We start from the raw sequence: 72,089 nt of genomic DNA, 5'->3' as shown, positions 1-72,089 counted from the left end.
AGTGCGCCCCTGAAGGCAAAGATGGGAAATTATGTTTTATAATTTATGGCAAGTTTACATGATAAAGTCTTGAATTGTGAAATTCTTGACAACGTACAACGATAAAATATGTGACATAAGTAATTGCATCAATAAAGCCTTTAAATCAAGTTTGCTTCAGCTTTTAAATGTTACTCTACCGTGACAATCATGCATACAATGTTTTTTTTTGTATCAGTGCTAGCGCTGTGAAATTGCTGTAAAATTATTGGGATTGAATAATGATGAGATGTAAGGCCTATATTTGCTCAGCAAAATCATAATGTGAATCATGATGATGATGATTATGATGATGATCATCATAGTTATATTTCTATTTTGACGTGGCCAAGGCATTTTTTACATATTTGGCGCGCATGCTCATTTAGGTTTTGACCTCTACCCCATACGCTACGCTTGGCTTAAGGAAATAGTCAGCAAACATGATGTACATCAGACAAAGCCAACGTTTATCGAACGCCTATAAACGCGTACGTTCTTGGCGAATTTTCGCGCCTCCCGCAGTCTGCCTCAATTGGCGCAGAATGTGCCCTCCCGCGGTGAAAGTCTTAAACGCTTAATAAAATGTATGCCTGAGTCTGCCTTGGAAATAAAATAATTAAAATTGCAAATTCAGAAAAGTTTAGAAATTAAGAAACTGGAAATGGAAATGAAATAGAAAGTGAAATTTCAAACTTATATTGTAATTGCCAAACAAAAGAATAAGTGTTTTATAGTTGATGTTCTGCTGAGAATATATGTGAAGATCATTCAAAGTTATGGCAACTCATCTTTATTGAGGCATTTAAAATGAACTTCTGTTACACCTTTTTGTTTTGTTAAAGACTGAAAATACGTCTTAATTGTAATGTTGACTGCTATTTGTTCACTTTCATAAGGGACTTTTGAAAAATACTTGAATTGCAGTAAGTTTTATCACCTTTACTGGTTATATGGGCAAAGCTGCGTCCTTTATTGTCTGTACACTGCCAGTAATGATCACTTTCTAAAAGCTAAGTATACAATGATGAAAAACCTGAAGCTGCGAAAGACAAGGTTTTCATCTGCTGACTGTAATAACTCTGCACAAACTGCTTAGCCGTCACTTGTATTGATCTTTCCTATGTTTTTGTTATTAGGCCAAACTGCATTTGTGATCTTGCTTGACATCTGGTCGGCCATCAAACGCTTGGTATATTCATATAGTATGTTAGGGTTAATTTATGTGTTTCGTGCAAAATTCACCATTTACAATTATTATTACTATTATAAATTGTTTCAATAAATGCATATATCAGCTAAGTAAGATTATCAGGCTAAAATCAGTACAAGTTATTATTGGTTTGTAACATTGCTTTCAATCTAAAAACTACTAACCGAAATCTGTACATTTCTTAGCAGACAGCTTTCATTGGTACAAATTTATGACCATGTTAAAGATTAGATTAATCAAAGTTGATGATAAATTCAAAGCTGCATTTACATGATTTAACTCAATACTTTTGCTTTGTTGTACTTTTTTGATCGTCAATTTGTAATTGTCTTCTAAAGGGAAACCAACACCAAATTATATTTGATACAATTGATGTCTTGAATTTTTAACAATCTACATTTTTGCTATCGATAGGTTCCGGGAACAACATATATGTACGAGATTCATCCGATAGTGAAGATTCAAATGAGTGTGGACAAAAATCACATCCCTGCAAGACCATAAGGTATGCCATTGAACAAAGAGCATCAAAAAATAGCACTATTTTATTGCTGAAAATAACGGAAGCGTCCCTTACAAACAATGTGATGACATTGCTTCAAATATTACACAGGATATAACAATAGCAGGCGACGAAGATAACAATAACATAACATTGAATTGTTCTGGCTCTGTTACTGCACAAAGCCAGACCAAGTTTCTAAACATAGACGGATTTGGGGGAAACAATTTAACAGTAAGGCTACGAAGATTGAGAATAATTGGATTCTTTATTGTTATTAGAGCACGTAACGTTTCACTTACTTTAGATGAAACATTCTTTATCACAACGAAATTGTGTTTATGATAAATGAGAATTCAATGCAATAGTGGAATTGCACTTTTATTGAATTGACGATTACGGCATCGACATTTGTGGATAATCCCGTGACTGAAACCGCAAAAAGTGACTTAACGGCTGCTATTACTATAAACACCTGTAATAGTTCAATTTTCACGGAAAGTTCAATTTTTACAAATACCGGCATCGGTATAAACTCTTCAGAATACTATTGCAAGGAATGTTCCAAAACGAAGAATATCAGTTTTGTGAATAGCAACTTCACACGATCATTTTTTGACAGACAAGTTAAAAATGGCATTTTAAGTATCATCATTTCTGATACTTCCTGTACGACTCATATTTCCGTTATAAGTTGTAACTTTTCAGATTATACTGCAATTTATATGTTTCAGAGCTTTTTGATGAATGGTAACATTTCTGTACACATAACAAATTCTATTTTCCAAAACAGCCCATCTGGAGCATTATATTTTTCAATTTACACGGCTGGGTTATCCAAAGAGCATTGTTATTTTGAAATCACAGATTCTATCTTTCTGAACAACACTGCTTCCTGGGCAGGTGGGGCAATACATCTCGTTATTAACGCATTAACCAATTATTATTACTCAGCCCTGGTAAATATAAATAACACTAATTTTACTAACAATACGGCTAATCAAGGGGATGGTGGAGCTTTATACATTGAAAGAGTAGATATCACTCTGAACAATGTTATATTTATAGATAACTATGCAGGGCTTTACGGAAGTGCAATGTACATGAGAAATGGAAGAAATGCCATCTTACAAAACATACAAGTGACTGGCTGTCCTAAGAATCAAAATAGCCTTGTTGGATCAGATATATATTTGGGTCGGGTTGCAATGTAACGATGATAAACGTAAACTTTACTTCTACAATACCTGTATATACAGCAAATGAAAGATATATTGCACTAAGGATAAAAATGGGAATGTATGCGTTAGAAAACGTTAGGATAAACTGTTCTGCTGGCTTTCGTATTTTCAGAAATATTTCAAATCATGGTACTGGTCTAAGTCCGCCTCACAGTTTATGGTATTACTGTCAATCGTGCCCAAGAGGCTTTTACACATTGGATAGCCATTCAGGTTTAGATGAGGAGAACCTGACGAGTGGCACGTGTCATGAGTGTCCGTTTGGTGCAAACTGCATTCAGCAAATAACATCGAAACCTACTTCTGGGGTTATGCAAATAAAAGACACAATGTGACGACTATAGAAATGCATCAGTGTTACCCTGGCTATTGTTGCCAAACCAGTACGACGTGTACATCGTATGATCCTGCAACGTCAACCGAATAGGTACGCTATGTGGAAGATGTAAGCACAACTTTTCGGAAGCACTTTTTACACAACAATGTATCGAAGATGAAAAATGCAAAGACTACTGGTTTGTCGTTATCGCCGCCATTATTGTGGTTATTTTCTTTCTGTTCATTTTCAAGGTAACAAAATAACTAAACGTGTATGGGGAGAACTAATATTCGCACCTAAAGTAGTTAATTATTTTTCCGACTTGTGTAAAAATGAAGGATCATTTCACGAAAGCGACAAAAGTACAGGTGATAATGAAGAAATCGAAATACACAAAACTGCCGAAGAAACACAAGATAATGACGAACCGACGGACACGAAAGCGACGAAAGTATACGAGATACTAAAAGAACAAATAGAAACGACGGTTACTTAGACATACTTTATTTCTATTATCAGATTTCAATATTGTTGACTATTGATTTAAACAATGAACCTGGAGTCACATCTTTTCATCACTGTTGACTCGATCCACTGTTGGGATATTTCTGTTTCGTCTTGAGGCATTTATCATGTCAATATGTCTCTTTCCTAGCATGACACCAATGGCAAAGAAGTTCATGTCTATCTTAATGGTTTTGATATTTTACGCGTTATTGATTATTATTTTTATCGTACACCGTATTCGAGGTATTACAACAATCAAAATGAGAGCTCCTTTACCAGAGACTTGTCTAACTGTACTCTGAAGATCCTGACATTAACATATACTAGTGTTACAGATTTCGTGTTTAAAATTTCACACTGTATATCTGTCGGGGATTCCCATGTAATGTGGATCGACGGAACTTTGCAATGCTATAAATGGTCAGCTTATGTTTTCATAGTTTTATATTCTGTGCCTTTCTGCATAGTGCTCTGCATTGGACCGGCATTACTTTCGTCATCTAAACTTATAAGAGAAGAAGACGAGGAACCGCTTACGACAGGACAAACGTCTAGAAATATGCCCCTATCTGTCCTTTATGTTTGCTGTTTTTTCCCATGTATTTTACCTTTTGTTATCATATACTGGTATTGTAGTTGGCAAGGATCTGAAACAGAAAATCCAAGTAATGATTATTCTTCTTCAATGAACAATAGTGATTCTTCATCAAATAATCGTTTAAGACGGTGCGCAACAGTATTATTGAATAATTCAGGGGCCTTATCGCAAGATGAATTTAAGTGGCTATTTCAAAAAAGGGTTTCTAAAGCGTTGTTCCATTGAAGGCCTTATGAATATACGGAAATTAATTCTTGTCGGACTAATGACATCTGTACCTGACAGGTTTTTATCTTCCTGCTTGGTAACGTTTTTTTGCATTATATTTCTGGTTTTGAATATCCAGTTGTTTCCTTACAAAGGTTTTGGATGTAAACATCTAGAGACGGTGTCTTTGACTCTTCTATCGTGTTTCGGAGCATACAATGTTGGAAAGGCTATGTTATTTTCCCAGGGGATGATGGCTAATGGACTTGCATATTCCGCAATTCAAGTATTTGATACTATACAGTCTGCCTGTACCATTGGTCTAGTTGCTGTTGCTATGGTTATCGGTTGTGTCGTTATTTTAGACTTAATAATTAGCGTTGCAGTGAAATGTTGTTCCAGAGCAAGAAGTAGGTTTTACAATGTCGCAGAGACAACGTGAGCAGATGTCTAGAAGATATACCAAAATTGGAAGGGTGGAAGAAAATTACAAGTTGAGAGAAATGGAGTGGATGTAAAAAAGTTATATACCACGACTAGTGTCATAAGGCTTATCGAAGTCGGTCTCATTACAACGCAATAGAATGCTGTTGCAGTTGGCTTTCGATTCAAAGAGACGATATTTGTCCCCACCAATTAATACCCTGTCCCCACCACTTAATACCCGCATGAATTGAGAAAAAGCACCACTGCCTAGTAACTTAATTATTTTTCACTAGTAGGTGTAAGTTGGTGGTCGTTTCAATCGCTCTAGAATAGATAAACATGTTTTGCAATAAGCGTCACCTGCTTGTCTAAAATGCGGACTGTTGTGAGAGATAATTGTCAGCATTGCGTGCAATATGGGGTTTTAAAATCGCCTTTAAGTTGTAGTTGTTGATCTGAATTTCTGCAACACAGTTTAGCTAGCTTCATTGTAAACTCAAAACTTCAACTGATGCTTACAGTCACATCCAAAATACATCGTTTGGTCATAATATGTCTCGAATCCTTTGGCGTTAAAAATACATAATACTTATTTTGCACATATTAAGAAAAACTTACTCTAGGCATTAGTTGACTTGCGACGATTAGGAGCATCAATAAGTTGTTCTTTGAAACACAAGATATATGCGAGCGACGCTAATATCGGGGGAGTGTCGGTCGCGTAACATCGAATTGTGCCTGCTCTTGAATACCTGTTGAGAAGAAGTCGCTTAGGTGGTCCCTTCATGTTAATAAATAATGAATAAATAAATAACAAATTAATGAATAAATAAATAAATATATCAGCCTGATACAAGGAGCAGTTCTAATTACACATTCGATAGTTAAAATTGCTGGAAATTAATACATTTTTTGTCTCAATAAAAAACACTAAACAAAAAAGAGTCAACTGCATGAAATTCGAAAGAACACACATGGAACTCTCTCTTGCAAAATACAAAAGATAATCCTTACGTCCCGCGAGAGGGATTTCCTTTTTGAATTTCCGAGTCTGCATTTGAACAATTTATTTTAAGTAAAAACCCCGGGCTATTTTACTCGAAAGGTCTATGCCCCGGCTATTTTATTCAAAAGCTCTATGCCCCAGGCTAGTTTTTTCAAAAACTCTATACCTTTGTATAAAAGCTTCGGGCTTGTGATAGATTTCTACTAGTATAATTAACCATTTTCTCTTGCTATTAATATTTTTTTCGAAACCCGGTTCTTGATAGCTATTTTAAATTTTATCTCACAATTTCAATGCCCTTCTCCATTGGTTTTTGCATTATTATCGTCAGAAAGGATTTCCATGAATAGATAAAAAATTGAAACTGAGCATTCTGATTGGCCAATAGCCTCATGATAGTTTTAAATATACCATACTCACCTAATATAGCTTTCAGGTAGGTACTGGAACCTTTTCAATTATACCACCTCTCTATCGATGGGACATCTTTAACAACACGGCGCAGAAACTTTGCAGATTTCACAATGAGTGGCAACGTCTCTTCATCACGTTTAGTACGATAAACATGTGTATATTAACTCACAGAATATTAATTCGCCGAACAATATTTCGTTTCAGATATATATTCTTGGAATTTTTGCGGTCATTGAAATCGGCAATTACCAAGTGCCTTTGAGAATGAACCACTACACATTTTTATCGGTACAGCTTTACTTTTTTGGTCACAAATAGAATAGCTATAAAAGTACGCATTGTCAGAAGTTATTGCATGATTCAAACTTACTAACGGTGCAATATTAACGTATTTTTTATCTTTATTTGCACTTAAGCTATTCAAGGATCATCGTTATACCCATTAGCGTCATTGAATTCATCAAGCGATATTGTGCTATGGGAAGCCAATCCTGAAAAAGAAATGAAGTTTGCTGCTGGAATATTCGGACGGGCCAATAATTATCCATTAAAAGTGTGTTTTTTTTTCTACTTAGTACGGGTAATAAGAAGAAGGAAATGTAAAGTATTGGTGTTATCGGACACATTTTCACGTTTATTTCGCAATGAGGTAATCTTTCAATCTCCGAACGAAATCAAAACGCCATATGTATTTTTTTGTCATATGTATTTTTTTGTCTTATACTTTTTAGTTCTTTTTACCCACATTGGTGAGTTCTGGAGATTTGTCCTAGCTTTGGTTATCTACCCCCGTAATTTTATCACGATTTTAAGATATTTTGAAACGATGCCAATTATGCTATTTTTCAATTCCACGGTTACTGTAAGCATCTAATGTTTTTTTTTCCATGATCAATAGTAGGACGATTGTCAGCTGTTCAATTACCACATGGTGAGACATGTCTTACTGTTATTGATGAAAACAATTTGCTTTGTGACAAGAACTTCACTGCCGTCATCTTAAATAGTCTCCTATGTGCCGCGTTTTCACAGACGAATACAAGGAAGGTTTCACAATGACAGTAGTTTGTTCAAAAGTCCCCCAAACATGTCCTCCGTATTTCTACTGCCCACACTTCGGCGGCTCCATATAGCTCCAAATCATGTGGTCTTACCTCGGCTAATGTATGGAACCAAGTTTAAAGAAAGTGCTTGATTACATTATATTTCCTCTCATTGATACATGATCTTTTTCTTAAACATATCAAGAATCTTGATTGACAAATGTCTGTCTTAATAATGTTACCATTCATGTTATAATCCCACGAGACTTTTGAATGATATATAATTTTCATGGAGAGTCCATGTTTAATGAAAATGATACTTTTTCCGATTGGATACACGAATGATATTTCTATTCCTTAAAATATAAAACGAGAACTTATTGATTTTAATGGCTCAGTTACTCTCTAACATGTTTGCATTTTAACCGATAAACGCATCTTAGTTCTTATATAAAATATCAAACCTGTTTATGAACATCTTCCATCGTATATGACAAACTGACCAACTTCGATTAGACGCTGACGTCATTAACTGGAAATTACTAACAGCATATTATACTTTGATGAAAGCAAATTAATGCGAATCACAATGATCTTTCGTCTGCCGTTAAAAAAATAAGTGTATAATTTAATTTGTTCACCATCCTACTACTCTAAAGTTTAAAGAAGTGATTTATTTTACTCATACTTGTCGAAAGACTGACAAAATTGTCATTGCATGATTCAGAGTTGATTTAAATATTTTTAAACTCGCAATGTCAAGTCTAAAGTAAAAGGACTTCAATGTTTTTTTATCAATGGAATTCTACACCTCGATGTTAGTCATGAACAATTTAGAAATGCTCAAGCTAATATATGAGGCAAAATTTTGAAATTCCTCTGGTGACAATGTTGATTTTGATCTTGAATATAGAGAGTTAAAATTATGTTGGTCGAAAAAAAACCATTTAAGGTAGTATCATTGGTACTAGTTTATCTTGTTTAATAAGATAGTGCTATTGATTGTCATGACTTGTCTAGATTAGTAACAAATCGTGAACATTGTATCGATACATGTGTTTCAGAAGTTGGCCTTCCTTATCATTTGCCCGTTACTACTTGACGTAAGTTGAATCATTATATAGGGATTACAGAACGTAATATTTGTATACAGTACATGTATATCAAATTTTGGCCAGGGAAATGTTTTAATGACTTATGCAACGCAGCTTGACATTTAGACAATGTCAATATTGCTTTTGCAACATGTATTAAAGTTTCCAATTTTGAGCTTCGGGTGAGGCGCGTCAGAGAACAAAGTGGGATGACTAGTGAAAATCTTTACGCCATGAATCGGCTACCTAAATTTTTCAGAAATTGCATAAAAAACAGAAATTTTTACAACTATTTCTCACGATACTACGGCATATTGTTTCATTAAAATTTGAAAACCTACAGCAATTCGAGACTGGCTTGTTATCTGATTTACCTTTATTTGTTATTCCTCCCATAGAGGAGATTTTGTGTATTAATCAATGATGAAAGCTAAGTCTACTGTTGTAGCTATTATGACAGGCAAACTTCTGAGAATTAGTGCAAATGTCATTTCTGATATCCTCACACATTTGTTTAATATGCTCGAGTCTAAAGCTTCCTGCCTTTCCTGATACTTTCAAATACTCCCGAGATTTACTCGTTTATAAAGGCTCTGGAAGTGTAAATGACATCTTCAACTACCGACCCATTTCAAATTTACCGGCAATCTCGAAGGTTCTTGAAAGACATATTTTCCTTCATTATTACATATGCAGTACTAGCTATCAGCTATAGGTTTCAAAAAAAGTATTCTTGACTATAAGCTTTAATACTTTTAACGACTGAAATCGTGTTCAACGATAATGGCTACTTTGATGGTGTAAATTATGAAATGCTTTTTGGAAAAATTATATGTACAGTTTAGCAAAGCATGTTATTACACGATTCAAATCGTGATGTCAAATTATCAACAAACTTTTAGATACATGGGTTGTAATTTTAATAGTTTTCATGTCTCTGGTGTACCACAGGTTTCATTTTGGGCCAATGATAAGACATCGTAATCATTAATGCTAATTTTAAATAGAAATCTGCAATATTCATCAAAATATGATTATAGTAAAGTACCAAGCAGGCTTAGAGTTTGAACAGTACCTTAAAGTTACAACTTGCTTGTTATGTATTCGGTAATTTTTTTGAGCCACGAAGAATATAACTTATTTTCAGTAACCAGATCGCTCACTAAAAGTGTTAATAATGGTCTATACCATCGCACCACCTCTTGACTGGTCCTGAAGCGACAACACTTTCACGGAAATACTGTAACAGTGATTTGTCTCATTGTAGAGTGGAAGATGTTCTATATTGTAATAAACCATGTGTATTTAAATCACGAATTGTAACGCATGTGCCAGTGCCATTTTTAGAGATGAAAGCCAAGTCATCGAATCTGACTGACTAAGGGACAAGCTAGATTCATCTTATTTATCCCTTCTCCCATGCTCTCAAGGCAATGACTGGGTACATGTGCGGGGCATCGTCAGTCACACTACTAGATGACTTAAACTGGGACAATATTGGCTGTGCACTCTGCCTGGTAGATTTTGGCTTGCAGTCTGCGATCAGAAGTGATGCCAGTACATCCAAGTTTGTCGCACTGCAAAGGCAATGAGGCTTTCTTGGTCAATCACATTGCAAGCTTACACTTTATGAGCGCACGTTACAACCTTCAAGACTTTTCAGTAAGTGCATCTGGTGACATAGTATACGCAGTATAGTTAACAGCAGAGCTATTAATGCTCGTTCAACCTGAGAGGAACAATTTCTTAGCAGTCGAAAGGTCGTCGCGTTCGAATCTTATGAAAGGCACAAAGGTACATTTTAAAATGCCTAATTCTTCGCTCCATTGATTGTCCCACCAGCCTATTTGACACAGTATATAAATAAAAAAACTTGTTTTAATTGTTCACGTCTTCCATAGTGCAATTTCTCTTCCACTTCGCAATTTGCCTAGTCATTACTCTACTGTATTTCTATCAGGTATTTCGGCTACTCACTAGCCAGATTCGACAATTCTATTGACAATTGGAACATACAGAACGAACAGTTTAGTGAAAGCATCTACCATTATTAACCTACCAGATACAGCCATATGAACTTCCACCAGCAATGGATTTTCAGATTCCTAAACTTTAGACTGTTCGTTCAATGTACACTATTTTATTACTTTAGTTTTGACAGTAATCGTACCTTATTCAGTTTTATAAGGTATAGACTGTAAGTTTTATGCACAATATTTTATAACTTTACTTTTTATAGTAATCTTACTCTATTTTGGTTTTTTGACAGTAATCATGTTGTATTTTGATTTGTGAGGTTTAGACTGTTCGTTTTATCTATAAAATTTATTTCTCTACTTTTAATAGATACCATACTTGGGTGATAATATTTAGACTGTTCGTTTCATGTACACAATTTTATTACTTTACTTTTGATAGTTACTCTCTTTTTGTTTTATTAGATTTAGACTGTTTGTTTCATGTACACAACTTTATTACTTTACTTTTGATAGTAATCATGCTCTATTTTGGTTGGTAAGGTTTAGACTGTTTGTTTCATGTACATAATTTTATTACTTTACTTTTGGTAGTAGTCAAGCTCTATATTGGTTTATAAGGTTTCGACTATTCGTCCACGTACACTATTTTATTTCTTTACTTTGATATTAATCATAGTCTACTTTCTCAATTTTGTTTTTACAAATGTATACTTTGACCTTAATATTTTGAATCTAAGCTTTCTCCTTATATATTTTTCTCATGTTGTCACAGCAACCGAATCCGTATCTAAGTCAATTTGACTCATGCATAGTGATATTACTCATGCACATTCTGGTACCAGGAAGGCAATATAATTACAACACTCGGCTTCTTCCGATCGCCTTTGGAATTGAGCTGGAAGTTTAAAAGTCTAAACATACTTTAAATTAACACAATGACGATTCTTGAGACAAGACAAGATGTCTCGTACAAGGCGAGAACATGCAGCTACAAGTAGTTTTGATTGTGCTTGGTAATCTCTTTGTTATGTAGTTCATTTGAGGTATCTCGATGGAGGCCGCAGGTTCTACACTCTTGCTTCATATTTTCATCATTGGTATGGTAATTTTAAAGAGTTTGCATTGTAAAAATAGTTTTCAGCATTTTTAGTAATTATTATTTAGTCTTTGTACGATTTATTGTCTTGCTTAATATTTCCTTTAGACTGTACGTTCTTTATCTTGTTTGTTTTAAACAGTCGTGTATTTTTTCTCTTGATATTGTGTATGTGTACAATTTGTTTTGAGTTTTGCTTGTTCACTAATTGAAATACTGAGCGACCAACAACGAACCTCCAAGATATCCATGGTGACATGACATGAGACAAGACGTCGCGTACAAGACGAGAACAGAAAATACTTTTGATTGTACGCAGTAATAATACTTCTTTTGTTATGTAGTTCATTTGAGATATCTTGTTGATGAAGGTCGGGGAATCAACAGCGAGTGAAACAGAACGGTGTGTCATGTCTGCGTCTCTAGTTGGTATATACAACAGGCCCACGCTTAAGCTCAAACGACAACATTTTATTTTAAAATCTATGTTTGAAGAGATTGCAGAACGTGGACTCTGTTCACAAAAAATATATCAACACTAGTGATTGGTGAATTGCAATGGCTTGTTCTCACATCAACATACAAGCAAACAATTTCGCTCACAGCGATTATAACACTTTATACACACGTAACTATGATTTAGAATTACATGTTTGTGTCTTTTGAAAAGACAAAAATCAAATGATAAGAAGAAGGATCGAATAACGCTTTGTACTGTTCTGAGGTCATTAAGGATTCCATTGTTTATTTCATGGCATAGACTACAAGCTATTTGTTAGTTGGATCTTTGTATCTCCCTTTTAGCATTAAAGTGTCAAATTGCACTGAATATCTGAGTTTTCGAGTGAATACCTTACCCACTGACCTGACTTACGTTCCCATCTACCTCAAGCCGATAGATAAAGGAGTCATGTAGCCTGTTCTGTAATTCCATTCGGAACGTTTTATACCTTGGTGTCGCCGGCAGTTGTACTACTTTAGTAGCTCACAGCTTTGTGCGGTGTTCTAGTTCACCATGACAAAATTTGTAGAGAGATCATAGCGATTACAGTCACTGGATAAGTCGTAAAAAATCAGTGTACATACACGGAAATAAGACAAACAGCAATACACATTTTACTTCAAACAATATCAAGTAATTTCGTTGCTTGAAAGGGAAACATTGTATAACATTCCTCTTAGTAAAGTCAAATCTAGCAAAAATTTACAGTAATTTTCTTTTTTGTCATACTTACAGCTCAGCCCTATTATATATATATATATAATATATATATATATATATATATATATATATATATATATATATATATATATATATATATATATATATATATATATATATATATATATATATATATATATAGGTAGGTTAGGTTGTACTCGCTGGTTGAGAAAGTGCTCGATGCGGTCATACCGCAGAGCGATTTGTACTTCAGGGTTGACTGGAGTGACAAAGTAACTGAGTTATATATATATATATATATATATATATATATATATATATATATATATATATATATATATATATATATATATATATATATATTATAATATATATATATATATATATATTATATATATATATATATATATATATATATATATATATATATATATATATATATTATATATATATATATATCAGCATTACGTGTACCTCAGCACTCTCAGGGTCACTCGTTATGCAGAGGTTATGATATCAGTCATGAGCTGAACAATAGACATTTTCTACGTCACTGTGTCACGAATTACCCTAATTAGTCAAATCAAACGTTAGCAGGATACGCAAAACACATTTATAAGCGGTGTACTATTAAAGCAAGTTATGAAAGATGCGTCAGGAAATAGGCTGGCCCCGGTCGCTTGTAATTCTCGACATGACGACATGACACTCATGCACATTGTGATGGTGAACACCCCATCACATATGCATCCATATTCCGTGCATTCATGGTTTTCAGTCGTTCTCAATCAAGTGGACTATTGTTTGTAGGATAAAGCCCAACTACCTGTGCTCTTCTGGTATATGAAGTTAAATTTTACGAAAAATAACAAGGCGGAGGGCAAAGCAGCTTTTCCCAACACAGATCTAAACATGGCCTGATGTGACTATCAGGGTCAAGAGTCACAACCGACCACGTATTTAATAATGAGTTTTAATACTTTGCTGCTCTGCTATCACACTAAAAAACCACCAAGTCAAAGTTTCACCCCTCACATGAGATTGCTAACACAATACCTTTTAGCTGACAACATTTTCTGAATAAACTTGAAATAATATTAACTATTAAAATGGATTTTCATTTACCTAGCTAATTAAATTGCTTCGTGAGCTGGCGTTACGGGCCACAAGGTAAATATCGTGTCAGGAAATGTTATGACGGTCCAGTATAGGGCTACTGCAACTGAGAGCAATGGTGCAGCAAGAAATCAGAAATTCGCTCTTTTATTCACCTTTTCCCTGAATTTTGATTTTTCACCCTGCAATGCGACCAGAAAATGACGTAAAAAACAACTCTGAAAACATTCTCTTCATGGGGATTTCCAAGACACTGATCATGGTGACCGAGCTAGCATGTTTGTGCCTCCACTGTACAGACAAAAGAGCCCTATGGCAGGAGGTCAGTACGTTGTTGTGTAAATTTTGCTCAGCTCGTAGCTGTTAAAAGTATTCAGCTGTGGCATTTTAAACGTAAGCTTGTAGTAGTGTAACTGCGTTTCTTTTCGTTTAAAAGTTTTTTTTGGTATTGACAACAGGATGTCTAACATTAATAGCTGACCAGTACATTGGCCTAGAGGTCATACAAATTGTAAGAACAATCACTTTGACCAAACAGCTGCACATTTCGGAAATGTATATAAACATGAGGCTGATCTAAAATTACGAAAAAAGGCGAACAGTGGTATTAGTGGATGTGTTTTAATCCAACCAGGCAAGTTTCTGTGTGAGAAAATGTGGAATGTACCGTTGGGGAAGACATAGGTTAATTAATATGAATGTATCATTTGGTAATAAAATGTTCTGAATTCATCATTGCAAAGTTCCCGCATGAGGGCTTACATCACGACGGAATGCTTGTAATGGAGCTTATAACACAGTCAGTGTGTGTAATTTATCTAATCATTGGTGTGCCGCATGTTGTAACCAGATCGTTGCATGATATAATCGAAGAATATCATCATCATCTCAGTATATCATAATAACATTCAAGCAAAGAGTATTTCATTTTACAATTGTACCATCCAATTACAGTATTACTTAGGTGAACTGGTATTGTGTAGGCGAATTGTTGGCAGGTATTCTACGCCAAAAATAATGCTATACGATTAAGTATCACTATATTAGCCATATGAGTGTAAAGTGAAATAAAATTGAATATATTGACATCTTACAGTCGTTTACATTTAACCCGTCGGCAATAATGGCACTAAAGATACTACCTAAAGTTGAGGTGTTACAAACATGGCCAGGCGTATTATCGTCTAGGCGGTAACATCAGTCAATAAGAAACTGTAAATCAACACTGCGAACGATGAAACATTGTCTGAAAGGAGGTCATGCACCAGACATCTAAACATATCCAGCTAGATATTCAGAACGTATAACATGGGTGTTTTGCGGATGTTCTAACTTTTATGGAGTTGATTTCTTTGTGATTGACTGATATGACGGTTAGACTATAGTTACACATGACAGTGTCCAATTGAGACAGTATGCCTAGTTCCATATGTGTTGCTGCCAACGTTTCAATGCATACCATTGCATAAAACCTGCTCTATGTATGTGATGCTACAACTAGTGCAACATGGACATCTCAAAAGGTTAACGGAGCATTATTCTTCTTGAAACTCTTGTCGAATAATAAAACAATAACGCCTGCAATGAGTTACGGAATTACCAGTCGTAGGGTTATTCTCTGGAGAGGGATAGTTAACGGATCGGGTGGGAATGCAGATCCGCCTTGCTTAAAAACTTTGACAGTTAATTTTCATAAACTATATTCAATAAAGTTCCCGGTTATTTGATGGCTTTTGCGGGTCGAGTATCTTTTGTTAACCTAATTCATTTTCCGAACAAGTAAAACAGTTTATATCGCTAATTATATTTATCACTGAGTCTACGCGCGATACTATTTGTGTCGTAGCGGGATTTTCATAGATTGCATGATCTTTTTTTATCAGGAGTACTTTTGTGAAAGTCTCAAGCATAGTGTTGTATTTTTTTACAGAGACAACCTGTTACATTGCATAGTTTATTAATTGTCAGACATTTACAACGAGTTGTAGCTTTATTTTTCGTGTCATGATACTCGACTCTATAGAATTGGCGGCGTTACAATATCTACTACTGTTAGAATCGACATAAATCTCTTTATCGCTGACATCAACTCATTCTCCCCTAACGTCAAGTAACCACGTTTCTTTCGTCTGGACGATCTATAAAATATGATTCGATGCTTGACACGTCTAGCGCCACCTACAGGCCAATAATATTACCGCGGTACAAATCAACATCGGCCAAGCGTATATGGTGCATTTCCTCGTTCCTTGGTTTCCAAGTGCGTAATGAACCAGGGCAAATGTCATGTGTTTACATGTAATAGCTCGGTCGAAGAGTACATGATAAAAAACCCCAAAAAAACAACAACAAAAAACAAATGAAAGTCATAACTGATAATTGAGTTTTAATTTTCACAGCAGCATTACTGGGAAGGGCAGCAAAACACAGAAAGCATCATCACTACCTTCCTGTTGACGCAGTTATGTGTCACTGCCATTGAGAAAACCAGATCATCAAGTTTAAATAATACTCTGAGACAGACACGAGAGCAGATAGTAGTAGTCTAGGGCTAAGGTGAAGCTCAATATATCAAAAATGGACGTCATGATAAATATTAGTCTATAGTTCCATACAGACATCGGTTTAGATTATATCAGGATATTAATGTTATTGGTTTCCAATTTGAATGCATATCTGACGGTCACAAGGATTCGCAATGAATATGCTGTACACATGTGGTGTCTCTTTCGTTGATATTTTCAGAAATACAAGCACGTTTCCTTCAGATGGCTTTACATGAAAGACACGTGCAAACAATTATAATTTGCAATCAAACTACATAAACGCACAAACTTCAGCATATTTGACCGTAAAATTTACCATTCTATACTACATTACAAAGTACTTAACTCATTCCTTTCGTAGCTGTGTATCGGGAAGAGATATTTAAATTAAGGCATATTCTGTATTACATATGCGTACAAACTCTTTGAAAGGTCGACCATATTTGGAAAAAGGAATTTTCTGTAAATTTTCCTTTTGCAAATTCAAGTTTAGATATATATGACTAATTAAGAGACTGTACAAAAAGACTCGAAAAATTGTTTAGCCTGCCAAACAAAAGATGTAAACGATAACCTTACCATAACACTTATCACTATAAAGGCACACTGTTCGTTCATGAGAACCGTTCCATTTAGTAAACAACCACAAAGCAAATTGTGTACATTTGATTGAAATGGTATTTTGAACGTTCAGGAAAAGTACAATACGATCCCAAGGTGATTGTAGCCGACTGCTAAGTAATTAGATTTTACCCGCCTGAATACGTGTTTCTAAAATTACCAACAATGTACTTTTGGTAGTCATAAAATATAGTATGAACAGGCATTTCATAAGTTAATACATCTTGTTAATAATAGGGTCATTTCAAACTGCTTACAAATAAAAAGTCTAGCCTCGCTCAAAAAATACCAAATTTGATTCAATTTGTAGAAAATGACATGAAGTTAATCGTCTCACGCCGTGAGAAACTACTTAACAAAGAAGGCGACAACATCCATTTAGGTAATGTTCTACAGCCGAGTAAATTGCATAATTATGTAAATCTATAAGAAACACAACGTTCAAACTTTCCCATCGAAAAAATATTTGCTGCACTTTGCTCTGTAAATATTGTTATGTCTTGTAAATTGAATTTTGGCCACAGGTCGTAATATATGATTAATTTCAGGATCATTTGATCGAAGAGTGAGGGATCTTCTTAAATTTTGCAAATACATTTCTGTTGAAAAAACATTACGATAAAGATTCTTATTTAAATCTAAAAGCTTACGCCATGGCATCATCAAACATCAAATATTGCTCTGTGAGCCATGATAATATAGTTGTCCTCCTTCTCGTGGTCGTACTATACATAACGGATGGTCGTGTAGTCAGTATCGTCCTTTGTAGGCAGATTCTGTTGTTGTTCAATTTGTTCATCGGCATCAGGGAAATCCAGATCTACATGCGAGATTTTGGTTTATCAATGTCCTGCTAAAGTGAATAATATTGAAATTAGTTGCAGTAAAGGTAGCTCTTGTAAAATTACAACGTGTGTTCTTGAATTTAATGCCCATGGAAAGACGTTGCAAAGGGTGTTCGTAGTTAACAGCCAATCCTCAGAAAAAATGACGTCAAAACATATTATGTTGACATCATATATATATATATATATATATATATATATATATATATATATATATATATATATATATATATATATATATATATATATATATATTAACAGGATAGGTCAAGCAGCACCAACTCTAGGACACAGTGTTCTTCACTACAAACTAAATTTATTGTCCGACGTTTCGTGGGCTTAATCCCACTTCATCAGGGTTAAAAAATTGTTGACTGTCAAGATGGAAATTATATATATATAATATATATTATATATATATATATATATATATATATATATATATATATTATATATATATATATATATATATATATATATATATATATCTGAGTTGATCAGGATATATAACTTGAACTAAACAAGTATATATATATGTATATATATATATATATATATATATATATATATATATATATATATATATATATATATATATATATATATATATATATATATATATACAATAAATAATTAGTATATAAGTGAAATAAACAAGATACATAGATAAAAATATTCAATCTTTTTTCGCCTTTAACCCTATGAGCTCCAAAGTCAATTTTTGCCGCCATTATGAAATATACTCGAGTCAATTTCTGTCAGATCTTTGCCAAATGTTGATAAAAAACTGGGGCAAATGAAATATTACGTCCATCTGGTCTAAAATTATCAAAAAATGAAGTAAAATTCATAAACAATATACAATGTTGCAGTATTTTTTTGTGGGAAAAATTACAGCACTCAAAGTGTTACAGCAAATATTAAGGGCATAGCAACTGTAGAGATACATACTTGTTTGCTAGGAACCCCAGAGGTATCGTCACCACGACTGATACTGCCTGGCACATCCTTTTCAAATGCTTGTGACCCATTCGGTGCTTCAACTAGGGCTGCGTGACAACAGGGGATTAAAAAATATAGGGATTATCGCTCCAAATAGGTAGTGGCTATTATTTTGACAAGAGGTCAAAAAATTAGGTAAACATGTAATTCATATGTCGACATTTGTAATTTATGATCAACCACGTACAGAAACCAGAATGAGTTGAGTCATCTGCTTAATATTTTCACAAACATTTCCACTGTAAGCAGAAGGTTTTAATCAAAATGCCGGACATTAGCGTCAGGTTCACATTATATACTCGCTACATTTTTTTTCTCAAGCCAAGAAAATAGTACTGATTGAGTGTGGATATGATAATTCAGCAAATCTTTGAACTTTCTGAATTGGCTTGGTCAAAGCGCTGCGCGTAAACCTCTCACGGCGTTAATTACAAAACCACGGGAATCCAATCTTATTACCTTCTAATCTATGTTGTTATGCGGAGAAAAATACTCCCGAGATGTCAATATTTTCCACTGAAAACGGTAATGTATCAGTTTTATGGAACATATGGCTCCAATTTGTAGGATTTTAATTTGATGGGTGCCTGAAATAATCACTCAGAGAACTTAGAGCAAGTTTCTGCTGGAAGAAGTGGGAATTAAGATAACTGATAACCTACACATGCTATATTTACTGCCGTCAAGTCAATCATTTGTATACCTAGGGAATAATTTAGTAGACAAGAGAGCAAAGTATACATAGCCATTGATATTCTGCCTAGCAACACTATGAAAACATGCACTTTACAATACTAGATCTGACACGAAGATATAAGACTTTAATCAAAATTAGCTTCATGCGACTTTTCGCGAATTTAGAGATTAGTATGTATATTTATTAGATTAATATGTATAATTACCATCAGGAGAGCTTTCTGAATCTTGTGGTACTGATTCTGCATCCTGATCCTCAAAAGAAAAACAATACATTTGTAATGATAGCCTAAGTAACCAACATCAGTTAAAGATGGCACTGTGCGGGAAAGGGTGCTTTTTTGCTCGCTTGTCTCTGAATGCAATTGCAAAAGGAGCTTGTCTCAGCTATGAAGCGGTGTATGTAAAATTTTACAACAGTACGTTTGTGTTAGGTGACCCCATAGCCTCTCGAAATGTTAATATTTAAATAGGGTCATCTCTCTCTTATACAGGGTTGTTCTGGTCAAGTCAGCAGCGAAAACAGTCGCTGTACACTCATAGCTTCTCGCAATGCTAATACTTAGTGAGGTCACCCCCACCTTGTATCAGTTGTGAAGGTGAAGTCAGCGAACGAATATTGACAAGGATTAGAAAGTGTAATACTACGACAAAAATGTAAAACAAATAACGTATGCAATTTGACTGAACGTAATATTTATCGTACAATATTATGTGAGAACCACTCAGCTAAAATTACAAGACCTAACGAGGGAAAAGCGGAAGACATAATAAAATAAAAGCGTTTGCCTACATTTCCTGTATCTTTGTTTGGCTTGGTTTGGCGTGCAGACTGACAATGTTTTTATCGTTATCTGCGTTCTTGTTATCCCGCTGAACAGCTGCAGCTGCTGATCTATCTGTGTTGTCGGCCTCGGCCTTCTGCGCAGACGTCTCTGAGTTCGAAGTTTGTGGTTGAAATGAAGAGAATGTCCTAGTTCTATGAAATTAATAATGTGGATGAGAAAGATCATATGTGTGGACAAATGTTTATTAAAGTAACTGGCTGGATTTGTGTCACTGCCAAGCAAAGGAGCTAGTACAATTTTAGTGAGAAGTAGATTAAACAGTTACATGTTATCTCTCCACGTTACCATTTTTAGTGTTCCTAACCGAAGGTGTACTTTTTTCGAGTTTTACACTTGTTTTAACAATTGCCTGTGCAAGTATACGTGAAAACCATTTGTGAACACGGACGAAGCTCTATGTTTTTCTTTCTCGCTAAAGTGTGTGTTTTGGCGTTGATTACCAAATGACAGGAGGCCTAATCTTATATGCGTTTGCATCTTCGTTGTTTATGCAGAGAACAATACTCTAGGGACGTCAATATTTTCCACTGATAAAAGGCTTTGTATCAATTTTATCGAACATATGGCTCCAATTGTGGAATTTTATTTTGATGTGTGCCTGAAATAATCACTCAGAGACTTAGAGCAAGTATCTGCTGGTAGAAGTGGGAATTAAGTTAACTGACAAACCTACAAATGCTGTATTTACTGCTGTCAAGTATAATCAATTGTATACCAAGGATATAATTTAGTAGACAAGAGAGCAAAGTATACGTAGCAATTCATATGCTGCCTAAAAACATTATGAAAACAGGCAATTTACAATAGTAGATCTGACTCGAAGACCTAAGACTTTAATCAAACGAAGCTTAATGCGACTTTTCGTAGATTTCGATATTAGTATGTATATTTATGAGGTTAGTATGTATAATTACCGTTAGAAGAGTTATCGTTATCTGCGTTCTTGTTATCCTGCTCAACAGCTGCAGCTGCTGATCCATCTGTGTTGTCGGTCTCGGCCTTCTGCGCAGACTTCTCTGAGTTCGAAGTTTGTGGTTGAAATGAAGAGAATGTCCTAGTTTCTATGAAAATTAATAATGTGGATGAGAAAGATCATATGTGTGGACAATGTTTACTAAAGTAAACAGGCAGGATTTCGTGGCAATACCAAGCAAAGGAGTCAGTACAATTTTAGTGAGAAGAAGATTAAACAGTTACATGTCATCTCTCAACATTACCATTCTATGTTTCTTACCTAAGGTGTTCTTTTTTCGAGTTTTGAACTGATTTGAACCTTTGCCTGTGCAAGTATACGTGAAAACCATTTGTGAACACGGACGAAGCTCTATGTTTTTATTTCTCGCTAAAGTGTGTGTTTTGGCGTTGATTACCAAATGACAGGAAGCTTAATCTTATATGCGTTGGAATCTATGTTGTTTATGCAGAGAACAATACTCTATGGACGTCGATAATGTCCATTGAAAACGGCATTCTATCAGTTTTATCGAACATATGGCTCCAATTCGTAGGATTTAATTTAATGAATTCCTGATTGGACTCAAACTCTGAGTCGGCTGGTAGTAGCAGCTATTTACTGCTGTCAAATCAATCAATTGTATACCTAGGGAATAATTTAGTACACAAAAGAGCAAAGTTTAAATTGTCATTCATATGCTGCCTAGCAACACAATGGAAAAAAATGTACAATGCTAGATTTGACTCGAAGATATAAGATTTTAATCACAACCAGCATTATGCGACTTTTGGCGAATTTCGAGATTAGTATGTTTAATTACCGTTAGGAGAGCTTTTGAATATTGCGGTCCTGCTTCTGCCTCCTGATTCTGAAAGGAGAAACAGTACATTTTAATAATAGGCTAAGTAAGCAACATAAAGACGAGATGGCAGTGTGGCGGGAAAGGGTGCTTGTTTGCTCGCATGTCTCTGAATGCAAAGGCAAAGAAGTGCCTGTCTCAGCTGTGAAGCTGTGTCTGTAAAATTTTACGACAGTACGTCTGTATTAGGTGGCCCCGATAGTCTGTCGAATGTTATATTTAAGTAGGGTCATCCCCCTCTTGTACTGCGTTGTACTGGTCAAGTCAGCAGCGAAAACGGTCGCTGTTCACTCATAGCCTCTCGCTATGTTAATACTTAGTGAGGTCACCCCTGTTAAGTATCAGATGTAAAGGTGAAATCAGCGGACTAATATTGACAAGGATAACACAGCGTAATACTACGACAAAATGTAAAACAAATAACGTATTTAATTTGACTGAACGTGATATTTATCGTACAATATTATGTGAGAACCCGTTAGCTAAAATTACAAGACCTAACGAGGGAAAAGCGGAAGACATTACAAAATACAAGCGTTTGCCTACATTTCCTGTATCTTTTGTTTTGTTTGGTTTGGCGTACAGACTGTCATCGCCATCTGCTTTCTTGTTATCCTGCTGAGCGGCTGCAGCTGATGATCCATCTGTGTTGTCGCTCTCGGCCTTCTGCGCAGACTTCTCCGAGTTCGAAGTTTGTGGTGGAAAGAAAGAGAGTGTCCCAGTCTCTATGAAAATTAACAATGTGGATGAGAAATATCATATGTGTGGACACTGCTAAGTCTAAATCTTATATGCGTTGGAATCTATGTTATTTATACTGAGAACAATACTCTAGGGACGTCGATATTTTCCATTTAGAACGGCATTCTATTAGTTTCATCGAACATATGGCGCCAACTCGTAGGATTGAATTTGATGAGTGCCTGAAATAATAACTGATTGGACTCAGACTTTGAGTCGGCTGGTAGTAGGTGTAGTAGAGATAATCGCTAAACCTACAAATGCTATATTTACTGTTGTCAAATTAATCAATTGTATACCTAGGGAATAATTTAGTAGAAAAGAAAGTAAAGTATACATAGCCATTCATATCCTGCCAAGCAATACTAGACAATATGCAATTTATAATACTAGATCTGACTCAAAGATCTAATACTTTAATCAAAACCAGCCTTTTGCGACTTTTCGCGAATTTCGAGATAAGTATGTATAGTTACCGTTCTCAGGGCTTTTTGAATTTGGCGGTACTGCTTCTGCCTCCTGAATCTGAAAGGGTAAAAATACATTTTTAATGATATGCTAAGTAACCAACATCAATACAAGATGGCAGTGTGCGGGCAAGGGTGCTTGTTTGCTCGCATGTCTGTGATTGCAAAGGCAAAGAAGTGCTTGTCTTAGCTGTGAAGCTGTGTCTGTAAAATTTTACGACAGTACGTCTGCACTCAATGCCCCCAATAGCCTCTCGAAATGTTAATATTTAAATAAGGTCACCCCTGCCTGGTATCAGGTTGTGCAGGTCAAGTCAACGAACTAATATTGAGAAAGATTACACAAAAAAGTAAATTGATTTGACTGAACGTGATATTTATCTTACCATATTATGTGAGAACCCGTCTGCTAAATTACAAGACCTAACGAGGGAAAAGCGGAAGACATTATAAAATACAAGCGTTTGCATACATTTCCTGTATTTTTGTTTGGTTTGGTTTTGCGTACAGACTGTCGTCGACATCTGCTTTCTTGTTATCCTGCTGAGCGACTGCAGCTGATGATCCATCTGTGTTCTCGCTCTCGGCCTTCTGCGCAGACTTCTCGGAGTTCGAAGTTTGTGGTTGAAATGAAGAGAGTGTCCCAGTCTCTATGAAAATTAACAATGTGGATGAGAAAGATCATATGTGTGGACAAATGTTACTATTAAAGTGGACATGCAGGATTTCGTGTCACTGCCAAGCAAAGGAGTCAGTACAATTTTAGTCAGAAGTAGATTAAACAGTTACATGTCATCTACTCAACATTAACATGCTGTTGTTCCTAACCTAGGTGTGTTTTTTCGAGCTTTACACTGATTTACAACATTGCCTGTAAAAGTATACTGAAAACCATTTGTGAAAAAGGACGGTACTCTATGTTTTTATTGCTCTCTAAAATGTTTGTTTTGCGTTGATTACCAAACGACAGGAAGCCTTATGCGTTGGAATCTATGTTATTTATGCAGAGAACAATACTCTTGGAACGTCGATATTTTCCATTGAAAACGGCAATGTATCAGTTTTATCGAATATATGGCTCAAATTCGAAGGATTTAATTTGATGAGTGCCTGATTGGACTCTGACTCTGAGTCGGCTGGTAGTAGCAGCTATTTACTGCTGTCAAATTAATCACCTGTATACAGAGGGCATAATTAGTAGACAGGCGGGCAAAGTATACATAGCCATTCATATCCTGCATAGCAACACTAGAAATATACAATTTATAATACTAGATCTGACTCAAAGATTTAATACTAAAATCAAAACCAGCTTTTGTTACTTTTCGCGAATTTCGAGATTAAGTATGTATAGTTACCGTTAAGAGAGCTTTCTGAATATTTGGTACTGCTGCTGCCTCCTGAATCTGAAAGGATAAAAAATACATTTTTAATGATAAGCTAAGTAACCAACATCAACACAAGATTGCAGTGTGCGGGAAAAGGTGCTTTTTTGTTTGCATGTCTGTGAATGCAAAGGCAAAGAAGTGCGTGTCTCAGCTGTGAAGCTGTGTCTGTAAAATTTTACGACAGTACGTCTGCACTCAGTGCCCCGAATAGCCTCTCGAAATGTTAATATTTAAATGTGTGTCACCCCTGCCTTGTATTAGGTTGTGCAGGTCAAGTCAACGAACTAATATTGGGAAATATAACACAAAAACGTAAACAACGTATACAATTTGACTGAACGTGATATTTATTGTACCATATTATGTGAGAACCTATCAGCTAAAAATTACAATACATAATCAGGGAAAAGCGGAAGATATAGAATACAAATATTTTCTACATTTCCTGTAGCTTTTGTTTTATTTGGTTTGGTGTACAGACTGTCAATGTTTTCATCGTCATCTGCATTTTTCTCATCTGCTGATTAGCTGCAGCTGCTGATCCATCTGTGCTGTCGCTCTCGGCCTTCTGCGCAGACTTCTCGGAGTTCGAAGTTAGTGAAGAGAATGTCCCAGTCTCTATGAAATCACGGGGAAAAAATCAACACTTTTGATGAGAAAATGTTACTTTTTTGAGCGGACAGGCAGGCAGCATTTCGTGTCACTGCTGAGCCAATGAGTCAGTACAATTTTAGTGAGACATAAATCTAATCGCCACATGTCATCCTCTCTCTTTTGTCCCTGTCCTAAAATGTTTACGCTGTACACTGATTACACACTTTTCCCTTTTTCCTTATTTTGTAAATCAGTGGAGGTTTTCTCTATCTCGGAGAAACATGTGTTGAAAGAAAGGACAGAATTGGGATACTGTAAAATAGTACATTCAAACAGATATTACCTGCATAGGGATTGATATCGTGACCGTATGATGTTCCATCGGGTTCAAGTCTCTGAAATTCTACGTTCTCTGGTTCATCTCCGGGTGACCTTTTGTATGAGGGGAAATCTTGCTAAGTTCAAAGTTACACAAGGTTAAGCCGATGAATATATGACCAAAGTACTTATTGCCTGTACTTTCAATCGAAATTTAAGTTAACGTTGCTCCTTTGGAGATTGATCAAATGAGATATTGCTTGTGAAACGGAGAAGGCTAAAATAAATTGTGTAAGCTCAATGTTAAACGTTGAATCTGATTAAAGCACTTGGTATCACATATCCAGCTATTAAAACAAAGAGCTTACCATAAGTGAGATTATCTGCAATAAAATATAGAAAAAATACATAAACATGTTAGCATATATGACAAACTTTGGGATTAAATCGTCTGACAATAACATACAAACTAATATGGAACAGAAATGTTTGGAATGACTAGGAATCACTTGATAATACTAACCCAAACTTAGTCCATTCTGTGTCTTCGATTGACGTTTTTATTCAATACGATGGCGACGATGATCACGATGAGTATAATCAAAACAAAGACTGAAACTGTTATAATAGCTATCAGCGGATCTGATCCATTGTCTGTAAATAAAGTGTGATAGTATGAATTTCAAAAAAATGCTGTTTGTTCATTTAAGGTGAAAGAAGAGAGTCTGATGCAACGAAGGTTACCATTTCCCTGTGCATGTTTGTCCATTTGGGGAGAAATATTTATAGCGGCAATGAAAAGCAACAATATTGCCATTATGCTTTGAGAATCAGTGTTGAATATAAGATATACAGTCAGCTTTGCTTACAAGGGCATTTCATTCTAAACAACTTTGAAGATAAACAGTATAAAAGAACATACAGGTGATACTCTCCCTAAATTCCGCAACAAACTATGTTTATTACAAATGTGGCAATACAAAATCAAAATTTAATTTTAAATATAAAATTGTAATGTCGCGTGAGTGCATTTCAGAAATAAGTTAAACAAACTTCACAAATCGTCAATGCAATAATATTACGCAAAAATATCGTATCGATAGAAGAGCGAGGAATCAACAAATTAATAAGCTAAAACCATGACAACGGATAAAGCGATAATTTGCGATAAAAGATGTACATGCCTGTAACGAGTTCAATGATCGTTGTTGATTGGCGATCACCAATGACGTCATCCGCGTTGGTAGCTTCACATACATATTCACCATAGCAGGTACTGTCGGCAAGTGTAACGCTGAGAATACTTGTAACCACGTTGCCTATTGGTTGATGGTTTCTGATCTCGAAATTATCATCTTCGTTGCTGATTTCTCTGTCATTGCCATCGAACCACTTAATTGATGGCACAGGCATTCCATGAGCAGTGCAGTTAATGTCAACAACCTCACCGATCTCGATCTTGAATTCTTCTTCTTCACTCGGAATCAGGCGTGCTGAATCTAAGATACAGACAAAACAATCATATATGTTTTGCCAGAAATGGTGTCACTGCCCTAATATATGGTTTAACAATGTTGACATTATTTTCTGCATGTCACCTCAAAGATCAACGCATTCAGTGTGATGTAGATTGTGAAAATTGTAGTGTTACATACAAATGTTTACATTTGTGACATCATTGTTCGGGAAAACATCAATAAAAGAAAATTAAAAAAAAATTCCCATGAATTATGCTTTTTCTTTTCAGTAGAGTCGACCGCTACAGTTTCTTTCGTTAAACGTAATATGTGAAAACAAACACTTACAATATACAACGAGCTCCTCCCTGGTGGCTGAATAGTTGACAGTGCCGTCGTAAAAATTAGTGAATGCTCGACATTGATACGATCCAGAACTTCCAGGGCTGATATTAGTGATTTCATGGTGTAATTCTTGACTGTCGTTCGTTGCAAAAAATTCATCTTTGAAGATAAGCTCTATTTTATGCGAGTCAGGATTTCCGTCTGAAGCTTTGCAGTGGATATCGACGTCATCTCCTTCGTTTATTGTGGATGGAAGTATTGTGATATTCACGCTGGATAAATCTAGAATTATACAGTGAATTGCTTCATTTGCATTAGACGAACTAGACGTAATGTCTAAATCGAGGTGTTGCCAACACTGTCAGGTGCAATAACATCTAAACGGTAACATGAGTTGATCATAAAAAAAAAAAACTCTGCAAAAGTTGAAACATCTAGCGGGAGGTCAGACATAGTCTAACAACAACACCCAATCCACACACATCGCATCTGCTTAGAAACCGGCACACCAAAAATTCAAATTTCAAAAATACACAAATGCAAAAGGCATTATAAACCTGACAGCATACGTTCTGGACAGTTAGCTGGCTGTGCAGTGCGTGTATACCTGTAGTGTGGTATCGTATTGACTAAGTTTTACCTCACGCTAGTCAATATTAAACTTTTACAGAGTTGATTTTCTTTATGATCGACTCATGTTACCGCTTAGCTGTTAATTGCACCTGGCAGTGTTGGCAACACCTCGATTTAGACAATATGTCTAGTTTGTCTAATGCACTAATGCTTTTAAACAGTTCACTAAAATTGAAAAAAATATTTTGTGATCGTGTCACTTAATATACCTTAATTATTCTTATCGACCTTATCGATTAATCATAATAATTTTGTGTGTAATAAACACTCGTTATTTATTTAAAGAAGAAAAATGGGTAAAACGCCATCGATCAATAGTGCATGACTTTGTTCAATTTTCAAAAATATCGAAGTTTCACATCATCTGAAAATTAAAACGGTCTTCCCTTTGAAGGAAACTGATTGGGCCTATGACTGGTTACTCAAATACAGATAGAGATTTCCTTGTCAATCGGGGAACCGATGGACACGTTGCTCATACTGTTTGGTCGAAAAATTCAAAATATAGATTTACAATCATTTCGAACGACTAACATTGGACTCCCAGGTACACGGTACCCTGGTCGGTAGCACTAGTGTCGTCGTAGAAGACTGTTGTCACTGTACACGTATAGTTGCCAGCGTCGTCTCGAGTGACGTCATTGATAGTATATGTGGATTCGCTTGAAAGCAATACATCATCGTAGAACCATTGAAATTCCGACGGATATGGATTGGAGTCAACATGGCAGGTTAAAACGACAGTGTCTTTTTCTTTGCTTTCGACCCTCGAGTTATTTACGGCAGGAGGATCTGCAACATAAGTTACGAGTAAACGACAAGATGAATGTTGGACAAAACTATTATTTGCTCTCGAACTCAAACGTTAAGGAAGAACATAAGGTAATGATACAATAATTGTACTTTTAAACATTTACAGCTGTGTTCTTTGGTTCAATACATGGCACAGGTAAAATAATTACAGGATTTTCTTTGTCACTTATGTAAAAAAATCTGAGATATGTCTTAGCCTCAAAAATGTCAAAGATAGAACAGCTGTAATTTTATACACTCCCATCATTTGTTTTGTTGGCAAATTTGTTTCGTTTTCTGTTTGCTTTCAAAATCATGTTTCAAGACAGCCTCGTATTTCTAATAACTAAAACTTGACAAGAATATACATGTATATTATACAAACTTATCTTTTTACTTTAACAAAATATTGCCCTCTTGATGACAAAGTTACCTTATGATGTTTGGACGAAAGCAAAAGGTAACAGAATTGCAACGGATAAGTATGTTGCGACAATGATTTACAGAAGGTGTCGTATGACGTACTTACACTGTATGTCAAGGAATGTCACATTAATGCCTGTGCCGTACGTTCCGTCGTGATAGGTGTATTTGCCGTGCAGGACTGGTCGCCGTGTAAGTCCCGCGTTATGTTGATTATTTCAACAGTCGCGTTGCTAAAAATATCACCGTTGGCGAGGAACCACGTGTAGTCAAAATCAGGCGGGTTTGCGTCAATTGCATGGCATCTAAGTTGAACGCTTTCGCCAAGTTTTCTCGGGACTTCGGGTGTCACTGCCACAGCAGGGGGAACTGAAATAAATGGTAAAACCAGGGTCAAATGCGAAAGGTTGAACTAACGAACGAAACGGCTACTGAAGGTCTCATTTACGTATGCACCTATCAATGTCTTACTTGAAAGATAGAGTGCGTGACGTAAAGGTTTAGGGTCATTTAACTTTTTTTTTTCTAGCCATGACATCCTTCTTACTCTTAGGCTACAAAGTGATGTCAAACACTTAGGGGTGATAGTCGTATATGTCAAATGTCACAAAACCAAAAAAAAAAAAAAAAAAAAAAAAAAAAACAAAAAAAAAACAAACATTTTAAAACACTCTACATTTCCGCTGTCGGCGTACCATAGCGATTAAATATTCCGGGATACGATTTGATAGCAGTTTGCTGTGTTGCCCCGCACTCCCTCCCGGGGGAAACATTGATAGATGCTTGGCCTTCTGTGGAGACGAGGTCAGATCCATGAAGATACGACTGAGCTCTGATGCACATACGAAGCTGTACTAGTCGACAGAAAGCTTGGTCAGTACTAGAAGAGTGATATGATATATCCTTACTTTTTCAAACAATAATAACGGCATGTTACAATGCGGTTGATTTCAAGCAGTGCGCATGCAATATCACCGAGTAAGACCGTTATTAAACATCAATAAGTGCAACATGAAACATTTTCACCTAGGTCCACAAAGAGAGTTCCACGAGCAATACGTAGATTATTTTATTTTAGATAACCAGATATTTCACTTACACTGTACATCAAGGAAGTGGCTTTCCTTCGATGACGATGTTGAGTTGTCCCACAACGTGTTGTTTGCAAGACACTTGTACTCCCCCCGTTGTTGTCGAGACACGCTATCCAGCAGTAGCGTTGCATCAGCGGTCGTGTCACCCGAAGGGTGCTGCCAGTAAACTACGGCTGCCGGGTTGGCATCAACATCACAGAACGCTTCATATTTTCTCCCTTCGACTACTACACCCTCTGATCCATTTCTGATGACGATCGATGGTCCATCTTTTGATGATTATGATAAAATAACAAAAGGTATACTTAAATGCACTAAAGAATTCTTGATTTTACATAAATATTACAAAAAAGTCTCGTTATCTGTACATATTATGGATATTTACTGATAAAGCTTAGTCAATTTTCACGATATAAATACAAACATTCTGCCAGTTTTCTATCAGCCTCTTCATCCAATTGTTTGATACTTATCATTTGACCTAGCTTCCTATGAATTTACAAGTATTACAGTTGTCGAAAAGATAGCTCATGTACTAAGGGGAATTGTAATAGTGGCACTTTAAATACATACGTTTAAAACACAGACAGCATGCTGATAATCCTAAGGCTAGTGATTATAACATCAGAAGAGAATAGAGTGATGTAGCAACATGATATGATCATGCAGATTAAAAAGAAGAACTTACACTGCACGTCCAAGAGCATCGTAGACTCTCCATAACCTTGATCACCATCATAGAATGTGTTATTTGCTTTACACGTTATAGTTGCCATGGTGGCTTCTTTCTGCCTTGTCAATAAAAAGTTGCTGATCTTGCACCCGAACATTTCCATTTATGTATTGCCAAGTAACGTCAGCGGACGGATTGGCATCTGCAGTGCAATTTGCTACATACGTGTCGCCTTCAATGACCTTGTATTGGCTGTGGTCCTCTATTGTGACGTATGGAGAATCTATGGAAAGAGAGACATTTCAATCATTTATCCGAGTCGTTGTACCAGCTTAACTTTAGAAAGGCCAGTCGTTCACCAGTGTGTGTAATGTACCAATGGTTAGAATAGATTAACATATTTACAATGTTTTCCATCATTAACCATTGAATTGCCGGTATTTATTTGTTTGGTAGTTCTACAGTAGCTTTGTCAACTTGAACAGGGATATCGGGTGAATGAATATGTACTGTCAATATACCAAAATGGAATTCTGAAACTTTTCATAAAATACGTTACTGTAACAGTCTTTAGATTTGAACAGCAGCATGTCAGTTTGACGCTGCAGTATATCACAGCCTAATCTTATCTGGCATTTTGCTCCATGTAGATGTAATATTAACGATGTTCGGAGTCACCCTGAGCAAAATTATTGATGATTGATAAAGTATCAGCCATCTGGTACATTGCGCTTAATGAATTCAAAACTTCTAACGTGAATATGCACAGATCACAGAAGAAGACAATATACATGATAATTATCTGAACGCTAAAACTGTTCATGATCACTGCAGCTTGTCAGAGCGGTTGGAATGTATTGAGAGCATACCAAACTAGCCAAGACAAGAAAAAAAGAGGTATCTGACGAGCAGAAAGAACCGGAAAATGCACGGTTGTATTTACTTATTCAAAAAAATGAGGTGATGAGATAGGCTTACATTGAACTTCTATTCTTATTTCTTCTTCACACGAAGGCAGTGGAGGTGGCAATGTCACGTGCCTCATTTGGCAATCGATAACTGCTCCGTTTTCAGATTTGTTGAACTTGTACTTCCAACCAATCTTAGAGGAGTTTTCTGTCTCGACGTGATTTCCCCATTCATTTGCCATACTAGTTCTCCAGGGGGAGCACCCCTGACCGCACTGCAAGTGAAAATCACTTCCTCTTGTTCTTTAACTATGACACTAGGATTTACCGTGCAGTCTAACCATTGTTCTATAGTATGAAAAATGTGGTCAAGTATAAGTGCTAGTCAATGGAAGTAGCGTTGTGTATCTACATCAAATCCCTGTGAACATCATCTTGGGGCTTACAACGATTTAATGTCGTGCATTTCATGCATGACCGATATATACTGTGTCATCTTTCTATGACATCTTGGGTCAAATAGATCGCAACTAAACGATTTTTTTCATCTGTCTATACTTGTACAATATGAAATGATCGGTTCCGAGAAGAAATTCAAGTTGTATTTAATTTTGAGAAAAAAGTAAGTAAACACGGCTCGCTGTTTAGTCGGCTTGGATGTCGTAAGTTTAAATTGGTCAACATGTTTTGACTTAAAATTATTGATGACTTTCAGATTGTCCTATACTGCAAGTCACAGGACGGCAGAGTCTCATTTGTTGTGCATACACACACAGGGATTACAAGTACGCTACCAGATAATATTCTGCCTTGCTTTAACCATGACGTACATAAAATATGTCAATGTCAACCTACACAATGGCACATCAGTTGACAAACCATAATATATCACATTCCGAGTAGATTCTTGAAGCTTATGATACCAGAAATGCAAGGCATGCACAAAATATACTGTGTATAAGGCGCTTCAAAAGGTGCATTTATGATGGAAGCGTGCATTGTGCACTACATGGAAATGGTGTAAATGTGCAAAAGTGTGTGTATATTATTTCCTATACCAAGAGGAAAACTTGATTATAGAAATATTGTTTTATGTAGGGGAGAGTCTCTCCTTAAAGTATCAACTTTGGTAAAGGTTTTATGGTATTTTTTTAACTGGAACATTCATTTGCATTTTCAACTGGAATTTTTGTCAGATAATGCTTTATTTTTGTGCCTTTTTTATATTTTTTTTTCACGTCTAAAATTAAGGACCTACGAATGTACCTCTCTTATAGTTCCGTCAAATTCAATCCTAGGTCAAATTATTGTACATCAAAATAAAGAAATATTCAAAGACAGTTAATGAAACATGTTCCTTTACGATCAATGTGAATTTCTTTACGTGTTTTTCCACTTCTAGATTTGAAACAACGACGATTCTATACTGACATTATGTCTTTATCGTAACATCACATAGATAGTTTGCCTAATTTTTTATTTTAGTCAAATATTTAATGTTTCAATCAAGGTTATATCATCTAGCTTACCTTGAGACCATACCTACGTTGCATTTATGTGTATCCAGATTTTCTAATATTAACAGATGCATGATAACATTAAGTATTTATTACTTTCCTTTCCAAATATTGAACTTTTAAGCCAGTGACCTGAATTTAAAACCGTCAGAAGAAATTATATTTTGACAGCCTCATTTTTGATCTTGTAAATTCGACTAAATTCAATTTCAAATCCTGATAGCTAAACATAGGAATCATAACGCATTATGAACTTTCGCCAGCTTTTTTTTTTCAGAAAGAAAAAATCTCTGATCATTTACGTACCTGCCCGGCTCCCGTAATGCAAACACCGATGTCAATTTCAATAACGATTTCAATAATTTGTAATAAATATGAACATTGTTCTGCCGTCTTAACTGCGACATGGTGTACTTTATTTAGAACCAAGGATAATTTCAACCTACCTATAACGAATAGGTCCGCTCTTGCTTGTACAGGGGGATGTACTAATGCCTCACATCTATGGAGTCCATCCTGTGCTACCGAAGCGTTGCATATTCCAATCTGTACTTCCCAGTACCGTTTTCAGCAATCAATTGGTACCCAGGCGTAATGACATTGTCCCCAATTGAGATTGGAAATTGATCCGGTGACTCCTTTTGCCAAGCGGGTTCATCGTCGTTCAAATTATCAAAAGAGCAATTTAATCGAGTGTACCGCCCTGTCACAACGATGGTGTCGACCGGCGTCTCAGAAAAAGACAAAGCCCCTGTCGAAGAGAAACCTAGGTCAAATACTCTGTATTATTTCAACCATCTTAGTATACGTTGAACCTATTAGAGGCGAGGGGAACTTACCACAGCCCGCAATGTAGACACATATTGCGAACCAGAAAGACACAATCATTCTCTGAGAGAAATGATGAACGGGAAATAACATATTAGCCTCTGCGCCGCCATTATCGACTTGTTTGCACTATGCCATCATAATCACGTACATGTAGTCCCAATACCGACGGCAAGATAAATTTTGTGCATGACGCCACCTACGACAACAACTGATGCCAACTAACTTCAAAAGCGACAGTGCGCAAGCAAAAACGAGAGTGTGAACAAATATGTTGAGAGATTATCCTGGTATATCCTACTTTCGGAAGAAGAACTGAATATGGTGGGTTCCAACAAGGACTCGAAAAAGACGAAAACGATAATTATAGGTGTATTGGAAGTTTTGCCTAAGTATTGCAAGTACTGCAAGTCTTGCGACGCTGTCGGAAAAATAATCATTCTTGCCGTACAACTCCAGTTTTTTGTACTGTACGATCTCATGCATGACTGTGGATAAGGTTTATTATTAAACACATATTGGCCGGCTATAAGTTAACATCACATCTGTAACCCTCTGGGCCTGTGATTCACCTCCCAAAACAGAAGTTCAACGTTTTCCTCGTCCTCCAGCTCGAGAAACAGTCAGTTTATCTGGGTGACTCATACCCTCAGGATACAGACATGCTATTACCCTTTTGGCCAGTCAATATGTTTGTAGTCTGACAAGCACTCACTGAATAACGTAATGATAATTACGTGATAAAAATATATTTTATTTACGAGAAACAATGGTGAATTGTGTCTTGTTTTCTGGTTTAAAAGACTTAGTAAGTTTAGCAGTGTTGTCCTTAGAAGCCGGGTGCCGCGTAAATAACCCGGCTGTTTTGCATTTTTTCCCGGCTACTTTTAACGTCATTTTCTAGATTTAAAAAAAATGAGCTGGAACTGATTTTTTTAAAAGCAACTGTTATTTGAATGGGTATTTTTTTTCATTGATTATTTTACGTACTAGAATCCATGGTGACAGGCATGTGTGTTGCCGACCGTTGCCGACCGGCACATCATCGTCACGGCTCAAGGCTTCACCGTGGCGCTTAGCTGTGGGTCCATAGCTGTGGTGTTTTCGGACGGGATTCCTGCCTTTACGGGCTGGTTTTGACTTTTTACGATTTTAACCCCGCCACCACAGGTATGGGAAAATGCGTAGAAAAGCGTCCACGTTACGCCCGACAGCACCCTTTTCTCAACTTGATTCGGCGATATTTCGAAAAGTTTCCATCCAAATTACAATTGCCAACACTCATCGACCCTGTCACAACGATGGTGTCGACCGGCGTCTCAGAAAAAGACAAAGCCCCTGTCGAAGAGAAACCTAGGTCAAATACTCTGTATTATTTCAACCAATCCCAGTATACGTTGAACCTATTAGAGGCGAGGGAACTTACCACAGCCCGCAATGTAGACACATATTGCGAACCAGAAAGACACAATCATTCTCTGAAGAGAAATGATGAACGGGAAATAACATATTAGCCTCTGCGCCGCCATTATCGACTTGTTTGCACTATGCCATCATAATCACGTACATGTAGTCCCAATACCGACGGCAAGATAAATTTTGTGCATGACGCCACCTACGACAACAACTGATGCCAACTAACTTCAAAAGCGACAGTGCGCAAGCAAAAACGGGAGTGTGAACAAATATGTTGAGAGATTATCCTGGTATATCCTACTTTCGGAAAGAAGAACTGAATATGGTGGGTTCCAACAAGGACTCGAAAAAGACGAAAACGATAATTATAGGTGTATTGGAAGTTTTGCCTAAGTATTGCAAGTACTGCAAGTCTTGCGACGCTGTCGGAAAAATAATCATTCTTGCCGTACAACTCCAGTTTTTTGTACTGTACGATCTCATGCATGACTGTGGATAAGGTGTATTATTAAACACATATTGGCCGGCTATAAGTTAACATCACATCTGTAACCCCTCGGGCCTGTGATTCACCTCCCAAAACAGAAGTTCAACGTTTTCCTCGTCCTCCAGCCTCGAGAGAAACAAACGTGGTTATTAGGGACTCACCACGACCAGAAATCCGCTTAAAATTCACTGAAATATCGCCGTTTTTCTAGCTTCAACCGACATGACTACCCGGAGACCGCCATTTGCTGGCGTAAAACTGTTGTTCGAGGCTCTCTGCCGAACGTCACTACAGTGACGTAGCGGTGACCTCTCAACTTATAGAAAAAAAACTGAGAGATTACAGCCGGCATCCGCGCCGCATGAACAATCACAGATCCCAGGGACTGAACTATTTTTTTCCCAATTACAGTTTGATTTCAGTTATGTGAGACTGGCAATGTCCATAGGACAAACGATGGTCATCGATATCACACGATGAAATACCAGTTTGTTTTCTATAAGTTGAGAGGTCACCGCTACGTCACTGTAGTGACGTTCGGCAGAGAACCTCGAACAACAGTTTTACGCCAGCAAAATGGCGGTCTCCGGGTAGTCATGTCGGTTGAAGCTAGAAAAACGGCGATATTTCAGTGAATTTTAAGCGGATTTCTGGTCGTGGTGAGTCCCTAATAACCAAGTTGTCGATGAGTGTTGGCAATTTGTAATTTGGATGGAAACTTTTCGAAATATCGCCGAGTAAAGTTGCGACAAGGTGCTGTCGAGCGTAACGTTGACGCTATTCTACGTATTTTCCCATACCTGTGGTGGCGGGGTTAAATCGTAAAAAGTCAAAACCAGCCCGTAAAGGCAGGAATCCCGTCCGAAAACACCACAGCTATGGACCCACAGCTACGTGGCGCTGATCCCCTGTTGCTTAAGACAACAGGACAATACGTCGTGGATTCCGGCATGGGTTCAATTTCACTGCGCTTCTCCATGTTCTCCATGTTGGGTTGACCGATAGTGTCTTTCGATGGATCCTCGGAATCATTTTTTTTCACGGACTCGTGGAGCAAATTTGAAAGAAAATAGAGTTGTTTCCTTCCGACGCCTTGCTGCATATCTGCTTTGATCAAATTTGGGGACAGCGAGACGCGATGATCGTGCGCGGTTTGCATTTAATTTGTTGCAACAATTCTGTCAATCACTCACTTTGTGTCAAAAGTTTCAGAAACTATCGCTAGCCTGAAAATTAGCAACTGACATGGTAACGTGCCTCTGACTCGACGATGCCGATTTTTCAGACTACACTCAGAGAATCCGAAACTTTCCACATAAAATGAGTGATTGACCGAAATGTTGCAAGATCATCTCGTCTTGTTGTCGCCTAAGCTCAGTCGCGGAGAGTGCTTTCGTAACCGTTTGCGCATAGAAAACTCATAACAATGAAAAAATGCGTAGAGACTCAATCCAATGTGTAATATTATTACGCATTGGATCGACTCTCTACGCATTTTTTCATTGTTATGAGTTTTCTATATGCGCATTTTTTTCGTAAATGCGAACACTGTTACAGTGAATTATCTTACCGATGTTTTTCTTAAGAAAAGCGAATGTGTTTTGATTAGAATAGAATGAGTTTGATGGTTTGGGGAAACTACTATGTGGTAATGAAGAATGGGAAATGAGCAATGAAATGAGCAGACAGCGGGTGATTTAAGATTAAATGTTACATCTTCACTGCAAATAAAACCATAAGTGTGTCATAAATAATACAAACAAAACAAAATCATGTTTGTTTGTTTTGTTGTATGTGAGCCACGTCTAAGACACACAACAAAAGTACTGTTTCAGTCTCAGCTAAATGTCACCTCAGATGCCACCAGAGAACACCATTTCCACTCCAAAATTTCATTTTCAGCATTTTTTGCGAGAGGGGGGACACCCCCTCTCGCGCTCTCCCCCTCGTTCGCTACGCACACTCGCCGCTCGGTCGCTTCGCTTCCTCGCAGTCCACCCGTCTACTTTCTTAAATTACCCGGCTACTTTTAAATATAAGGACAACACTGATTAGTTCAACTTTCAAATAGCGTATTCTAACACCCATAGTTATTCGACTAAGCGTCAATATTATTTTACTCCGAATCCACAGACAGCGAAACTTACTATAAGGGACTGGTCAGTTTCTTTAGCTTGGGTTGGGGGGGGGGGGGGGCGGATTACTATTTGCAGACGTGAACAAGTGGCTGACTCCCCTATCTAACTTTAGAAAACAGGGTAACACACTTCATTTGGGAATGAGTAAAACCAAAGGTGTAATATAAATGTAATGAATTTTTATATATATATATATATTATATATATATATATATATATATATATATATATATATATATATATATATATATATATATATATATATATATATTATAATATATATATATATATATATATCGAAGTATAGATATGTCCTTGTCGGAAACTAGAGTGCTCGATACGGAAAACAGAGCGTTATGAATTACTTCAAGTACAAAGTAATAATATCTGTTACTTAAGTTTGATGCATCCTGCAATTTCAGACAGAAGACTTGATAGTTATGTAAACAATGGTGACACTGTGGTCACCAACAGTTTTCCCTATATCTAGACTTTCAAAAAATGCACAGCATATGGGGTTCTGACCTTATGAATCACCAGAGAATTGTTAGAGTAAAACGGTCTATTTCAAATAGCGTATTCTAACACCCATAGTTATTCGACTAAGCGTCAATATTATTTACTCCGAATCCACAGACAGCGAAACTTACTATAAGGGACTGGTCAGTTTCTTTAGCTTGGGTTGGGGGGGGGGGGGCGGATTACTATTTGCAGACGTGAACAAGTGGCTGACTCCCTATTCTAACTTTAGAAAACAGGGTAACACACTTCATTTGGGAATGAGTAAAACCAAAGGTGTAATATAAATGTAATGAATTATATATATATATATATATATATATATATATATATATATATATATATATATAATATATATATATATATATATATATATATATATATATATATATATATATATATATATATATCTCGAAGTATATATATGTCCTTGTCGGAAACTAGAGTGCTCGATACGGAAAACAGAGCGTTATGAATTACTTCAAGTACAAAGTAATAATATCTGTTACTTAAGTTTGATGCATCCTGCAATTTCAGACAGAAGACTTGATAGTTATGTAACAATGGTGACACTGTGGTCACCAACAGTTTTCCCTATATCTAGACTTTCAAAAAATGCACAGCATATGGGGTTCTGACCTTATGAATCACCAGAGAATTGTTAGAGTAAAACGGTCTATTTCTTGTCTTCGAACCTGAAAGTCAGGCGAAAAATGACTGATTATTAAATTTATGCGTCGAAAAATGCAACGTTAACTGAATGGTAAAATTCGTTGCTCGCATGGTTCATTTTTGGCAAGTATGAACCCGCGTCGAAATTGAAAAAGCACAGACACAGTATTTCAAAAAAATGCTGACCCTTCCCCATTACCAAAGTCAAAAACAGGGTAACTTTATATGAATGAATCCTCAGGCCAAAGAAACTGACCAGTCCCTAAGAATAATTTCATATACTACAGAAGAAGGTGCAAAATAACGATTTTTTACTTCATAAAGACGAATGTACTCAGTGCTATCCCACATCAAAATGTTATCGCCTACCTTTGGTCGTTGCTCGGGTCTCGAGCTCTATATTGATTAATTGTCATAAATCAACCGTTGCTTCCACACAGGTATCAGGCTGGCTGAAGAAGACATTGATAGATTGATAGGAAACTACAAAATGAGGGAAAGTAGTAATGATAGTAAAAAATTGGGACCCTTCTTTTCAATCTTTTCCCCCTAAGTTTCCAAGCCCCCATTCCTAACTCTTACCCCCAAAATAATTTATCGCCCCTTTTAGAACGTAACCTTTAACCTCATTTCCATAAGTACGCACATCTTTGACGTCATCAGTTTGTGGCTATACCACTTGTAAAATGGTGTCTGGAAGTCTTTATCAATGCATGTGCTCTTCAAGAATTATTGTAATACTTTTCCAAATTCAAAACCGGCTAAAATGCTGTCCCTGCCTCCGATTTCCCGATCGTGCGCTGCTTTTAAAATCACTTCTGTATCATGAGAAGGAATGACCCAGCCTCAGAGGTTTTAAATGTCAGAAACACACATCTTTTGCGCATCTTTCCTCTTTTTTGACAGTCATTGCATCCCTCCGTTTTCATTTGCTTTACTATTGATTGTAACAGTAATTAGTAACATTTTCCTTCGGCCAATATTTACGGCAGACGAATCGCAGATAGAACTACTGGCAGCTGAAAATATTACATTGCAGATTGGATGACAAATACCTTATCAGGCACACGGGTCTTGTACATTGTATGATATGAAAAATGGTTCCGTACTGGTTTTTATCAGTTTTTGATATTTACTGCATCAGCATGAATTCTGAAATCGTCAATCAATGTCTGATACATTTCACATAACTGGACTGCTATATTATCTATAGTATTTGCCAGTATGACCAGAACCGCCGTTTTTCTTGCTTTGTGATATTTCCGCGAAAACGTTGGCAGGTCATTGGAGTCGATTTTGTTTCTTGGTTTGGCACCAAAAAGGAAACAAGACATTTTTACTGTAAATAGGAGTCATCACTTTGCTTAGACTTTCATAGGTTTATTGGTGACATAAAACAGTAATCTGAGCTTTTTTGGGGGGAGGAAATGTTAGGCGGATTTTTCCATTATGTAATTTATTATTAAAAGGGAAGTTGTAAGTTATCTTGTTCTTCTTCTAAGCATCATTACTGCTTTACATAAAGCACAAAATTATTCAAAAATTACTGCGTTCTCTACACTACTTTCTGTTGTTTTGAAAACAATTTGTCTATCCTCAAATGGTATTGAATAAATCAATATCGATTAACATTTTATGATATTCTTGCACGAGATAAAGACTTGTATTCACCTGTACTTTTCCAAATTATTTTCTTTACTTTTTTGTCTTTTTCTGAAAAACAAAACTGTTTTTCATTTAAACACACCGTGATTAACCGATACGTTTGTCATCGTCAGGGAAAATTGTTTGTTTACCTCTATAGATCTTTTTTTTTCCTTTAACCTGACTTTTGTCTGTCTGTCTGTCTGTTGGTCGGTCGGTCGGTCCTCGGTGTATTTGTCTGTCTTTTTGTTTGTTTGTCTGTGTCTATCTGTCTGTCTGTCTATCTGTCTGTCTGTCCGTCTGTCTGTCTGTCTGTATGCCGGTCTGTCTGTTTCCCTGTCTGTCTCTCTGTCTGTATGCCCCTCGATGCCCAAACATTGGGGAGGGGCACTGAAATTTCTATGAATTAAAAGCTTCAATCGTCACGCAGTATTTACCAGGTCTTTACAAGTTTTGTCATCGAAATTGCACCAAATGTGTTGCATCCATCAAACCCATATGCGTAAAGCTATTTTGGAAAGGCAAGTATGATTAGCTATGCATAACAAAAACGATATTGGTGTCAGGTTCTTGTTACGACAAGGGAGCATATTTGATAAAGTGTAGACTGCTGACTTTGAGAGATAAAATTGACGTCACAGTCCTAAGAGTTGGGTCATTGTTAAATTAGTTTAAAACCTGATGGTAATAATTGAGGTCCTGGAAGGCCAAACGCTCTTATAGTTCAAGCCTTACTCTAGTAATATTATATAGGGCTTAGCCCTTGGTTATCGCGCTAGGGGTAATGAATTGGCAATTTTACCATGATAACTGCCTATTGTATTAACAAGGGACGTATTGCGCCATCATTATCGTTGCAATAATAACTGCACTGCCCAACTTCAACTTGCAAGCTGAAAACTAGCGTTCCGTCTAAAAACTGGCAATTTTGCCTCAAGTTATTGACACGAAGGGCGCTTTTCTGAAATTCAATCCCAGCATTCTTTACGTATGTCCTCGTCCATATGCACGACAGAATTCTTTTTTTCTTTTTTTAGGCGTGTTAGTGACAATATTTTGTGTCAGTGACATGGTGGATAATAATTCTTACTGGCTATATAAAAGAGATATTAATTAATGGCATATCATAAAATGACAATTTTCAAGTCTCGTATTTGTCTATTTACGAGCACTAAAAAAGGATGGCGGCGCCAATGAAGTAAATCGGATAAACTCCCTGTTACTCGCATAGTATATTATGAATCTACGTATGCGTAGTCAGTAAACAGCTGGCGCGACTATTAAGGGTATAAAGGGCGAAACCCTGACCACTTACTTTTATTTTATACAAGTTATGTGGGCGGGCGAGAGGAAAGCCAATATTGCCGGCTCGGCTTGGCTTTCCTTTCGCCCATTCCAATAAAATTAATATAGAAATAACGGGCGACGCGCTGACCTTAAACGTTTATTTATGGGCAAGGGCGAGAAAAAAGCCAAAAATTAAGCCTTGCGCGTTAATTTGGCTATTTTAAGAGCCCACGCCCATAAATAAACGTTAATGGTCAGAGCGGAGTATGTTATTCCCATTATATTATCAATGAATCAAAGAAACCGTCAAAATTTGCGTAAATTTCAGGAGCGAACGACATCTTGGCCCAAGAACTGAGCGATACGCGATGCACTGTCACGCGCGCTGTAAAAAAAATGGCAAAGCCGGATATATTTTTAGAAAAAAGTATCTCAACTTGGCCCACAAGTACTCTATTTTGTTTGTTATTGATAATGATTTAGTTTGAGCTGTAAAGTTACGATACTTTGAGTTGCTAATCTTATTAGTCATATTCACGAGCATATTAACAGACCATTACTGTGTATTGTCGTCAGTCACGACCAATCAAAATGCGACAGGCAGGCAATGGTAATATAATAAGAGTTAATGGTCAAGGCGGAGTCCTTTATTTCCGTTACATTATTAACGAACACAAGAAAACCTTAAAAATTATCATGTCGAAATTTCCTCGCAAAAGCCAACGGTCACCGAGTTGTATTACAGTAACTTTATATTCACTGAGCAGTGAAAAGTTAGTAGCGCAATACGCGACGCACTGTCTCGCGCTGTGAACGTTTTGCAAATCCGGAAGGTTTTCCCGAAAAACGTGTCTAAATTTTGCCTGAAAGTGATAAATTTTATTTTGTTATTGATTGTCACAATATACGTTTCAGCTGTAACTTACGATGTTTACGATAATATTAGTTGTTAATATTATTATTCATATTTACAGCATATAAACGAATCATAACTGTGTATTTTTGGTTCTTCTCGACAACTTTAAATGCGACGGACAGTAATGTAATGTAGGAAAGAGGGCAAATGGTTCGTATATTACTAGTTTGCTAAGTTTATGCGGTTTTGATTCAATTGATAGGCAGGGTGAACTCACAAAACCAATATTTGATATTCACCTGATGACCGACATTTAAAAATTGTTAGCTTCATGGTTATTCGCAATTAACATACCTGCGTGTACACGCAAAAATTTCGTGAAAACTCAATTTATTTCGTATTTTGTATTTTTACGTTTCCCATTTTGTATCCAGCAGCGGGCACCAGTGTGAATACTACAATCAGCAATTAATCAATGTTGTGTATTCTACACTTAGTAAACTAATGGACTGCTGAATCATTCGTAAAATTTGCCAACAATTATAGATTGATAACATATAACCACAGTCGTTGTTTTCCCGCTTTTGTCACATTTCATGAAAACTACTAGCATATATAGCAGGTAATGTTGTTTGGCCTTAGTTTGGCATTAACAAGAAACATTTTTGTTACAATATACAAATTCTCCTACCTTACAGGGATTTTCTTTCGTTTTTTTAGTGACAAACACAATGATTCGCGCTGTATCTGGGAAATAAATGTCGTTCGGATTTCCCCATTGTGTGATTTTACTAAATATTAGTAGTCAGTTACTTTGTTCTTCCTCTTAGTATAATCATAATTCATTTATACAATGTAGTATTTTTCTATAAAATAAGTAAGTACTCCTCTTTTTTCTTTGAAAACTATTTATCGGGCCTTCTCAGTTGCATCCGTAAAAGCACAGAGGAACATGGACAGAGTGGCAACGGGTATTGTTTAAGGCGTGAAGCGGTTACGTTACCCATCCATGTTCGCCTCGCCTCAGGTTGCTCTCGCCTCTCTTTTCCGAAGAGTGCCGACCATGCATCCTTCGGTAATTTTCGGATTTTCGCCAATTGTTAAGCAAAAGTATGTTCGGCAAAGTTTGTGTTGTTGTTGTCGTGTAGTGCTGAGCGGAATTGACGTGCTGGCGAAAACGGGAGTGTTTTGAGCTTCAGGAAAGTGAGTTTTACCGTTTTAAAAATTCCTCTCATATTTTTATGAATATATAATGAGTGTGTTTGAACCAAATTTGAAAGTCTTTTATCGATACTGTCTGGTTTTACTCAATGGTTTACGGTCAGTCATACCGTCTTTTACACGTGCGTCAAGGAAGGACATGTTTATGAAACTGCTGGCGTGTTATGTTTTGATTGGCGTGAAGCAGTGTTTCTGGCCTGAGAGCTCACAAAGTAACTATGGTTGCTACGCGACTGGCAGTACGATGCCATCTCGTCGTATTTTTCGCATAATCTCGTGTAATTATCAATCACAAACAAAGCCTCCAAAAAGTTTAAATATGAAAAGCCTATAGTCTACCGAGACGACCATGGAACAAAAGGCATGCAAGCGTTGACACTCTGTCTATGTTCCTCTGTGTTTAAAGCAATATGGATTGATATTTTCTGAACCTCTCGCACGAGATGTGAACACGTGTTCTTCTATACTTTGCCTTCCATATATTATCCATTTTGTCTTTTTACAGTAAATTTCACCTATTTCATTGTACGACACAAAGAATAACCTAGACATTACGCCATCGTCATAGGAATAAAATGTTCATCTCCCTCATAAAATGTTCATCTTCCTCTCTCATCTTATAAATCTTTCCCTTTACCGTGTCTGTCTGTCTGTCTGTCTGTCTGTCTGTCTGTCTGTTTGTCGGTCTGTCCGTCTGCCTGTGTCCGCCCTTCTCTTTCGCATAGATTTGCTATCCCAGTGACATGCATTTGCAAAGATATTCAGAAAGATCATACGGTGCAGATTAACAAGGCACGATTTTTGACAGACCTGTAAGTACAATTAAGTACATTATATGAAGTCCCAACGCGTAGTTTGAGATAAAAATTAAGACAACAGTTTTTATATGTCTCTCTCTCTCTCTCTCTCTCTCTCTCTCTCTCTCTCTCTCTCTCTCTCTCTCTCTCTCTCTCTCTCTCTCTCTCTCTCTCTCTCTCCTCTCTCTCTCTTCTCTCTCTCTCTCTCTCTGCCCATTTTGTGTGAGGGGGCTAAATATTCTTAACCAGACTTCAAAGCTACAATAGCAATGCCGTCTTTGCTGGTTGGTTAAATGTTTGTAGGGTATTTCATCGATGAAAACGATTTGCGAAACTCTAACCCTTTAAGGCCAGACAAATATTTCCTGAGATTTATTAACTAGAGAGTTATTTACTTAAAAATGTTGTTGTTAAGAATTATGTTGAAGGACTCTGATAACAACCAAAGTTACTGGACTTCGTTTCTATGTTATTGTAGTCGAAGAAACTCCGTATGCTACAGAAGAAGGTGCATTATAATTAAATATTTATTTTCTTGAAAGTAACTCTTCCGGATGAATTCATATATCAAACAAATCATTGCTGACCTCTTTCTTCCCTCCGGTCTCTATACCGTGACGTATATGTACGTAATTATGTACAGGCAAAATATGGATTACAAACGACAGGCGTACTTTGAACGGAAATGTAAATAGTACATGTACTTCATCAATAGATATGCTATCTCATTGAAATACCCATGTACCATTGAGGAAGCCGTTATCAATTCCTGCGCTCTCAAACGATGATTGTAATACTTTTCAAAAATCACAACCGGCCGAAAAGAGTTTCAGATTTCCCCGGCTGCCGGCTTCTGATAAAATCACTGCATGATATTGAATGACCCACTGGCGAGGTTCACAGTGCCAGAAACATTACTTTTTCGAGTAGATTTCATCCCTTCAGTCACAGTCATTGCCTCTCGCCATTTTCATTCCTTTACTACGGAGCGGAACAGTATCTGCTAATATTTGTGTTCTACCAACTGAAATTACATTAATTATCGACTTGGACGAATCATGAAAAGAACTATAGGGAGCTTCAATACTTCGTAGAATGACAGAGAGTGACAACGCCTCAACAGGTGCATGGGTCTTGTAACATGATTATAGAATATAAAGCAAATGGCCTAATGCTAATTTCAATTTGTTTGGATGTATACTTACTTATTCGATTTGAAGTCATGACGGAGTAATCTTCTAAGACCAATATGTAATTTTTTACTGATAATAGACAATAAAAAATTGCGGCTTCGACGCAATTCTCAAACCAACCTAACAACAAATGAAGCAAATTTCGCGAAAACCCAATTTAATTGTGTGTTGAATGTCAATCTATGTATTATTAATTAGTAATATTTGCCCAAAACAGGTGAGTGATGAAATGTAACCAGAACCACTGTTTCCCCTGCTTTTGGTTAACTTGCTGAAAACCAAAAACATGTCATAATGGAGTCGATATTGTTTCCACGTTTATTTTGCACCGACAAAAACTTTTGATTCTTTCAATATGTACGAGTCAATACTTTACAGTGAATTTTATTGACTAATTGGTGACAAAAATAAGAATCCATGGTGTAAATGAAAACATAAAAACAAACCAAAACACAACTCGGGCGGATTTCCCCGTTACTAACTGATCATATTAAAATAGTGGTAATCAGTTATCGCATGTTCGTAATCTTACCATATCATAATTATTTTACTTAAAGTAATTAAATTAATTAACTTAAATTGTTGACTAATAAGTAAAAGTACGTTCTGTTGTTTCATAAAAATACATCAGTCATTCTCAGATGAAATCGAGTAAATTAATATCGATTGACACTTTAAGATATTGTCTCTCGGGATTGAAACACATGTTCCCCTATACTTTCCGAAATTACGTTCTCACTTTTGTTATCTTTTCGGCTGTGCGTAGCGAACGCTGTATGGTGTTAGATTCTGGACGTGACAAAGGTCTGGCGATGAGAGGCCAAACGGTGGTACTGTAACGTCTTATTCTGACATTAGTGTAACATGCGCCATCCACGTGCATTGTACGTCAAAGTTGTTCATAAATATGTGTATGTCATCTTATTCACTCTGGCAAACTGTATGGATAATACATTGGACGGCGTTTCGGAAAGTGCTGTTGCAATACACTGCATTCGAAGCCGAAGTGTTAGTTGATACCCATAGTACCTAGCATGCGTGACTAACACGCAAAGCCGCTGCCTCAAATGCAACCAGGTGAATGGGTAGGAATAGCCTACATGAACGTTGCAACTATGCCTATGTAATGGCATTAACCGTCGCTAACTAGCGCTGCAATGACTGCATAGTTTTCACTTGAAGTTACTGACCGATAAATAATGGGTATCGTACTTCATGAAGCTCTCATTCCAGCATCTTGTAAAAGGATGATTCTTCGCATAAATTCCAGGATCATAACGGACTCTGTTGACACTGCATTTATAATAAAATGCATCGAGAAATTTTAAATACATATTACCCGGTGCATATTTTGCAGGTCTTAATTTTGATGATTGTGACCTTCTTTCTATTATTTAAATCGGAAATGTAACGGCAGTTAAATAGCTTACGATCAGAGTTAGAGAAAACATACACATTTTTCATTATAGGGAACATATTTGCCTCCAACACGGGGAAGCTAGAAACGGGCTTGCAGGTTTAGCATGGACTTAGTGTTGAAAGCACTTGCGTTACATGTACTTTAAACTCTTAGTGTCCTAATGAAGAAGCTCAAATTACCAAGCTGCTTCCGTCCATGCTGAGCGATAAGTGTAATCAATCCATAAATGTACAGCAAACACAACATGTAAGTGTCAATCGGTACAATGTTACCACTGCCACCTTTCAAAGTGTAAACGTCCACATAACACTGGATTGGTCATGCTTTCAGCCATGCTTTTTATTTGTATTATATCATCGGGTCAACGACCTCAGTATTAGCAAAGACGCTCTACCAAGCGTATTATTCTTCAGGCCTGGACACATGTGTCCGATTATGCATCGTTCTTTTTTCCAAGTCATATACACGAATTTTTGTTGAATTTCATCTATGATGTACCAATACCATATTTGCTATATCTAATATAGTACTTCTCTCAACGGCAGACAAAGCATATATGATACACTGTTCCGACACAGATGGCGACAACACACGTCCACCCACACAGTACATCTCCTAACAGAATCCATAGGTACAGCGTGGTATGAACATCTCTCAACGAAATCGGCAGTACAGCGTGGGACGAGGTCATCTTCAAAACAAATACACAAGTGTCAAAGATGAAGAAGACTTTAAACATAAAATGTAAGATTATCTCACTTATCAGAATAGGAAGAGGGAAGCGTGTGACGTAGTTTCTGTTGATGTAATGTTCGTTGTATTTGTGCATGAGACGGTTTTGTAGGGTGAATCTGTGTATGGAGGTCAATATATTTCATTTAAATATAGTCTCGGGTTTCGGACACCGGTTTTGGGCATTGCATGTCTCGATGATGACTGGTTAGAACTTCGAATTTCCCTGAGAACAGCAGCAATTATCCAAATCTCTCCCCTGACTGCTTGGTGGTGCGAATCTCTCCTCTTAAAGAGTACAAGCAATAATTGTTTTCTCAGTAAGAGCATGACTTGCCATCGGGTCATAAAAAGCAAATGTACTTCATTGTTATTGGGCAAAATATAGACCGATCACTTTGATGTAGTCATAAATTCCAGTTCCCGACTTAGCATAACCTCCACTGTAACTATACACGATGTAACAAGCGCAGAAGCTCAGTTGGGGAAGTTTGTTGTGTTCATGCAAACTCTCTGTGACGCACTACTGACAAATTGACTACCCACCAGCAGAGTGTTCTACCGACAAACGTACCAGTTTTGTAGCGAAATTAGTGAATGCTTTGTTTAATTCTTTGTTGTTGACGTCAAACAGTTTGTGCAAATTTATAAAAAAAATAAGTGGCTTCAAGTGTTTTAAACGTCTGCGATGTGAAAATCAGCATGATTTTACGAATGCCAGGTGGACGATACTATTTTCAATTGCTAAACGAAATTCACGCGTGAGTTAAAGCTTTTGCCGTCTATTAATCTTCCGGTCAGAAAGAAAAACAAAACACACCCGAGCTTACTCTAGCCAATCCGATGGCATTATTCATTCAACCCGTTTGAAAGGGTAGTCTAGCATACATGTAAACCAGAATGCTCTTAAATTAGTTTCCGTCTGCGTCGGTAGCTTGAACGTCGAACGTTTGTTTCCTCCTGATCTCGTCGACCATATCGATGGCAATATTTTGAAGAAAGGGATCAACGTCATTTTTGAAAAAATGTGGAGGTTAATGTTCCTGTGCCTGACTACGTTGTCAACTTTGCCCGAGAGAGGTACGGTACTTTACAAGTTATGCTGACTGCATAGTCAGTTAAAGTTGTACAATATACTTTGAAATTCTTGCCATATTGATTGGCCATGCACTTTGTACATGTATTCCTCAGTCTCTGTGTATATGTCTGTCTGTCTGTCCCTTCTCTGCCATTCTATCTGTCTCTGTCTGTCTGTCTGTCTGTCTGTCTGTCTGTCTGTCTGTCTGTCTGTCTGTCTGTCTGTCTGTCTGTATCTATCTCTCTAATATCAATTTACAGCTAACAAGTGGGGACTATGTCATCATTAATAAAAAAAAATAACACATATGCCCGTGCGGGCTATAGGTTTCGTCCTAAGCCCAAGTACAAGCCCTCAGCTGCATTTGAATTTGTCCATTACAATATAAATGAGATGGCTGTCCCTGTATAGGCAACCAGCTCAATTACTTTTCTCATGTCAATTTTATTTCACTTGGCCATGTAAAGTTATATTGCAGAGTGTTGAAAGATTTAATAACATAATTTATATATGCAACTTATCTGGTCATTTAAAATATTATATATTATGGGTTCTTTGAATTTCCCGTACCTGCCATCAATGCATATTTTAAAGTTGATGTTACGCCGTTAAATGGTCGTATAAGTATCATAATTACCTATTTAGCCAAGTACGGGAAGTATTCATATCATCAACGGGAGTAAAATACGAATTTCAAGCTTCAGAATAAATAACACATACGAAGCGCCAAATTTAAAAACAAAAATCTACACTGTCACGCTTATTTCAGAGATAAAACAAGATGGAAAATGTGCATAGAGAGAGATTTTCAATATATATGAACATAAATTAGCCATAAATATGTATGCATACATATACATACATGTAATCATACGCGCACGCATATAGTGTATTCATTCATACATGTAGAATACACATCAATTCCTATTTATTTCCAAAAATACATATACAATGTACAGATGTAGCATTACACTAACATTAGTTGAACACACTACACCTCTTTGAAAATGTGAAAATGTTCAACATGAACGTGAACAGCGAACTCTATTCAATCGAAACGGAAACCCTACATACAGTATTTCCTGCACCTTAATCTCCAGATTTTGTTAGAAGCCGTAATGGCAGTCAGACTGCAAAATTTAGTAATGAATTTGGCATCATTTTACTTAACCAAGTTTTAATGAGACCTGTTATCACTTTCTGATGACCGTTACCGAGGCTACCTATAATTAGTATGATGATCTCGGAGCAAAATCCCAAGCTATTGATTTCAAGCGTAAGAGGATAATACTTATCAAACTTTGACTGGAAACATCTTGAGACATGTGCATCAAAGGGGACAGCTATTTCTACGAACGTTGCTTCCCTATTTGCTTTGTCAATGAACAACTATGTCTGGCCTTGTGTGTGGATGTTGAAATGTTTGTTCAACATTATCTTTGAACAGCTTATGAGTTAGTACTTTTTCTTTAAATAAATCTTTGTTTTGATTACATTCTGACATCTTCTGATAAAGTAAATCAACTACTCTGTTATGTCTGAGCTGGTATAATTGCTTAAATTTAGTGCATCCGTTTAAAAACTGCGAAACAGTTTCAGAGGGGTGATTACAGATTTTACACGATTTACTGTAACTTGCTGGATAGTAAGTAGATAACAAACTTCACACTGCAGGAGTTGCAATCGACCTCTCGCTACAAAATATCCGAGTTTGTCATCAATCATACATACATACATACATACATTACATACATCCATACATACATACATACATACATCACACTACATACATACATACATACATACATACATACATACATACATACATACATACATACATACATACATACATACATACATACATACATACATACATACATACATACATACATACATACATACATACATACATACATACATACATACATACATACATACATACATACATACATACATACATACATACATACATACATACATACATACATACATACATACATACATACATACATACATACATACATACATACATACATACATACATACATACATACATACATACATACATACATACATACATACATACATACATACATACATACATACATACATACATACATACATACATACATACATACATACATACATACATACATACATACATACATACATACATACATACATACATACATACATACAGCTCGACTTCGAAAAATGTCGAAAATTTACTTTTAAAATTTACATCTGATAGAGTACAGATAGCTCCCAGTGTTGTTCGTACCGTGATTTTGTAATAGCGATGAATATATTTGCACACGTCTACTGATCTGATTGTATATTTTCTGTTTATTCTGATGGTAATTTTGACAAAACGTTTCGTCCTAAAAGTAGGACTTCATCAGGTTGAAAATGTCTACCGTAGAAAAATACAGACGTAAGGCTAATGTTGATCTTCATTAAGTGCTGAACGTATTTTATAACCTATAAAAAGATTTGCATTTCTTGGCAACCTTCACATGCGTCCATGGTTACGTACGCCATCGTGTGTTGAACTCTGTCTTTTTATAAACTCCTTCGCTGCACTATTCAAAAACTTTTTTCGAGTATGGGGGTGGTTGTCAAAACACTTGACGTTGCACATTTAATATGAACACGGACGTTGTTTGTGTCTGTCAACAAACATATTCAAAATCGCGTACCTTCTTTAGTTTGGCTGTAACAACAAAACCCCATATATTACTGCAATCCCCTGAATCTGGCCCGAAGTCCTCGAAATATAAATTGCGTACCTTTACAGATTGCTCAGAAAACCCCGTTTGTATCAGAGAGGGCAGCTATATATTTATACCGTATTCTATCATAATCTCGAACAGTTGTGTAGCCACTTTGTCAGCTCACATTTTCAAAAGTATGCAGAGTAATGATATCTGTTGCATCTTGCATTGTCAGCCTGATTCAAAGGATATCTAGCTATATATTCTCATGTTGGATACACTCGATGCCTTGAAGACGAGACGTCAAATACGTGGTCCTTGTCTTTAAAGGCCAGATAAACTTTGACAATTCCGTGCTGTTTGCATACTCTTTGTTACGGAACGATTTTCTATGATTAGCGAATCGCGTATGGAAGGTTCTATCAGAGAGACCGATGCAAATCCTCTCCTTATTGACTCCCGTTGATACCTTGGCTTTGTAAAGTACATCTTTGACTGGCCAGTCGTCTTTCAACGGGCTTTTAAACTTATCCCAGGAATTAAAAAATTAGGTTAAAAAATCTGGGAAAAGGTGTCAAAAGCGTGCGATAGATATATTGACTAGATAAACATTGAGAACCGTTGGATTAAGATATGTGTGACTGGTCCAACCCGTTCAGTTTCAGTGTGGGGCAAAGTTGGAATGGAATGATCGCTTTAATTATCGCCATAGTTATAAATTCCAGTCCCAAACTTGACATAACATCCACTATAACTATACACAATGTGTCTATCTGTCTATCTGTGACCTACTATTGACACATCGGCCTCACAATAGCAGTTTATTCTACCGACAGTATTGTCGCTAACTTATTGAATCCTTTGTTAAATTCCTTGTCGTTGACTTCATACCGGCAGATTTTATTTATTTTGCGTAAATGTATATTAAGTGACCCTGGGCTGCGAGATTTAAAGGTCTGCGATATGAAAATTTGCATAAGTGTGCCCATGCCAGGTGGACGACACTCTTTTTATTTGACATAGGAAATAACATGCGTGGGTTTAAAGTTTCAGTTGTTAAATCATTCGCTGTAAATTAATCTTCTGAGTCAGAAAGAAAAATAAAGACACCCAAGCTTACTCTAGCCAATCCGACGGTATTATTAAAACCGCTATAAAAGGCAGTCTACCATTCACATGAGCCAAAATACTTTTAACTTGGCTTCCATCACCTTAGATTAACTTAGATGAACTCCTTTTACCTTGGATCACTTAGGCTTGACCGTCGAACGTTTCCTCCAGATCGCGGCGACCATATCGATGACAATCTCTTGGAGATAGGGACCCTCGCAATTTTTTGTGAAGAATGTTGAGGTTTATGTTCGTGTGTCTGACTATGATATCAACTTTGCCTGGGAGAGGTACGGTACTCTACTATTTATGCGGACTGCAATGTTTAGCTATATGAAAATCAGTTGTTAAAAACAGTTGTTGAAGTGGTAAAATATACTTCCTTGCTATGTTGATTGGCGATGCATTATATGAACACGTATTCCTCTGTCTCTCATTCTATACACATCTCTTTGGGTGGCTGCAAATTTTGTTTATCATGCCTCAGTTCATCTCTGATCATGTCTCAGTTCATCTGTCTCTCGCCCCTCTCTCCTCTGATCTGTCTCTTTCTCTCTATCTCTCTCTCTTCGTCTGTCTGTCTGTCTGTCTGTCTGTCTGTCTGTCTGTCTGTCTGTCTGTCTGTCTGTCTGTCTGTCTGTCTGTCTGTCTGTCTGTCTGTCTGTCTGTCTCTCTCTCTCTCTCTCTCTCTCTCTCTCTCTCTCTCTCTCTCTCTCTCTCTCTCTCTCTCTCTCTCTCTCTCTCTCTCTCTAATTTAAGGTTAAGCCAAAGACACTTCTGAATTAGTTCAATGAATATAAGTTTTGAATGAGATGGCTGTTCAGTACTGGCATCTAACTGGATTTAATCTTTCATGACCACTTAATTCCACTGCGTCATTTGAAGTTATGTTGCATAATATTTTAGGAATTAATAATAATTTTATCCGTGCAACTCATGTGGTCATTTAAATATTGTTTCTTCCTATTGATGGGTTCTGTAAATTTCCTTTGTATGCCATCTATACATATTTTGCAGTTGATGCAACGGCGACGAATGGTCGTTTACGTGTCCAAATTACCCATTTAGCCAAATACGGGAAGTATTTATATCATCAACGGGACGTGAAATACCATTATCAGGCTGCAGAATAAATAACACGGCTGTATGGCCAATGTCCTTTGCAGCTTTATCGCTTCCGTTACTATATTTAACACCAAAGCAATAGTAGGCACATCCTGCAAAAAGTTTGTGATTTGGCATATATATATATATATATATATATATATATATATATATATATATATATATATATATATATATATATATGTGTGTGTGTGTATGTATGTATGTATTCTTAGCTCCAGACTATTATTTAGATAGTTAGGACATACCATTCTATTCTCTCCGATCATTGTGTTTTTGAACAGCAATACATCAGAATGGTACGTCCCCAAGATGTAATTGAAAGTGTAGAGCTATGAATCCTTCAACTTTTGTCTGATGATGTAGGACGCTTAAAATTTTAATAAAAAATAACATTGCTTTGAACTTGATGTAATTTTTATTATTTTTATTATGCTTTGCATGAAGCATCGAGCACTCTCATTCAGGACTCGCTTTACTCATCATACTTAATTTTAATGTGGTAACGAAAAGTTTGAGACTGTAATTATCGAAGCATATTTGGCCCCTAAAAACAAGGACAGTAGCTTTGCAGTATCACGTCGATTAATGCGAGAGCGGCGAGTTACTAAAACAAAAACAATACATGAAATCTTCATTCCAGCTTTCGCCATACAAATTTTGACGTGGTGGCTATTCGGTTCAGGCCCCGAGAACCGGATAACCACCACGTCTATGAATATTCAGCGTGAACGAGGGCGATAAAACTTCAAAGAATGGATCAGGCTAGCAGGGACGCAAACAAATTATCCCCATGTCATCCCGAATCACAGGCGGCCCACACACTATTAATAAGCTTATTATTGAGTTTTTTTTTCAGTTTTCTCTATCAGTTCCTCTCCTTTTCTTCATGCTCCGACTGATCGTGGATTTATCAGGGATTTTATGGGTTGGTCAACATGGCGAAGGATAGGAAAGGTTACTAGGGCTCCTTTTTCATTAACATCTGTATCTCTCCGATGTTGACCAACCCTTGGTAAGTCCACGGATTAGCATAATTAGTTGTGTTGACTAATTCATTACAAGATTTGCATATGAGAGATAAGCGTCCTTGAATAAAGCGTCAAGAGGCCAGGTTAGGTTATATTGCCATTTATTTTATTCACTCCGATCAGTCAGAGTATGAAGACACAGTCCCTCTATCCATAGAGGGACTGTACGAAGAAAAGGAGAGGAATTGACAGAGAAAACTGTGAAAAAAAACTCAATAATAAGCTTATCAATAGTGTTTGGACCGCCTGTGCCCGAATTCTACACTTGGGTCTTTTAAGTATTTATCTGCACTCCCACCTTGTTAGTCCTTAACGACTGGATTTTTGTATTTTGAACAGCGACACCTGACAATGTTTCTATTGTCCATTAAGTTGAAAAGGATACTACCAAAGTATTAACAGTGCATGCATGGTAGGTTGCAAAATACCCAAGTCACCATTGTGGGGCGAAAATGAAAAGAAATGCATGGCGACACATTATAATTCGAAGTAATTAAGCCCCACAGTCCCTCAAACCACGGCCATACATGAACGCGCTCGCGTATGTCCATACGCTCTTAGCTGACATTGGATGGTATGCATTACACATCAGCGACGAATGTTACGCTTGCGATCGTGTCGATCGGTGCGCCGGTACGACATGTATCAATGGTCAAGTTCAAGTGATTTGAATGACTACAAAACTGATATTTCTCCGTTATTGTGGACAAGGGTCCAGCATTCAGAGCTGCAGAACTTTTAACCAATAGGACATGACACTAAAACAAGAAATTGACTGATTATCCTGTTGTAAGCGCTAGCATTCCCGGGGGCAAGAATTCGCTCCGCCCTTACCCCGGCCCCAACCCCGATCCCAGCTTTGTACGTAGCCGGCGATTAACTTTTTTTTTATCTATCTAATGTAGGCCTAGTATATCCATGTGAGATATATATGTGGTCCACTTTATATATACTTGTCGTGAATTACATTATTGATTTATATTTTATTGCAATATGTTATTATTGTTGTTTACATTGTCATTCAGTCATTTAAAGTTCAAACCAGTTGTGTTCTAGTATACACATGTTCCTGTGGGAAACAGACACAACCTTTATGGACCAGGCCATTCTAGCCAATCACAACGCAGCCCGCTAAAATTGTTTTGTCCTACCAAGCCTAAACACGCATGTCATGTATTTTTGGGCAGTGAGTGTGAGAGCGTGCATATGTATGGTCATGCAACAGTACTGCAGTCAATAAACGTGCGTCCCAGTAAAGTTTAGCAGCTAGGTGTCATTGTCTTGTATCTTCACCCACTCATTGCTGTGAAACGAACCCCCTCCATTGTGGCTCACCCACAATACTGTAGTCTAATTTTGATATGCTGACCTATTCACTATATTAAATCACAGACAAACAGAAAAAAATGCTCGCATGCCGGTAGCCAATGTAACGCGGGAACACACGGATGATGTACGAAACTCACGTCAACATTGCCGGCCAACTTCAAGAATCATGTCTCAATTTTCTCCATTCTCTCCAATAAACCTGAGACAATTTTACTGACAGTATTACACTATTATAAACAAGTCTTGTTATGAGGGGCTGTGTAAACACTAAAGTTTTCAATTTCATAAACCAGAATTCATATCTATCAGTTCAAGTGACGAAGGTCTCTCAAAAGTTAACAAACAAGACTCAAATTCTTTTATGATCGTTCTCTCTCACCTGTCGCTGTAGCAGCAGCCATAGGTCTCGTACGTAGCGACGGAAAAACTTGTTTTTCATTGCATGAGTCGAAGTTTTCCCGTTCAATCCATATTCGTCCGGGAAAAAAAACACACACAAGAGTTGCGACTGCACAGATGAATGCCGCTACTTCCTTGTGGAATAGACTTTCTAGTCATTATACTCGTTCAGCATCAAGTACTGAAGTTTTCAAATCTTGACTAAGACCTGCTTATTTGAGAAAGCCCGGTCCCTTGCGAAGACGCAACTGTCAAAACCGCTCAGCCAAATCCCATTCTTCCTAAATTATACATATTTACTACTTTTTAATGACCCACCTTGTAATGTCGTGTTAACGAGTTCAAATGATTTTAATTTAAACACTGGGAGCCAAAAAAGAAAACACTTGTCTTCACAATGAAAACTATAGCAACAATTATATAGAACACAAGCTATAAAAAGCAGTAATATGCGAAAACTGGGAACACATAGACAAGGACGAAACACTAAGCCTAATGAAAAAATTCCAGAAAACCGATCATCGCATACAAAAGAAATCCAAACATTAGCGATATACTGATACAAGTCAAAGCCCACGGCATTTGGAACGAGGCAAGAAACAAATATACAAAAAACTATCCAAACATAGTATTCTAATTTCCCTGCTAGAAAAACAAGAGATCAACATCGTAGACACAATTATATATAAAAATAAAAAAGAGATATACATAGGCGACTGAGGAAGAGACCGAACTGGTTTCGAAACGTGGGGTCAAAGGGTCACGGTTGTCTAAGACACACTCGACTACGCCAACGTCTCGTCACGGCTACTTCAAAATTAACGACTCGTTTGTTAATTGTCACACTATCAGCCAAAACACAACTCAGACACTGAAACACACCAAAGCACATACAAGACGAGGTGGGTATTGTGTGAAGCCACTCTCCCTTTATTACACTAATTCAATCATCGCACCTTGTACACTATCAATTATATTTACACTGCATTTATGCATGCCCGTTGTAAAATGACAGTCAAGTCTAAGGCGTGGTTTACAAGGCCAAGGTTTCAATTAGAGCTGACAATGAGAGGGTTTACATCTGCCACACTGATAACATTTCAAAGACTCGCTTCGCTAATCACGTACAATCTTACCGTAGCAAACGATAAGAAAACAGTATGTAATTGTCTGAGTTTATTTTGTCTTCAAAAGACAAGAACCAGGTCTAAGATGTCTCGTGATCAATTTATTGACAAACCATCAAGTTGCTCTAAAATAAGCAAGCGATGCAATTTTTATATCCCAGAAAAGCTACACATTACCAATGCTTAGAAATCTACGCTGCTTAAGAAACGCTCTGAGTTGTTTTCAAAATGTCGCCAACAAATACAAATACATCTAGAAATACCACCTAGAAATATACGGTACGTTCCAAACACATAATGGAGAGTCTGGAATTAGGAATACTTTAATCTGAAATGATATTATTACTGTGCACTTGAAGTAGTTGTGTTATTTTTATAACACTTTTCTTTTAGTATCGAGCATTGTAATTACCCACGAAGATATATATATATATATATATATATATATATATATATATATATATATATATATATATATATATATATATATATATATATATGAAAAAATGATTCAGTTCTTTATTTCAAACTATTCTGTAAACTGTAACGTTTTCCTATTCTTTATTCTCAATAGGTGCACTTAACTACATATTTGTCAAAGATTCATCCGAAAGTGAAGACACTAGTGACTGCGGAAAAATATCACAACCCTGCAAAACCATACGGTATGCCACCGAACACAGAGCAGTCAAGAATGACGTAATCATGTTGCTCCGGAATCCTAACAACGCCCCTTACCGGCAATGCGAGAGTATAGCAGCAAATATTACAAAGAATATCACCATAGAGGGCGTCGATGATAAAGTAGCTTTGAACTGTTCTGGCGTCGCAACTGGACAAACCAAATTCCTTAACGTGGACGGTTTTGGACGAGACAATTTAACTGTAAGGTTACGTTCCTTAAGAATAATTGGCTTTGCTCTTGTTATAAGAGCTCGAGATGTGTCCTTGTATCTGGAAATGATACGCTTTAGTAAAAAAAGATATGTAGTAAAGACGAATGGGATAACTGTTCCACAGTGGAATTGCACTTTTATCAATCTGATAGTAAAAAAAGCCGAGTTTATCGATAACGTTGAAACATACAAAATGCTTGACGGGATATCTATGGTACACGCTCATATTACTTTATACTCTTGTAATGATGCTTTCATGTGGATTGAGAATTCACTCTTTGTTAATACTGATATTGACCTTAACTTGAATTCAAACTTTCATTCTACTAAGTCCGGTAATCAAACAGCAATCTTTGTTAACAGTAACTTCACTAGATCAATTTATGACGGTAGAAATGCCATTTTAAGAGCAATATGCTCTCATGTTCCTTGTTCGATTAACATTACAGTAACCAATTGTATATTTCTTCTGACCACGCTGCAATTTATATGATTCATAACCCCAAAAATGATAGTGAGACTTCAGTGGCTTTAAAGCATTCAGTCTTTCAAAACAGTCATATGGGAGCTTTATTTTTGCATATTAATACGGCAAGTGACTCATATCATCGGTCCGTTTTTAACATCACAGATTGCGTGTTTCTGAACAACACGGCTGGGTGGCCGGGTGGAGCAATTAGCATAGCTTTCCGAGCTTACAGCTATCGTCCATCCCCTGTAAGAGTACATATCAGTAATACCAATTTCACCAACAACTCGGCTTTTACAGGAGATGGCGGGGCTTTGTACTTGGAGACAGTAAATGTCGATCTCAACAATGTAACATTTCTAAGTAATTACGCCTGGCTCTTTGGAAGTGCAATATGTTTCAAGTATGCAGGTAAAGTCTCTTTAACTAACATACAAATAATCGGCAGCCCTTTAAACCAAAATAGTCTCAGAGGATCAGAGACATATTTTACGTCAGGTGCTGATGTAAAAATGTTAAATGTGACCTTTAAGTCGACAATTCCGGTATATAAAGCAAATGAGAAGTACACTGTGATAGTGATAGGAGAGAGTTATTATTCATTACAAAACGTTATGATAAATTGTTCTGAAGGATTTCGTATATTTAGAAATATATCTGGTCACGCTAGCGGGGGAAAACGGTCACACAGCATATGGTATTACTGTGAGACGTGTCAGAACGGTTTCTACACATTGGATAGCGGTTCAGGCGTAGATAAGGACCTGAGGAATGGCATTTGCCGCGAGTGCCCTTACGGTGCGCTATGCACTGGTAATCCGAAAGCGAGGCCTAACTTCTGGGGATATGCTGACACTGATCGTAACGAGACGTCGCTAGAAATGCTACAATGTCGACCTGGCTATTGCTGTCAAAACAGCAAGATGTGTATATCATATGATTCTTGTAACGGTAACCGCCATGGTCAGCTCTGTGGGAGATGTAAGCCAGGTTTTTCGGAGGCCTTTTTATCACATAAGTGCGTAGCAAATGACCGTTGTACAGAATACTGGTTCATTATACCCACCGTTGCTTTTGTAGTTATTTACTTCATTGTTCTGTGGCATAATGATTCTTTGGCAGCAAAATGTTGGAAAGGACTGTCAACGATCCGTCGTTGTCGAGTACCAAACACAGATGAATATCTTAATGGGAAAGAAGAAGAAAAGGGATATCTAAAGATTATCTTCTTCTATTATCAAATCGCACTACTGTTAGCAATTGAGATAAATGATGATTCGTCTGATCAGTCAGTGTTATCACAGTCCACAGTTGGAATATTCCTTTTTCGCCTACAGCCGTTTATCTTTTCCATCTGTCCTTTTGCCGGTGTGACACCATTGGCAAAAGAGTTTCTTTCTATATTATTGGTGTTGATATTTTACCTGTTTGTGTGTATTATTTTTATTGTCAACAAGATTCGATTATATCGTCGTGGGCAGACTAACAATGGACAAAATTACACCGTATTTTCAATCGAGTTATCTGAATGTATTTTGAGACTTCAGATTTTAACATTCACCAGTGTTACACACGTCATGTTTACTGTGTCTCACTGTGTGTTTGTTAGGGACTCCCCTGTAATGTGGATCGAGGGAACTTTGAAATGCCACGGATGGTTAGCTCACGTATTCATTGTGCTATATGCCGTGCCTTTTTGTTTAGTACTAAGCATTGGACCAGCATTACTTCAGTCTCGCAACAAAATCAGCACAACCGATGAAACACAACCCTTGATTGCACAGAGAACTACTGGCGTAGGAATACCACTTTGGCTCTTTTACCTGTCGTGTTTCCTTCCTTGTATTTTGCCTGGTGTTGTCCTTTACTGGTTCTGTACTGGTTCAACTGTCACTCCTGACAACGGTGATATTCGGAGCAGTATAATACGGTATCTTAAGGGACACTACCGAGAGGTGAATTTGTATGAAAGTTTCAGAAAAATGTGTCCGGCGGCCACTAACTTTATCCAAAATTGTTCGCTCGAAGGCATTATGAATATGCGGAAACTCATTCTTGTCGGACTAATAACATTTATAAATGACAAATTCCTGTCTTCCTGCTTGGTCACTTTTTGTTGCATAATATTTCTTGCTGTGAATGTCCAGCTTTTTCCAAGGAAAAACCTTGCATGTAAGCTAGAGGCATTATCTTTGGTTCTTCTATCGTGTTTCGCAGCATTCAATATCGGAAAGGCTATGGCATTCTCACAGGGGATGGTAATCAAGGGGCCGGCACGCTCCATCATTCCACTGTTCGATACCGTACAGTTTGCCCTTACAATTGGTCTTGTTGCCATAGGGGTTTTCATCGTGTTTGTCGGCCTATTTGCATATGTAGTGATGATAACAAATGACAAAATTAAACACTTGTGTCATACGAGAAGGACATGTCTGAAACACCCGCCAGAAGAAAGTGACGTCGAGCTCCTAGAGTTGGACCAATAGACAAGAATTGTCGCTATATCAACATTGGAAACTGAGAAAAAATAGTCAAACGGGCAATTACCCTTATACCACTCAATAGTATGTCGCCCTTAGTAACGTAGTTCGCATAAAAGATTGAATCCTCCTGAAGAAGCTCTTCCGCCTTGGTAAACGTGGATTGATTTCAGGACAATGTCGTAACACAGTCATGATAATGCCAAGTGCTAACCGTAAGGAGACCACTTGCCTATATCCGTGACAGAACATTGGACTTGGAGAGAAAAACGCGAGTTCAATTCAGTCGCTAATTCTCTTTCGTCATCGTTTCTGACTGTGCAGCAAAGTTGCAGAGTACAACATACAGACATACACGGAAGAAATTTTCCAACAATGTAACATAAACATTACAATTATCACAACTTCAAACTGCAAGGTGGTTTGCTGTGCTTTACTTGACATTATATTCAGACAGTGCGACAACCAGTGACAAATGGACACCAAAGTCACTTATCTAAAAGCACACAAAAGTGCATCACCACAAATGAACAAATTATGTTCCGTTATTTTAATTTTACTCTTGATATTTTGCAGGATACATTGTGAACCATAAATAATGTGACCGTGCAAATTTCACAAAACATACAAAGCATATTTTGGATAAATGGATACAGCAATGTTCACGTTCATGATTCACTGAAATGATTGTCAAGTACATGTATCTTTAACAAAAACACATTAATCAGTATTAAAAATTGTCTAAGTTTGCACAGATACAATATTACCGAGCGATATTTCCAATAAGGTATGTGCGATCAAAATGCAATGTGCGATCTTGACAATTTCAGTTATCGGTCGTAATCACAGAAATAAAAGGAATGCTCTATTTCTTCATATTTTTTTGAAGAATCTCGTAAATGCCAGAGTTTTCAAGTTTGCATTCTGTGTCTCTTCCACGATATGGATGACATGGTATAGAAGTAAGTAACACAAAATAGCTTTTGAGGAAAGCCAACATTGACGTCATCGTACTTCCATTTGGAGTGTCCCCGCTATATGCCTTGCAACCTGATTATATTTACTGTTTCGCCCCAAATGGCTCACTTCGCATCGCGGCTGCCAAAGTTTGATATATTTGAAATGCTACTATTTTGCGGCGGCTCACAGCGTGTATATAATAAACAGTTACTGTAGGGTGTCAAATGCGTTGTCAACATCCGCATGAGTGAAGCAAGACATAATGTACATCACCCGCAAAAATGCTGGACAGATAGAATATGTTAGACGAAATATATCTTCAACGTGTTATCAGTGAGACGTATCTTTCTATTCATCAATAGTCTTCTTGGTAACCGAAATCACGAATATACCTTTGTTTTAGCATGAAAAATGATGCTATTTATAGTTACGGGTTGGTTAGACGGTGAACCGCTAAGGAATGTGTATCGTCATATCATCAAATTACCCTTAGGAGTATGACCTACATTCCTGTTTATTGTTGTGATTGAATATCATGATTCAAAACAGGACATAACTTATTTGAGATTCCAGATTACGGACATACTTTTTGGATGTGTAACAGACTTTGATGTTCCCAACAAGTGTACTCAGTTTAGCCTGTCATCAAAGCATGATGTAATGCCAATATAATACCCCTATATGTTTTGCTCTCGGTGGTTGACAAGCTTCATTGAGTGCAGATAATGATTTTGCCGGAATAAAGCTTCAAATCGGTTATGATTTCCCTTTTCTCAAAGTTGGTTTTATGGGGTAGAATTATATATAACGGCATCTCAGTTATGACGGTACTGTCACCATTGATTCAATTAGACGAATGTATCCGGTTGTTCCTATCTACAATATGACTGGTGAATTACTGAAGTGTCCGACCATGTTTTAGCGCTTTGTTTCACCACGGCATAGTGTGGTTGTACCAATGTAATAATTGGTATCTCTTTAATATTTCGTATTTTTATTAGTTTAAAGTGAAATTTATTGTAGTGGAAATGTCTGTCTTTAGTAGTGATTTTACTGCATTGTATGTATATAATATAGTTACAATTTATTTGTATTTGAAGAATTTTTGAAGAATTGTCCTGAGAAGTAAAAACTGCGCTATTTCGACAATTAATGTGGTTTCATACTTATCATTGCACCATATTTTATTGCATGTTATATTGTACTATTTTTCCGAAAATACTCCAGTGTCAGCATCCATGAAATAAGAAAATTGTTTTAATTGCCTTTTCATAGGCATTGAAAATATTAAAAGTTTTCTAATGCATTCTTCATTACTGTGTGCGTTTACTGTGGCTAAAAAGGTTAGAAGGTACTACCCTATAGTACAACAGTTACACAAAATGCCATTCGAATGTAGTGTACATGTAGTTAAACAGCAACATCCCGTGTGAAAGTTGATTATTTTAAGTCAATAAAAATATAAACAAGTCATACTACTGATCACATGTGTTTTCTTTGGTCCAAGAATCCCTTAATTTTGTCATGTACAAGGCGTTGATAGTCATTACATCTTGCAAATGATGTCTCTGGATATAGTGACTACATCCTGAATCGAAAATAAACTGGGGAAAATGTTGTGTTCTTTGTCGGGGAACGCATAGATTTCAAGGATGTGTTTCCTGAACCATCATTAAATCCAATATTTTAAACATAATGCAACTGCCGATCGTGAGTATTCAATTTATCATACGGTCCTAGCGATGTTCACACCAGCCGGTCGAAGCAAATTACCAATGCAATGAAGGTTACCCACACAAACTCTGTACTAACGAACGATGCACTGTTTCTCTTGTTGGACTATGTGGTGGTCATGAAGGACCGTTTGGTACGTGGTCCTCAGAAAGATGTTTCTATGTTATTAGTCTTTGACGTCAAGAGGTGTTTGAAAGTTACATGCTTTTTCCGAATCTTTTCATTCATTAGCATGTGAAGAAAAATTATTATGAATCATGTATGAACTCCGTTCTTCATTGCAAACGATTTGCTCAAACTTATGATAATAAACAGGATCAAGTGAAATGAAAAAAGTAGCTTTGAGACAAGAGTCACGACAAAATGTCAATCTGTTTTAAAGGCAAGTAAATCATACAACGAAGATATTGCCGTGACCTCCACACGTCTCTTGCAATAACGAAGCGTACGAGGTAGGAGGTTTATGTTCTCGGTATGTTGTGAATTACCTTTAGCACACACCTTTTAAGTAGATTTTTCACGAACAAAAATTAAAGTACAGTCTTCTCATACAGAAACCATTAAAAAGAATACGTTTGTATGTGAACTGCAGATTTATAATGGCTAGTACGCTTTGCAAAAACATACTGTCTTTTGCAAACAACCAGATAGGTCTGATATGTTAGTCAACTGTACGTAGCGCCGACAACTGCAACTTAATGATGCAATTCGTGACTTGTATGATGTATTTTACGCAGGTAAGAAAGCATGTCTTAATTTAAAAACACACTTACGCCTATTTCTTTTGAGCATTTCAAAAATATGGTGACCCCCACCATAACCACAGTAATAACAATGTGACCTCTGAGGCTGAAGAAGCTGACCAGTCCCTTAATAGTATTTAATTATGCCTGACAATTCATATTTGCTTTATCTAATATGGAACATGTCTCAACAATTGGCAAACAAGACTGTTCCATCACAACTGACACACATTCAATTCCTTCCACAGTACACCCCCTGACATATTCTATAGGAACATGATAAATGAGGTCATAAATTTGTCTTCAAATCATTCACAGGATAAAAGAAGAAGTAGACGTTAAACATAAATGTAAATATATCTCACGTATCAGAGTAGGAAAACAGAAATGCGTGACGTAGTTTCTGTTGATGTCATGTTCATTTTATTTATGCATGAACCTTTTTTTCAGGTGACTGTGTGTATGTAGATCAAATATATACTTTTATTTCAATGGGTGCTTGATATTGGTGACACCGGCCCATGCTGGTGGGAAGTGTATGTCCGATGATGGCTAATCCCTTGATAACTTTATGTTTCCTTTAGGTAGGTAACAATTGTCAAATATCTCTGCTCTGACATGTTGACATTTTAACACTCACAAATAAATGGTAATGATTTCCGATCTAATTGCCTTTTGGTGGGGGGAAAGAACTCACTGTTAAAGAAGAGATTCATGCTCTATTCTCACAAGGGGCAACATGACCAACGTCAGACCGTCAAAATATTACAAAAAAAATCTGAATTTAGTCGTGAAGAAGTCCGTAGAATGTCGGAATTTCTGTATCGCACTTTATCGTCGCCGTCGCAATGTTGTATCGCCGGATATGTCACAATCGATTTCATAACCACTCTATATAATTGAATATTAGCCCCTACTATGCATAACCTCATCGTTACTATACACAGTGTTATGAACAATGGTACACGACATTCTTTTCTGTTGATATAAGCAATGACATGCGTGGGTGTTAAGTTTCATGTTGTCATTTGCGGTCCATCAATCTTCTAGGTCAGAAGAAGCACACGGCCCTTGCTTAATTTAAACCTCCTTAAAAGGAAGTCTAGCAATTACGTAAGTCCTAACAGTGTCAAATTTTGTTGCCATTACCTTCGATAGCTTGAACGTCGAACGACTCCTCCGGACCTAAGCAACCACATCAATGGCAGTATTTTGAAGAACGGTATCGTCGTTTATGGAACATGTGGAGATACACATTCTTGTGCATGACTATACTATCATCATTCCCTGGGAGAGTTAGAGTGCTTTATTATAACTATAATGGCAAGCTGTTTAAAATTCAGTGGCCACCAGTTGTTGAAGTTGCAAAATATCCATTCTTTACATGTTGCTTCGTCACGCAATATGTACAATTACGTCTCTATTACTATGTTTTTGTCATTGTCTGCCCGTAAATTTGTTTATCTGTGTCAGTTCATTTGTCTGTTAGTATGTGTCTGTTCCTCTGTCTGTGTGTTTGTTTTTCTCTCACTCTCTGTCCCTCTCGCTCCCTCTTTGTCTGTCTGTCTGTCTGTCTGTCTGTCTGTCTGTTCGCCTGTCTCTCTCGCGTCTTTCTGCCCGTCCGCCTGTCTGTCTCCCGTCTGTCTGTCTGTCTGTCTGTCTGACTCACGAAATAAATTAAGGTAAATATCTATCAGCCCTCAGATATATTTTAAATCTGTCCATATAAATAAATAATGATATGACTATTCTGGCGACCCAATCAACCTAATCTTTCATGAACAGTGTCTTTCAGTACGTCACTGGGAGTTTTGTTGAATAACATGTCAATCATTGACAATAAATTATTATATGTATTTTTCTTATGTGGACATTTCAAATAATATTCCTTTTTATGAGTTTCGATGAATTTCCTTTATCCGCTGTTCATAAATGTTGTAAGGCTGATTCCACGCCGGTTATGTGTCGTATGAAAGTCAAATAACATATATTAGAATAATCTTTACGGGCCTGATACTTTTTTACAGACCGACGTTGTACGGTACAAGGGCCCGAGCGTGTGAGGGCCCGTAAGCCGTATAACCGAGGTTCGCAAAAACCGTATCAGGGCAGTAAAGATTTAATCATATACCTTATGGAATGATAAACACGTCGTTAAAAATATTATGCAAAGGTTTAAAGACAGATATTCATGCAAAGTCAAACATCATCGCAATTTTTGTAATTTTTCTTTTTTTTCGAAAATGAATAGTCGTATCCCGTCGCGGATTCATATACATAATGATGTCATTTGTTTACATGTTGAGCTTTTAGAGAAATGTACGTATACCAACAAAGAGAGAGGCGAAAATCGGGGTGTAAGAAGAACGGCGTGATGTAACTTATCGCAAATTCCATTTCACTGGCAGAGAGATGCGATCCCCAGTAAAAAGCTCGATTGAAAGAAATATTATGCTAATTCTTTAATTTTATGAAAACTTTGAGATGAAATGACAGTGTACTTGAAGCTTGGCGACGGGTGACGGCTAGGCGCGGCTTACCTATCGAATGATCGCACTCGATCTAGTTTATATTCAGTTCACTTTCAAATCTTTCAAAACACGCAGACATCGGTAGCTTTGTTTACAAATGGAACGTTTGCTGATAACAACGCGCATAGTAACCAGAATGAAGATAGTTCTGAAATGCACGCACTTGCCAATATTTGGGCAAAGTCTGCCTTGGCGTGATACGGCAAATTATTTCACAAATGTGAGGGCGTCTTTTCCCGTAGCGTTACACAGTAATGTGGCTCGGGGTAAATGATAGAAAGCATATATGAATTGAATGAGCTCACGTGGTTTACAAAAGTGATTAAGTAAGCCGCCAATCATATAATATGATATAGTGTAGGGAATTACAATGTAAAGCAACGTAACAAGTAAAACGATTTCAAATCTCGTCTGTCTTTTACAGTTAGCGAATTTAGATAGATCATCGCTTTTGACTCACTGTCGAATTTATTCATCACAATAAATAATGCTGATAAACCTACTTTATGAAACAGATGATATGACTTGATTTGATTTGGTTTCAAGTTTTCCCCACCATGTATTTATAAAATTATATATATATATATTTATATATATATATATATATATATATATATTATATATATATATATATATATATATATATATATATATATATTATGATTTTCTAAGAAGCTTTTTAAGTAGTTGTGTAAGTATGTTTTGTAACTTCTGTAAAATAACGTTTGTCATGTTATTTAGTTCCAGAGACCAGCTCTGGAACTGTTAGTTTTTGCTCACTTCCTTTCTTTCTTTCTTTCTTTCTTTCTTTCTTTCTTTCCTTCTCTATTTCCGGTATTACTATCATAGAACATGCTACACACAAATTTTACCTTAATTACCCAGAATGCATTGCGACACGCTTATGACCTCATCGCTCAGCTCGGACGGGTTTTACGGGCATTTCTTGGGTGTTTATTTATTTATTTTTTATTCTGCATTGCTCGACTATCATATTGCGTTCAGCTTTTAATAATTCTAGCTTTCTTTCGCTTTGTTTTTTGTTGCTTTTTGATTTTATTTTTCTCTAAATACTCGCCGTACGTGGCGCTATACTGTTTCGCCCGAATGAATGCTCATGAGATAGGAACAATGGCGGCGGATTTCGCTCGCATAGACAGCGAAAAATATGCTTTCCCTAAGTTTACAAGCGCGGCAGGGCACATCGTGTACCTAGGCGAGGTGGGTGTGCTCGAAAACGAAGATCAATGCAAAATTTTGATTCAAAATCGGCTGTTTTGGCGGAGAAACTGCCCGCCGTATTTCTGAGGAGCCACCAGCGGTTTTTCCTATATCAGTCTGCGAGGCCGTTTTAACGCCGGTAACACACAGCCCTGTCACCGCATCGCGCAGGTAGATCGTCCATGTAGCCGACACGAACACGAAGTGTGTGTTACCGGCTACCAAAAACTATGAAAAATAGTAAAGAATGAGCTACAAAATCACTATCAGTGTTAAGTTGCAGGTAGAATAAGTCTGTGCCTTTGTAAAAAATACTAAAAATATAGTAGAAAGTGAAGAACCAGCTGAAAGTTACTTGAGGAGACCTTGACCGCATATCATTTGCATCTCATTGTCGGCTACATGGACTATGTGCCATCGCAAGGGCATGCGTTGGCTGCACGTTAAAGCAGCTCAACTTTCCAAGATCAAACGGTCAGTATCTTCTGAAACAGCGACATTGCAATGAAAATCGTTTTAGTCTGTGCTTTTAATCAAATGACAATGCGTGTGCCTTGGTTTTCAATTTCAACGGCCTAGGTCCGATCATGGATGTAAAAAATAGATCCGCATGGTCCGATGTTTCCTCTCGTCTGATCATCGTCGTAAACAACGCGCCTCTTTACGGCAACAACTCAGCGCTACCCGTCAAGCGATTGATTTTTGCGTAGGTCAGCGGAGCGACAATTATTGCTCTGGCTCGCGAGAATGTCGTCTGATATACATTTCCGTGCGTTGTCGCCCCCGTATGTATCTGTTGCGTTTTTACCGTACATGTAGTCATTTGTAATCTGTGGACTGCCTCGCTTTTAGTTGTGTTTACTGCTAGCAGCCCTAACTATAGGTACGTGCTTGAATATTAAAATCCAAAGCACTCTTTCATTCTGCACCTATCTTTGTCACACATTCTCTTGTTTCTTCGCTGCTCTGGTCTCTGGAACTTCGCTTTTGCTTGCAAATGCTTTCTAGTATTTATATTGTGCTTATATCATCACTTACCACTGAAGGTTTGATCTACATTGCATTGTACAAAGTAGTTGCCTTTTTTTTCTAATGAAGACAATTGATGTAGCTGTTGATTTCAAGGAACAGTGTAACGATTCTGCACTCTTTGTCCGCAATAGGTGCGATACGTCAAGATTCATCTGAAAGTGGAGACACCGGTGACTGCGGAGAAAAATCACAACCCTGCAAAACCATACTGTATGCCATACAACAGAGAGCAGCCAAGGATGACGTAATCGTGTTGCTCCAGAACCCTTAGAACTCCCCTTACCAGCAATGCGAAAATGTAGCTACAAATATTACAAAGAATATTACTAATGAAGAACCAATGATAAAATAACTGTGAACTGTTCTGGCGTAGTAACTAAACAGATCAAGTTCATTAGCATAGACGGTTTCGGGCGCGATCATTTATCTGTAAGATTGCGTTTCTTAAGAGTAATTGGATTTGCTCTTGTAATTAGAGCTCGTGATGTTTTCATGTTTCTAGAAATGATACGCTTTACTAAAAACAAATGTGTACTTACGACAAACCAAGTTGTTCAATAGTGTTGAAATATACAATACGTTTTAAGGGATATCTTCTGCACACAAGACTGCAATCGCTTTAATCTTTTGTAATGATGCTTTCATTGGGACAGAACACTCCCTCTTTGTTAATAGCTCTATTGACCTAGACGTGAAATCCGACTTTCATTCTACTAGCTCCAGTAACCAAACAGCGATATTTGTTGACAGTAACTTTACTAGATCTATCAAAGACGGTAGAAATGCTATACTACGAGTATTATGTCAATACGTTCCTTGTACAGTTAATATTTCCATCAATGGTTGTATATTTTCTAGCTATGCTGCAATTTATATGATTCATAACCTAAAACACAATAGTGAGACTTCAGTTGTCTTAAAAGACTCGGTGATTCAAGCAGCCAAATTGGAGCATTATTTTTGCATATTGATACGGCAAGTGAGTCATATTGACGATCTGTTATTAACATGATACGGCTGGATGGCCAGGTGGCGCTATCAGCATAGCTTTCCGAGCTTACAACTATCATCCATCCCCTGTAAGAGTACATATCAGTAATACCAATTTAATAAACAATTCGGCTTTTACAGGAGATGACAGGGCTTTTCTGAGGCACTTTTGTCACACCAGTGCATCGAAAATGACCAATGCATAGATTACTGGTTCATCATTCCC

The 72,089-nt window shown here is 37.0% G+C and overlaps 1 protein-coding gene and 2 long non-coding RNA genes across 3 annotated transcripts; all 3 read right to left on the bottom strand.

The window, feature by feature from the left end:
• Positions 1-21,440: 21,440 nt before the first annotated feature.
• Positions 21,441-24,007, bottom strand: LOC139126115 (uncharacterized). The gene is made up of 4 exons (XR_011550473.1): positions 23,552-24,007; positions 22,881-23,059; positions 22,296-22,343; positions 21,441-21,581 (listed from the first exon to the last, which is right to left on the bottom strand). It is a non-coding gene; the product is annotated as an uncharacterized lncRNA (long non-coding RNA).
• A 24-nt stretch (positions 24,008-24,031) lies between these two features.
• Positions 24,032-26,196, bottom strand: LOC139126121 (uncharacterized). Its single transcript, XR_011550476.1, has 4 exons — positions 25,868-26,196; positions 25,371-25,548; positions 24,901-24,948; positions 24,032-24,192 (listed from the first exon to the last, which is right to left on the bottom strand). It is a non-coding gene; the product is annotated as an uncharacterized lncRNA (long non-coding RNA).
• Positions 26,197-26,475: 279 nt separating this feature from the next.
• On the bottom strand, positions 26,476-31,362 carry LOC139128994 (B-cell receptor CD22-like). The gene is made up of 7 exons (XM_070694671.1): positions 31,275-31,362; positions 30,592-30,855; positions 29,640-29,861; positions 28,812-29,069; positions 27,648-27,926; positions 27,100-27,341; positions 26,476-26,496 (listed from the first exon to the last, which is right to left on the bottom strand). Exons 1-7 carry the CDS (start codon positions 31,360-31,362, stop codon positions 26,476-26,478), a joined length of 1,374 nt encoding a protein of 457 aa, XP_070550772.1.
• Positions 31,363-72,089: the final 40,727 nt, after the last annotated feature.

This window comes from Ptychodera flava, chromosome 3 (genome assembly GCF_041260155.1).
Source record: "Ptychodera flava strain L36383 chromosome 3, AS_Pfla_20210202, whole genome shotgun sequence".
NCBI classification, from domain to species: domain Eukaryota; kingdom Metazoa; phylum Hemichordata; class Enteropneusta; family Ptychoderidae; genus Ptychodera; species Ptychodera flava.
Note: the sequence above shows the minus strand (reverse complement) of the source record. Positions and strands in the feature narration are given on the sequence as shown.

Coding starts and splice junctions, on each gene's coding strand:
- LOC139128994 (XM_070694671.1), bottom strand. CDS start 31,362: ATGGCAACTATAACGTGTAAAGCAAATAACACATTCTATGATGGTGAT. Junction 29,070..29,639: donor TACACCTATCACGACGGAAC/GTACGGCACAGG, acceptor CTTATGTTGCAG/ATCCTCCTGCCGTAAATAAC. Junction 26,497..27,099: donor GTACCTGCTATGGTGAATAT/GTATGTGAAGCT, acceptor CTTTATTTACAG/ACAATGGATCAGATCCGCTG.